This window comes from Atractosteus spatula, chromosome 18, assembly GCF_055471065.1.
Source record: "Atractosteus spatula isolate fAtrSpa1 chromosome 18, fAtrSpa1.hap1, whole genome shotgun sequence".
NCBI lineage: Eukaryota > Metazoa > Chordata > Actinopteri > Semionotiformes > Lepisosteidae > Atractosteus > Atractosteus spatula.
This window is the reverse complement of record NC_142723.1, coordinates 11,659,920-11,716,853: the sequence shown is the minus strand read 5'-3', so window position 1 is coordinate 11,716,853 and position 56,934 is coordinate 11,659,920. Positions and strand designations below refer to the sequence as shown.

Sequence of the window (56,934 nt, the reverse complement as noted above, 5' to 3'; positions counted from 1 at the left end):
TAAAAATCGTTTTCTGCGAGGTCATTTTGGAAACTGACTTTGCGTGTACTCCTTTACAGATTTGCTGAAAGACTGAGATCCGGCTAGGTTCCATTTCGCATGGGCAGAAACTGACAGCATCTTCAGATGTTGTGCCAGATTAGCCTCCTTTACTTTGCTGTGTGTGAGCTCCTGCTCCTTGCAGAATTTCGTGTATGTTCTATTTTGGAAAACCAAAATGATTTGTTGGTAATAAAAAAAACCTCCTTTGACCTCAGGAGTATATATTTCCTGTCCCCAAACACTTACCACATCTCTTACAGAGCTAAATGAATCCATTCCAACAGGCACATTTCTTCTGAAGTCATGTTGTTCCTGAAGGCCCATCTGCTTGTGATGGTCAGTTAACTAGTCACTTGACAAAGTTACATTAGCATTACAATTTGCCTGCTTCTCTGCTTTTTGGCTAAGATCGAGTGTGCATTTTGGAATCACATGTCCCAATTTACTGTTCATGATTGCTTTCTCGTTCCTGATTAAGGAAAAAAAACTGAAAACTCTTAAGCTTCCTTTTTGATAAAGAATTCCCTGTTACAGGCAGTTTTGATCAAATTAAACCCATAGGCCAGCCTTAGTACTCTGAGAAGTAAACTTCAATGTGGAAGACTGCCTCTGTCCTTTTGGGCGGCATAAGGCCATTTGATAAGCTTGCTTAAGCTTTAGAGCTTCTACAGTTGCGTGTCTCCTTTTGTATCCCTGTTGTGACTTTGCTAAGACATAGCTTGATAATCCTTTTAGAAAGGTATGCAACAAAATTGGATTTACACCTTAACTGGTAGGGAGGAGTAGCGATCTAGTGTTATTTTTCCAAATTTCAAACTAGGTTACTTTCTGTCATCACCCTGGGAGGCACGGTGGTGCAGTGTTTAGCATTGCTGCCTCACAGTCCTGCAGGCCTGGGTTCAGTTCCTGGGGTGCTGATTGTATAGAGTCTGTATGTTCTTCCTGTGTTCACATGGGTGCCCTGGTTTCTTCCCACAAAGATTTGATGAAGAGAAACCAGAGTACCTGTGTGTGTTTCTTCCCACAAAGACCCAAATACAGACTGGCAGGTTAATTGGCTGCTGGGAAAACTGGCCCTTATCTGAGTGTCTGTGTGTTTGTGTCTGTAGCTGTGCCCTGCAATGGACAGGCATCCCACCCAGGGCACCCAGGGTGTACCCTGCCTTGTGCCTGTTGCTTGCTGGGATAGGCTCCAGCTCCCCTGTGCCTCTGTACTGGACAAAGCGGTTATAAAATGGATCGATGTATTCACTATGGGACTGAACTCCAACATTAACCCATACAGTTTTATCCAACAGTTGTGTGGGGAGCTCAGCCTTGAAGAAAATCAGCGACATATCTAACATGTGAAGGAAGTTAAGTGGTTCAAGAAATTGCCTTTTATCAGGGAGCTTCCAGTTCACATCCTGGCTGTGCCATCTGTAGAAATATGACTCTGACCTGGGGTCATTAATCCTGAGCTGGCTTGTGTCCATTGTTTAAACAGACTCCTGCTGAATGTGACACCACAGGAGTAACTGAAAGGCAGGGATAACATTAGCAGAAATAGCTACTGTGCCATAAGTGGAAATACTGTATTTTCTATGATTCCAAAACAACTGGTACTGGTCAGTCATAAACACCTGTTCATTGTAATAAGATGACCATGGCTGGATCCAGATGATAAAATCTGTTGTAACACTGCTGGAATTTGGGACACTCCAGGGATACACTTTGTGTGTGTCTTCTCAGGGTGTTCTCCAGAACTGCAGTCTTGTTACTGGAGTGGTACTGGACTCTCTGCTGCTCTTCCCATGCTTTAACATCATGAGTTACTCTGCCGCAGCAGTTGGTGAGGCTGTAATTAACCGTTAGTTGCGTCTGTAGGTTGACGCGGATGAAAATGTCTGCTTATGTATGTTACTGTGACCTAGGTAAAGTAAGAGAAACTCTAAATCATGCTTTGAAAATTGCAGTAGAATGGTCTTTAAGTGGGTTTTTAAGATGTCAACAGTTGTAGAGTCTGAAATGGATTTCAGCAATGAATTCAATGACTGAACTGCATTAGATGCATAAACAGTCTACATATTTCTGTTTAAACGTGTTGGAATCGGTTTAGCTACTAATTTCAAAATGACAATTTTTGTAATATACAAAAGTGACTTACGTTTGCACCCATTTAAACTGGAGACCTCCTCCTTTTATTCAAAGGGCTTATAATGTCACTTGGTCATAACTGCACCTATTTAGTGTGTGTGCTTGTCTAGTACAACATCTGAAAACACTCTCTGCCCCCTCTGTGAAGAAGCTTCTCCTCTAGATAAGCAAGTTTCTTTCATTTCTTTAAAACACCATAGAAGTGCATTTAAAACCAAGAACAGAATGCACTGCTCTAACCAAAGAGTTGTGGCAGTATGGAACCAGCTACCCAGCCATGTTGTTAAAGCCGATATTTAGATTTCCTTCAAGGAACAGGGAGATGAGGTCCTGGGATTAATTAACTACTATCAAATGGGCAAGATGGTCTGAATGGCCTCTTCTCATTTGTAACCATTCTTATGTTCTTAAGAGAAAGAAGCAAGTTAGAAAAGCTAATCACGTGTATATCTTTGGGAGGTGGGAAGTAACCAGAGCACCTGAATAAAAAGCAAGTTGCAAATTCTAGACAGATACCCGAGATCAAAATTAAACCCAGGCGTGATTCTAGTTGCTCCAGTACCGACCAACCTGATGGACGAGTTGGGCCTCTATGTAGTCTCAGAACAGCTATTTTTCACCATTGGGACACGGCACTGGCCTCTATAATGCTCTATGGAATTCATCCTCTGCTCTGAGATACTTGCACAGAATGCACCCTGGATTTGATGAATGATGTAGTGTATTGCTCCATGCTCTTTTTTTCTAAACTTACCACACATGTAAAGCCAAAAACCCAACTGGCTATATCAAGTCACAATGTGTCATCTTGGATACTTTGACTTCATGGAGGATCATGGGTGATCCTTTTCCACTCCTCTGACGTGGACTGTCATGTTGAATGTTCGGTAAACAACCCTGCTTTTAAGTGTGCAAGCTTTCTTTTTCCTTCTTCTCTTGGGGTTCTCCACTCATATGCGATACAGTTGATATTTGCCAGCAGAGGGCAGTACTTTGCAAAAAATTCTGTAAACCAAGTAATAGAACTAAGAAAGGATCAGCTACCTAGATCCCCCATACACCAGTGAATTTCTAACATTGCACGAGGACAGGCAGTGTCATCCCAGGACGCCAGCTGCCTTGTAGTTTCCTCAACATCTGCTTTTAACAGGCCCAGGTCCAGGCCGGTGATGAGAACCTATGTTAACTGACCACAGAGGACCACGATCTTATATGAAGGTTTGATAGTCTATGGTCGACTCTCAATGAGATACTCCATGAGAACCAGCATCAAGGTGACTTGTGGCACTTGACTTAGGAAGTCTATTTATAAAGTATGCACATTTTCAGTCTTTATTCCAAGTGGCCTATTATAACTGTAAAAATGTGTTATACAAAGCGCTGCATAGCAATTTGTTGTAAATTATTCTGTAACCAACACTTATTGACCGATACAAAAATTTTAACTTCATCACAGCTTCTACCAACCCCTTCAAGGTAGTATTTTACCATTGCACATTGACAGTGGCTGCATACCAACAGTTACTACAAATGTCCAGTGTTTTTCATAGGATTTTTCATGTGTTATTCTCCAGTTAATTCTTTATGGGACAGAGAACTGCACAAGTTGGATGGTATCCCTGCTTAGGGTGTGGTGTAGTGTAATACTTTATCTTTCTCTAAATACTTTAGTGTAATACTTTATCTTTCTCTAAATACTTGCACTATCCAGATAAAAGCATTTTAAATTTGCACACCAAATGCATGTAACGCTGGGGGGTTTCAGACAAAGACTGGTCCTGAGACTATCATAGATGCATCCAAGGGGTAATAGTGCACACACCTACAGCCGGTTTGGTAGTGTCATGTAGTAAAGTCTGTCTGTGTTCATTGATGAGACCGACATGACAGTGCTACAGATTTACTCCTTCTCAGTGACTCCCAAGTGACCAATAATCTTATAATAATAATTGCTTACACTGTTATAGCGCTTATCTGGACACTTCACTCAAAGCACTTTACAGGTAATGGGGACTCCCCTCCACCACCACCACCAATGTGCAGCCCCACCTGGATAATGCAACAGCAGCCACAGTGCACCAGAATGCTCACCACACATCAGCTATTAGTGGTGAGGAGAACAGAGTAATGAAGCCAATTCATAGACTGGGTTTATGAGGAGGCCATGATTGGGAAGGACCAATGGGAAATTTGGCCAGGATGCCGGGGTTACACCCCTACTCTTTTAGAGAAACGCCCTGGGATGTTAAATGACCAGAGAGAGTCTGGACCTCGGTTTTACATCTCATCCAAAAGATGGCACCTTTTTTCAGTATAGTGTCCCAATCACTATACTATGGCATTAGGACCCACACAGACCACAGGGTGAGCGCCCTCTACTGGCCCCTCTAACACCTCTTCCAGCAGCAACCTTAGTTTTTCCCAGGAGGTCTCCCATCCAGGTACTGACCATGCTCACACCTGCTGAGCTTCAGTGGGTTGCCAGTTGTATAAAATTTGCATAATCTTCAGGCATAAAAAAAACTGCAGCTAAAAAATCCATTTACAAAAGCTGACAGAGGACAAACAGATAGAACTATTGTATTAATTCATCTAAATTGTCCTTATATGGCCAGGATATCTTGTCACCGCCAAAACTTTTTAGCATGGTCAGGTGCATCTCTGGATCTTACAAACCAATGTGATTTTCCCCCATCTGCTCTTTTTTTGAGCTCCCACTTTGTACATTTCCTTATATTAGTTGCATTCTGAGAATTAAGTATTAAAGAATTCCGGATTTTCCAAAGATGGTCAGTGAGAAGACACTTTACAGAAAAGAGTACAGGAGAAAAAAAACAAGACACATTAACATGGTATGCCTAAAACCCTACATGCTTTTATTATAGGACTACCAAGCATTACGTGGAAAATGTATCATTCAACAACTACACCTAGAGCACAAATAATCAGAATGAGAAGAGCAGATTCATTAAATTATGAGAAATATGATTAAATCACTGACCAAATAGAAAATTTATATAATAAAGTAAGAAAAAAAAGTTGTAAAATATCATAGTTTACAATAATTATTCACATTCAAAGGCTTTACATCTCAATACATACACAACATGGCCCCTGAACATGACTTCAATCCAAAATGATTCATATATTAGAATTTAAATAACACAGAATGAACTAGAGGCTAAACAATAGCCAGCAAATAACCTTATACAAGAATAAAAATACAAAAAGTGTGTATCCTAATTTCATTGCATTACTTGCTTCAGAATTCTTTAATACGTCTTCTGTACATCACAGTTCTAGTCGGCTACGAACCAGGTAGAGTATTAAATACACAAAGTAACCGACTCTCGCCAACCTGATAAAAAAAAGTTCTAGCAGGAGAAAAATAGACACTTCCTGTACTTGCTAACCTTAAAGATAGATACAGCAATTTTCAACTGCTATGTGGATTGAATAGCTTCTGCTGACATCCAAACACACTGATTACATTATACAGTCTGAGGCTGATTCTACACAATCCACACAGTCACTGGTGGCAGACTGACGTAACTGTAAGAACACGGCACTGACTCTGTGTGCACAGTGAGTGCGAGCCATGTCCGATCTCGGCTCGGACAGACTTCACAGACACACTGCGGAAACTTACCGTTCTGTAAACCTGGCACTGTGCAAATCTAAACAGGTCGTCTTTTCTCAGCAACGGTGTTCGGTTGCTCTGATGCTCAGAAAGAGTTGTGCAGCGATCCTTATCTGAAAGTTTCTGTTGTACATTGTCTTTTACCTGTATATTGCTGTTACTTTTCAACTGAGGGACAGCATTCTGAAGTTTTTTTTTAATCAAAGAATATGTGCTGTCCTGCGATCAAAACAAATACCACTAAATGGCATAACACAACTAATAATCAATTTCTAATAACTACGGTTGTCAACTCAGTCGAATGACTCCAGTACAGATCTTAAGTTATACTAGTGTCAGTGATTAATCTGCGGCTCTCTCAGCACACCTTTACAGGTTGATGAAGCAAAAGGCTTTTTTTTAAACAAAAAAACCCAAAACTATTGTGTCTGCAATTTACAACTGGCCATGCAGGGTTGTTAAGCAAGTATTAAGGTAATGACTAAAAAGCTCTTTGTACTTGCTACTTCCTCTGTTATATTATTGACAGTAAATTCATCAGTCTACTCAGAACTCACACTTGAGTACAGACATCAATGCTATAATTAAGTACCACTGTAAACCTGGAATCAGTTCTATTTTAAGAATGAAGCTAGGCTGTCACTGACTGGACTGCACAAGGCAGATACGTAGTAAGCAAAAAAAAAACGTAGGCAGACATAAAACAAAGTTAGCAAGAGTTTCTTGAAGGCTCCCTGACAAAAAATACAGTTCAGATTGAAAAAAAAAAACAGTCACAGGAAAAAGCTGTCTCCCCCGTTCCCCCCCCCCATTGTGTGATCACAGGGCTGCTGTACACTGTCTGGCTGTGTGTGCGTGTGGATTTATACATCAATCCTAGTGAAGCAGTTTACACACGTGGTTTAAAACTTTTTTGTAGCAGGAGAAAGAGATGTGCACGAAAGCAAGATCTTCATTCGCACATGACGATATGCATCTGAAACCTCAGCAAGAGCACAAAGAACAAGCAAAGCAACCCTGAATTCCATTTATGTCTATTTTTTTCTGTTTTAATTTGTTTTAAAGAGACAAAAAAATAGAAGCTGGCCTTCCTACGGAGATGTTATCTCTTGTGATCAAGGGCACTAGTGAAGGCTTTCTTTGCTCTATGGCAGATGTCATATGTGGAAGCGAGGTCTGGCAACAGTGAGAGCTATAGTGGACCCTTCCTGCAGCTGGACCTACATGCCAGCGTTTTGGTGCTTATGGTAAATCTTTCGCCACACCTCCTGAATCTTCTTGCACCACTTGTCCGCATGCCCATTAGGGTCCATAAGATAATACGTCCTGTTGGGCTGCAAAAATACAACAAAAAAAAAAAACAATTAGTCTCTTTCAGGCATCCCTCGCTTTTCTTTCTCTGACCTTTCAATTAACACAGACCCACTAGCCTAGGTTACCTTACGTACACTGCCTTGTTTCCTTATTATATTGCCTCAGTGGAATTGACTAGGCAGGGAAAGCTCAGTGCACTCAATGTGCAATTAGCTGGCCACAGCCATTTTCATACGCTTAGGACAATTTGTATAACAAGTTTAGCTCATGAAAAGGAGAGGACTCAAATAAATTAATGAGCTGTAATAATGTATATGAATCCTTTTTCATGCTAACAGTCCCCTACACACCTGAAAAGGCTTTACTGCCACAATATGCCCTTGCTTTTCTTCATTTCAGTGCGGAATTAATCTCTGCTTCTCCCTTTGATGATTGCACACTGTCAGAGCTCCGCAAAATAATACACATGCTCTAGATCAAAACCGAGGTTTACTTAAAAAAACTGGCAACGCTGACTACAATCCTGGGGGGTCTTGAGTGGCTCAATCAGTAACAGTGTTCCCTGGAGGGGCAGGATGAGCCTTACTGTCCTTACCTCACTGGTTTAAGCCAGGAAATGCCAAAGGCAAAACAATAATAATAATAATAATAATTGCTTGCACTTATATAGTGCTTTTCTGGACACTCCATTCAAAGCGCTTTACAGGTAATGGGGACTCTCCTCCTCCACCACAAATGTGCAGCCCCACCTGGATGATGCAATGGCAGCCATAGTGCACCAGAATGCTCACCACACATCAGCTAAAACAAGACTTTGATTCCTTAGGAAGTGGTGTACAAACAGCCATAATGCTGCAAGGGGTATGTCAGGCTTTAGTCAGCCAGTATGTTCCTGGCTTGCAACACAACAGAGACCTGAAGCCTGCGGGGAGCCTGCAAATTTGCAGAGATTGGAATTTGCTCTTCCACTCGACACCCATGCTTGTTAAGGCCCTGCTGAACTTGCAGACTGTCAAGTCACAACTGGCTCAGACAGGTGCTGGGGAATGGCGTTTACAGGTCTCTCCCTCCACACAGCGGTTATAGCGGCATCCAGTCGATAAACATCTTGCAATTCCAGTTTGGGTGGGAATGAGATAACTGTCCACCACCACTTAAAATATAGGCAATTATTAGTTTTTCTTCAAAGAATTTGACCTGCACTGTCAGAGCTTTCAGTTGGTTTCTGCCAACAGTTTACAGTGCAAATTAGTTTTGCAAGTCTTCTGATGATTGTTATTAACTTTAACAAAATTAAATAACACTTAGTATTAAAATATTAAAATATCAAGTTAATGTTAACACAAAGCTAAAACACTGCATCAGTATTTCAGTCTTATACTAAATTGGTACAAAATAAAGACAACTGAATATCACAAAGTAGGAGGACCTTAACAGCAGGAAAAGAGTGGCCCAGGCCTGAACAGAGACAGTTGCTGAAGTCAGAACGAGCAGAGCCCGAGAAATACCAAGATCTGAATGTCTTCAGGGTGTTTACACTGATTCCAGACATTAACTCATCCTAATATGTCACATAGCCTATTTAGCCTTGTAGATCTGATCTCAATCCAAAATTGTTTATTGTACCTCTTCAATGCAGCGAACCCAAACATTTTCCGTGTTGCAAATGACAAAGGTTCTGCTTTTTCAAACCTACACAATTTGGTTCTCTTAAATACAGAACACATTTTGTTGAATAAAACAACAACTTGAAGACGGAGGCAGTGCTCATTTGTTTGCCACTGGTATATTTTAAAGTCGTAAAACGATTTCATTAGTTTTACGCATCTAGAAGCATTAGGTATCTAGAAGCAAAAGTTAAAATTCGTATGAATACTGTTTGCAAAGGCAGCAATATGGAAGACTGATACTGACAGACATTGGCCTCCTCTTTAACAGTCAACACTAGCAACTTACTGTGTGAACAAAGAAGGTTTTGAAGTTCTTGGCCTCTGGGCGCAGTTCTGGGGACCAGGGAATTTCTCCCTTCAGCACTTTGTTAACGGGGTCCACGTAGTACAAGTGGGGTCCTTCAGTCAAGAGGAGCTGGCGCCGACGTGCAAACAGTCCCTACAAAAATGAGGAGCTCACATTTCTGATGGCTATCAAGAGTGCATGGGATGGTCAAATCTTTTCAAATTTTAAATACAGCTAGTACCATAAGATAAGTACACCATATAATACATTCTAGCATTTTTGGAATAATAAAAGATGAAAACTTCCAGTTTCATCCCACAGACGTGTCATTTACAGTAATGACATGTTTAAAATCTCGTTTTGATTTAGGACTGTAGGTTTCTCCCAGTGGTGTTTACTGCTGGTCACGTTAAAGGTAGGTAAAATTAAGTCACCAATGTGTCGCAAACCCCTGGTCTTGCCACGGGCGAGAGCAAGAGTTCCCACAAACTGTGATATGATGCGGCCCTTCCGGCTCACTAGTCACTGTAATGCCCAATGTAATGTGATGTATGAGCAAATAAATACAGGTAGCAGATATTTCACCACAGAAAGTTCCCAATGTGATCTGCATGCAGAGTGAACAAGTAAGTTCCATTTATCAGCAAAACCATCTTGAAGACAAGAGCAATATTTCTATTTGATTAAAAGATGTATTCACTAGCCTGATTGTAAACAATGTAATGAGCTGGAAAGGAACAAGTAAAGGTTTATCACATGCTGAAAACAAAAAACAATATTTTGTCTGTGGAGCCTTCTTCATCACCTGAAAAGGGCTCCACAGACGAAAATTTATTTCTTTTCCTCTCTCTTCAGCATGGAATAAACCTTTACTTGTTCCTTTGCAGACTACACAAGCTGACGCAGCTACCCACTTGAATGTCTACAATGTAATAAGGCGCTGTTTTGAAGCACAGAACATGGTGCTGTGCATACTGGAAATTTTGTCTCTTTTGTAATGTAAATGGGAGGTTTTACAAATTACTGTGTACATTTTACTTTCATTGTGGTTTGAAATGCACTCAATGCTGATTCTTTCTAACCCTGAAATATAAAAATAGTGTGCTGCAGTTCCCTTTATCATCTGTTTCACTTATGAATTTTGTAAATGATCGGTGTAAAACTGAAATACAAATAATTAGCTTCTTCAAGATCATACATTGAAAATAACAGCTTTATATGTGATGCTAAAACAGCAGATTCTGTTTCTGCACTGACGTTTTTACTTTTTCTTCCAGAAGTACAACTCCAATTACTCCTGCAGTATTCCACGACTAGCACACAGAAGCAGCTCCATCTTGCCACCAGAGGGCACTATTCTCCTATACATTTTATACAGGACATTAGTATGCCAAAGAAACAATTACATTTAACAAGGTATTAGAACTTCTACACCAATTCTAACAAAAACTAGACTCATACATTAACATTTTTCATTAAAGGCCACAAATTTAAAAAAGTACATTTACAAATCACGTGATAAGATGTATTTATCAACACAACGCTTGAAAAAACATTACAGTTTGCAGGTGTTATTACTTACTTTCCTTTTGTCCACTGGACCCATCTTAAGTATTAAATTATTTTCTACAAATTGGTGCCTGTGAAAAACAAACAGTAGGCACATTAGAACATATCTCATATTAAATTATGTACAAAACTAGGATGTGGAAATGACTGTGAAACTGGCAACTCTTAAGGGAGAACCTTTAATCAGGTGCAGTGATGCTACATGGCTTGTACTGCAAATTATTTTTTAAGTAGGATGTATAACATTAAAAATATAAATGTTATGCAACTGGAAAAGGAGCTAAAATGAGCTTTTCATGCAAAACATGGGGCAAAAACTCTTAGGTACTCCTGTACTACGTCTTTCGTAAAATGGCAAGATTAGCCTCAGACTGCAAGCAACAAGCACTTTCCCAATAATTCTCAATGAGGGCAAACTCTCCTGGAGCCTGTGCAAGCATTACGAGGTATAAGGATGATCTATCCACAGGCAGGAAGTCATCTACAGGGACAGCTTGTGCCTTGTCAGTTTTAAGATAGAGCGGTCCATACCATGGATTTCCAGTGGTCTGCTTCTGCAGGAGCAGCTGCTTCTCCTCATCGGAGAACTGCAGATCCAGCTCGAAGGAGTTGTTGTCCAGGTCGTGGATGTACTGCTCAATGTTGCTGCTGGATCTCTGCGGCAGGGAGGACTCGGGGACCAAGGGCGAGGGCGAGGGGCTTGACTGGACCACCTGCATGCTGCCGAACTGGCTGAGGAGGTCATCATACTGGACATGAGAGAGATGAAATTACATTGGAAGTGAAAGGTGAATAACAAGCCAGTGCGGCTTCATCCTTGTGAATTAACCACTTTTTTGATTAAAAGAGAAGCATATTAGGACTGGACATTCAGTAGGAGCAGTAATGGAAAGCTTGGTATTAGAGTAGAGTATTTGAACCTGTTATAAATAAGAGGGCCTCCTGAGAAATACAGGGAATGGGTTTTTCATTTCACATATAGTCCAAGGTACATATTCCCAAAACCTGCTCCCTTACTGTCATGGCTAGCAACTCTTTACACAGAGCCCAGACTCGAGATAAAAACATTAAACGCTCTCACATTTCCATAGCAGTCTTCGTCGTCCTCTGACATGGCGGGCAAGTAAGGGGTCAGCTTGGGAGGAGTCTGCAGGTGCAGGTTGTCCCAGGAGATGGTCTCAAAGAAAGCATGAGCCTTCAGAGGTGGATACCCACCCACCTCCTCACAGCCTATCCTCTTGGAGGGATCCAGAGACTGTGGAAACACAGGGAGGTTGACATGGCCAGAACTGGGAATCATTCAAAGTGCCAGCAGCTACAAATTTCTTTGTGGAAATGAACAGATGCATCACAATTCCTCTTTGAAAAACATGTGCTTTTAGTCACATAAAGACACTCAAGGACAGTAAGACGTTTTATATACAAAATACTTACTAAAAGCTGTTCTACGAGATCCTTTGCTTTAGGAAAGAATTTTTCTGGGAATTCATATTCCAACTTTATTATCTTCTGGAATATTAAGTACTCGTTCCTGAAAACGACAAAAAAAAGTCTTCATTGGCAAAGCGCTTCCAGTGCCGCTCATATGATGACTGCCCTCTAAAACGTCAGTGGATGTAATTTAGGGGATGAGGACACGTGAGATGGCTGGACATGGTGCATTAAAAAAAAACTATGTATTTTGCAGCAGAGCTCCAAGACCCTGACAGCAACTAACAGGACATGTTGCATCAACAGATGTGACCTGAGGAGCAAATGTAACAACAATAAAAATAATCTGGTCAGTTGACAATGTGCAGAAAATGCACGTTACAATAGGCATAAGTCGTTCAATTTGACACCTGAAGAAGGCTCCACAGCCGAAATGTTGTTTCTTCTCTTCTCTTTCAAGCATAGAATAAACCTTTACTTGTTTCTTTAAAATAGGCATGTCCACTACAATGGAATTCACCTCATGGAGGTAAGGTACCTTTATAAAAGAATGGGCTGATGCTAAAATACTGCTTTATGAGGAGTGTAAGTGAAGCCTTACTGTATATCAAGACAGCACGGGTTTGGGCCTGGAATATGCTATTCGCCTGCTGTGCCTGGGAATCCCTTACTTCACTAACTGGCCTAATGCCACCAGAGCAGAGTGGGCCACAACAGTGAAACCTGTGACTTGCACAGCTAGTAGCTTTTTCAATGAGAGAGGCGTCCCACTGTGAGAAACAGCAGACAACTCCCAACAGCTCGGTCCTTACCCCTCCAAGGCCAGAGTGAGGGTCACAGCAGTAAGGCTAATTAAAGATTCTTAATAACCCTCTATTCTTGATTGGAGAACAACTGCAATTTTGTTTTAGAAAAAGAACACCTTCAGTTTAGAAAGAGTGAATATCAGCCACCACCTAAGTAAAAACAAGAAAGTTTTTGTTCTCCAGACTCTGTACTGTTAAGATATTCTCTGACCTGTAAATATTTCATTAAGGAACAAGTAATAGGTTTATTCCGTGCTGAAAAGAGAAGAGAGAAAACAACGTTCCGGCTGTGAAGCCGAAACATTGTGTTTTCTTCGCTTTTCATCATGGAATAAACCTATTACTTTTTCCTTTGCAGACTACGCATGCTGACGCAGTTACCCACCTGAAATATTTCATTAAGCAACATTGAAATTAGATGCCTGTGCATTATATTATACAGGAAAATGTGGTATGCTTTGTCAAAACAAAAAAAAAGGAATTTCTTACACTAGCTTGGTCTAAGAACAGAAACAAGGTGAAAAACAGGAGAGGGAGTCAAACACACGCAGGCCTTATTCTACCCTCCAGCACTGGGAAAATACTCTCGCAGCCACAAAAACACAGGCTGAGGCTTAGTTCAGAATCAGTAGGTTACGCCAGACGTCTTACAATACATCTTCCGCACAACGAGCACACTGGGTTCACACTCCAAGGGCTCCGTTTGTGCTTCAGTGCCTGTTGATTTGTCAGTTACAGTTTAACCATGAGGCAGCTTAGCCATGTGACTGGGTTTCTTCAGTTCACCAGACACTCTCTACACAAACAAGTCAGAAACACCACAGTCATGGCTTCCTGTTATTTTGTGAAGTGTTTTTGACATATTCTTCTGTCCTTTATTTCCCTAAATAACAGCCAGCGCACAGTACAAAACGGTGTTGGTGCGATACATATAATAATAATAATTAAAAAGGAACATTATCTTCTAACTCAACGGTTTAATTGTTTCTCTGTATTGATCAATTGTTTATTTTACTTGGTACAGATAAATAAATACATGTTTTTACTTACCCAGCTCTAAATGGTGGTAGTCCAGCCACCAGCTGGTAGATTATACAACCTAAGGCCCAAAGGTCAGAGCTAAATGAAACAGGGAGAAGAACTGAATGAATTCACTAGGCACACTGCGCTAAACACCATCCTTGTGTTTAGACCACATCTGTCTGTTACACTGATTAGGATAATTATCCAAAGCAGCATCTACTTCTGATTCAAGGTTTATTAAGTCCAGTTTAGCAAAATAAGGATTTAAAAAATAAATTAAGAGAGGACCATAGACTTCACAGATCATACATTTCATTTGTGTTCCTCGCAACTTGAATTTCCTTTTTTAGGCCCTTCGATTCTGTTGTTCTGCTGGTGGTTTTCACTTTACCAGTAGGAAAAGAAGGAAAGAAAGAAGAGGTGTGGTGCTAGTCGGACACAGTACCTCTTGCAGGCAGATTTCTCTGTCAGCAGTTCTGGGGAAACATACTGTGCAGTTCCTACAAATGAGTTTGCTCTCGCTGCAAAAAAAAAAAACTTTTTAAAGTTTTAGCTCAAATAATTTTTTACCTAAAGATATAAAGACCAAAAACAAAGTATAAAGAGTTAAAAACACCAGTCAAATCATCCGACAATACTAGCAATTGATAGTGTCTAATGATGAAAGAAAAACAGGTTTAAGAGGGTTTCCCCTCCAGTTATTTTGTTCCAATGCTTGAATTTTGAGTTTCTACTCTCCCCCCGATATTTCAGTTTGCACAATAAATCAACACCAGCTGCATTCATTGTCCTTTTCATATATATGCACAAATGAACAAAAGATTCGGACCCACTCAATAGTTAAGCAAGTTCAAAACAGAAAAGCATCACAAAAAATAACTGACTTCCTGGAACGTTATTATTCTGATTTTTTTACTGCTATACTTATAAACCAAAGGTTTATAATTAATCTGGCCCCTGTCAGAGTTAATGAGCGATATTTAGTATAACCTAATCTTACATGCAGGAAATGTATAGTGTTGTGAGAGAAAAACATTTATTACTTTTGTAAATTTAACATTAAAGCACAGATAAACTGTCTTTTTTATTTGCCTGCTTAATCTTGTTAAATAAATCTTGATTTTAGACTAAATGTCTTGTGAAACTACATAAATGCAAGTTGGATTCCTTGTTTTGCCATTACGAATTTCAGAGTTTGAGGTTATATGGAATGACCCAATCAACCACTTGGCACTAAACACCTTTTAACTTAAGGTGACCAGCAGTATGCTTTGTACAATTATACAGATGAGAAAAATCAAACTAGACTAACAAAAATCAAGATATTTGTTCAGACATACCTTGCTTGCTATCTGAAGATAACTGTTTTGCTGTTCCAAAGTCCGTGATCTGAATGTGCATCTCCTCATTCAGTAAAATATTTTCTGGTTTAAGGTCCCTAGATGAAAAACAAAATGTGATGCAGGACTGACTGTCTGGTGTCTTTTTATACCACAGATTCAAGAAAAATACCTAGTAGAAGCTTTGTTTACCAGGGATGCCACTACAAAGTCACTTTAAACTACCAACACTTAACTCCTAGTCTTTGAGGAGTGTTTTCATTCCACACTAGAAGACTTAATAACTCAGATCAAAGGTACACTTAAGTGATCTTTATTACCACTGCTTCCAGCTCTTTCCTGAAGATTATGAGTCACCTACAAACCCTAGTTGACTGTGCTCCTCCAAGACCAGAAGTCAATATTGCTGCCTTAAAATGTTCAACACAGTAATTTAACAAGTGTATAAAACAGTGGTGTTGCTTCATATGGACTTGCACATTCCAGCACTACTCATTCTCGCTACCATATGCACCATATGGCCCTTTTCTCATAGGCTTAATAAAGCAGCCATGCCAAGTCTTGATTTTAGTCACATGCTCAAAAAGAAAGAACTTGAGTTAACACTGTGAAGAACTTATTTTCCTCGTGCACTTAAAACAAGAGCATCACTGGGAAATTACCTGCAGAACAAACTTAAACTTTACCATTCAAAGCAAATGCACATAATTTAAGCCTTACCTGTGAATAATCCCCTTGGCGTGTAAATATTCTAGCGCACTAACAATTTCAGCTGAATAGAATCTTGTACAGGTCTCATCGAAAGAACCTATTTTGCGAATGTATTTAAGCAGCTCTCCGTTTTTGGCGTAGCTGAGGCCAAAATCTGATGAGATTGTAGTTAAGGACAAACTCTTCTTAATTTAGGAGTTTAAAGACCCACAAAATATAGTAAATGAATTGTTTAGATTGGGCAGTGGTCAGCAGGCTCTGAAATAATGCTGACAAACATTAACATTCAGTGCTCTAACTCTCCATAGTAGTGGCTGTTCGTGGAGTACAGCTAATATGATGTTAAAGGGAATTCTGAACCTCTATCTCCGTAAACATATTTACAACCTTTATATATTACAAACATGAGAAACTAAAAACATTTTAACTGCAAGATGAGACGAGCTGAGTTTCTTCCATTTTTAATCCACCCACAGTTCTCACTACCGTTAATGTAAAATAAAAACATCTTTGAATGATATAAAAATCATAGATTATGCATAGCATTTAACTGAATACTATTTATACAGTATTCACAAGATTAATACTAGTTATCTAAAACAGCACAGATGTATGCTGGTTAGAAACTGTAAAGTTTCAAATTAAAGATCACCAAAGGTCGCTTTTCCTTTCCCACCATCTTCAACTAATGGCAGGAAAAACAGATTGCAAACAAATGCAATAACACTAGGGTTCTCTTCTTACAATGAAAGACTTAAGTTTCTCCAGTGATAACTGGTTTCTGGAGGTTCAAAGTACGTGGGATGGGGATGAAAAATGAGAAATCCCATTAAAGCAGGAAAAGACCCACAATCCCCGAGCTCGCCCTCCTGTTGGCTTCCACCCCCCTGATTGACTGCTTTCACCTAGTTGGGCTGCAGGTGCACCTTACCTGTCCCAGAACCCCTCCGCTCCCCAGCACCCCCCACTCCCACCTCTTCAATCAGCGCAAATTAAGCTACGGTCTACCGACAGAGCATTCGGGAAACTCAAGGCAGGCAGAAGATTCAGGCCTACACTGAACAGCAAAGGATGCCCGTCACAGACCAACCAGGTTATTCACTTGACTCTTTGGACAGGGTTGTGTCTACTGATGATAAAACTGCTCATGTAATAACATTCATAAAGAGAGTCCAAGGCAGGAAATCCCAATCCAATATTATCACTATCAAATGTAAACTTGTAATAATCAGACATTATATCAGTTGAGCCTCAGAAAGTAAGAATAATTCTTGGTGATAGCATGGATTAAAAAAAAAAGATAGACTTGTCTCACTAAATTAATAGTTAAATTGCCTACCCTATGCCCCAGTTTTATTCTTTCTAGATTGCAAATACTGCAAACTCACTGTTTGCTGCTCTCTCTACGCTTGATTCAGAAATCAGCCCTGGCCAGTACCTCTGTAACTATTTGCATTCCCTGTGGCTTGTCTCTCCCATTCAGCTCCTCTACTTCAGGCCCTTGCTCCTGTTCTTACATACCACTCTTCTCCCTCACTCCTCCTTGCTAATCCCCACCAGGCTGCCCTGTGCTAACCTCCTATCTCATACCCTCTTCTCTAGTACATCTGCAATGGTCTCATCTTCCTGTGGACATTGAAGACAGCCAGCCATAATCTCTGATCACTTTCCTAGCCCCTCATTACAGGTTGCACCCATGATTCCTCCCCATATCTGCCTCAAAAAACACAGTCCATCATCAGCAATGTACTTCCGCACATTTACAAAGACACACCATTCTATAACCATGTTTGCACTGTGATTTCTTAAGCCATAATGATTTTAGTTTGTAATCAGATCTTAATGTGCTAAAAGAGAAGTAATTTAATCATAATGCGCATATAAATACTTTCACGTAAAACTAATGCAGGTTTGTAAAATTTATTTAATGCAAAAATGCAAAAAAATCTAATAAATAGGAGCACACCCCATCGAATGCCAGCAAAAAAAGCTGGGGAGCTCATGCTTTTTCATCATGCCCACTTCTTTTGTGTTGGAAAGGATACACAGCTTTTCGTCATCTTGGAAAGTGAAGTAAAGCTTGACGAAAAATGGGTGATCTAGATCAGACATGACATCTCTCTCTCTTTTCACGTACTGTGCCTTGTTCTCCTTCATGATATGCCGCTTTTCCAAAATTTTAACTGAAAGGAAAAAGGTTTAAAAGTATGTCAACAGAAAACAACAAAAAAACAAAAGCCAATCATCACACCAAAGGATTCCAGAATTAATACAGTAGTGAGATAACCTGAAAGCAAGACGTATCCAATGTGAGAGGGAAGCATGAGTCTATGATCGCGCAAACCCATGAGTTACAATGTGCCAGGGAGCTCTCACTGTTTAGTTATTAAACTCTACAAAGAACACAAAATATAAAAGACTTACACAACTGCACAGGTACACATACACATTCACACTGGCATCCTGCATCCTGAAACAGTTAATTCATTAAAGCAACTGTAGGCAAGTACGACTTGGTAGGAAGAATGAATGTTTAATAAACGTATAAGCGGCATTAATACAGGGTGCCAGTATCTTTGTCTACAGCTGAACTGTAAAACATGTTCAGCAGATGCGTTTCTTCTGAACCGATAGGAAAGTCCTCTGTTCTTCATTCTAAGCCTACACATCTTTCCATTATAAATAATACGCAATGCCGATGGAAATTCTCAGTACTGTTATTATCACACTGAGATGTCAGCGTGCTGTCCAGCATTTGACACGGGTATAAAGTCGGCACACAAAGGTACATAAAGACTGCTATTTCATAAAGTAGAACTCAACGGACTCGTCATGTTTAAGACAGTGGGGGCATCAGGAAAGTCAGATTCTAGCTGAAAGTAATTAAAGGATTCCTTCTTAACCAGTTGTGCAATCTCCGTTAAGCCTATATAATAAGCAAGCTTAGACATCCATTGACAAAAACTCTGAAGCAACGTGAAACATGGACACATTCATGGTAAATCGTTTTAAACCAGTCCCTGTAATATGTGCTATATATTAACTGAGAAATCCACTGTCACGTATATTGAGAAAGAACAGTACATACTGGCATATTCTTTCCCCGTTGCCTGTTCTTTGGCCAGTACAACCTGTGTATTAAAAAAAAGACAACAAATCACTATAAAACGAAAACAAGATTAAACAACCTTGTTTGTTCTGCATTACAATTGATTATAAAGACAACAATAAACAGAGACTGAAATAAAGATTAAAGGAGTTTTTAAGTGATGATATTTTACCACAAAATTCTGAAGTCACAAAGGGAACTAGAGAGATTCAAAAACACAAAGCACCCAACAGCGTGCACGGTCACTACTGCCATGCTCGTCGAGACTTTAGATGCCAGAAAACCACAGTCTGATAACACTGAGCTCGAACACAAAAGCGTCTCGGTTTTCCTGTTTCTTCTTGTATAACAGTTTATTCTGGGCAAAGTTTAAGACGGTTGGTTGCAAGAAAACATAGAGAATTATCAACTCACAAAATTCGTGCAAAACGTGTCAGCGTATCCTTCAGAACAGGGGTCGACAAAGCGACTCAAAGCAAATACTAAGTCATGACTTACTGTTGAGAAAGAACCCTCTCCTAAAATTTTTCCGAATTTAAAATCCTCGGGCCGTTTCTTGCGCGGCTGCGGAGTCTGGATCGAGTGTTTCCGCTGCTCGGGGTTCTTGTCGGAGGGACTGGGGGAGGCCCTGGTCTCCATGGCAGGGCAGTGGCTGCTGCTCGCTCCTGGGACAGCAAGCGGCGAGCTGGACTCTGGGTGATTCCTTACCATTGATGGGGATTTGCAGGTACAAATAACACAGCTGGATTGCATGGGAACAGCATCATACTGCAAGACACGGCACAGAACAAGGAACAAAGCCAGTTAAACAAGTGCACAGAACAGTCGCTCCACCAAGAAAGGGCAGAGAGCATATGTGAAACTATAATTCATAATTGTGTTTGGTTTCATTAGGAGATAACTTTTGTTTACCCTTAACGCATGGTTAAGAGCACTGTTCTTACTAATTTCAAACCTTATTTTGTTTTTATAAATAAAAAAAGGGAACAGAAAATGTTAAATCTACAATATGCATGGAAAATGGCACTGATAAACACAAATGCAAAGGTTACTTGGGTAACACCCCTTCTAGATATTGGTTAGAAAACAAAATTTGCATCTTATCTTGTGAAAGTCAGGTCCTGGAATTTCCCATATTTACACATAGAAATGGACATTGATTTTAGCTATTGTATTAGCACATTTAATTTTGGCAGTATCATTCTATACTGCAATTATTCTCAATTCAGGGACACTTTCTACAAGGGAAGCAGTTTAAATATACTGAAGTATATACAAGAAAAGATCCAATGTTATGAGAATGTAATTAGGTGATAAGAAACAGGCAAAGTCCCCACACCATTAAACGTAACATCAGCATCAAAGGCTTAATTGCAAAATTAACAGGAATAGTGCCGATCTTGAACAATGGAATTAATCACCACTTATAAAAAAACAAATACAATTTAAAACTTTAGCATTTTTAATATATAATTGGTGTACAACGAAAGTGCAGTCTAGGTTTTAAGTCAATGGCTCATTGGGCAAATATTATTTACATTTGCAGTACTGAGCAAATAGGATGTTACTATTTGAGTAGTACAGTTTCCAGGAATAAAATAAAAATGCTAAGCTCATGTGTCATTTCATAAAAATGCCTGGTGCTCAGCATTGGACATATCAATGGAGTAAAAAGCGCAAAATGAATTATGTGTATAAATAACCACTTAAAAAGATGTGATTTTAGGGCAATGGACGTTACAGGTATGCCTGTTTGTGTAATGAAGTTTGTCAGGTTGCTACTGCTCTGCGAGAGGCGTTTCTTGGAAAATGAGGCATTCCACTTCAACAATTAGTACAGTAATCCAGAGTAACTGGGAATCCATCTCATCCATCTGTGTAGTCATTTTCAGACTGCAGTGACTACAGTATGAAATATTCCAGGAAGAAATAACACACCCATTAAGAAAACAGTCTCTCAGCAGAATCAGGAGAATCGCACAACGGAGAGATGAAACTGTTGTGTCCTGTGGGCCAGAGGACATCGGAGATGGGAGCGGGAGAGCAGTGGAGTGTTCTACTCACTGGTGAAGGGCAGGAATTGACACTAGCAGATGTGTGCAGAGACACCATGGTAAGTGTTCTGCTTTCGCACTGCTCAAAGCAAACAATAGGGTTGGGGGTAGTGTGATACTGTAAGGAGGACTCTCCGAGAACAACACCTTTAGTGCAGACCGATGGCAACCTTGTAGCTCAGTGACACTGTTTATGAAGTCCTTGAGTCAACAGCCTTACCATTCCTGCAAACCCATGCTGATTTCCCCATCAGCACAGTGAAGCATGAGGAACAAGATTACAAGGACACGACTTCAAGAAAACAATGTGAGGTCTTGCCACAGCCAGCCTTTTATCCTGATCTGAGTCCGAATAAACACCTGTGGACCTGCCTCAGTTTATTCCCCAATTAATTCAAGCTCACACATTTTATAAATCACATGGTTCTTAAAAACAAAGTGCATCCTTAACACCCAAAATAAACCCAGAGTGTTAATCTGGAAGCAGCTAGTGCAGCCTGAATTTGCCATTTGCTGGACAGATTACAAATGAGATCAGTTTCTTTCTGAAATTCAGTGTCATTATATTTAAATAAGATGCCTTTTAAAGTATTCCACCTTGCTATTAAACAGCACTCACAGCTACACATCTAATTTCCACTAAAAATAAACTATAACTAATAAAATGTCAGCATTTCCCATATCCAAGTAACGGCAAATTAAACAGTTCTCATACGAAAAAACAACATAGATCATCCCGTGCTATAGTATCTCTGGAATTGAACAATTCTTTCATTAAATTAGAAACATACATAAAAAAACAGTTGGACAAGTTACAATAAAATCTTTACCATTCAGATCCGAGAGCATGAAATACTGGTACTTTCCAAACACCTGCTGCTGTTGCTGCAACTGTGGCCCCAATACCAGTGTAGTAATATATCTAAAACCACAGAAACTGTCTGGGTCTGCCTGCCTCTGTGCAGACAAAGCCATCCATGTCAAAACAGGTTTGTAAAATAAAATGTTTCAACAAAAGAATTCCTACATATAATGCATGTTTTTTCCCAAAGTCCATTATTTTTCTTATATAGAGGTTTTATAGAACAATATACTTGAAAAAGAGGAACATTTTCTTGTATGTAATTTTTTTTGAAGGCTGAAACATTTTATTGCTTTCTGATATAATAAGACCGACACAGTAGATTAACTAATGCAAAAAAAAAAAGCAGTCATTCTTTTCGTCACTGAAACTATGCAGGAAGTAATCAGACTTTCTGGTTATGGGAATAGTGTTTCAGATACCATCTGAAAGTAAGACATACAGCAGGCCTCACAGAATCTAATTTGTTTACAAGACAGTAAAAGTGCATCTTTAACAGAACTTTTTCTAAAACCCAAGATCAATTAGGAAGTCAAATAATACAGTCTAATTAAATGCTGTTAATTGTAATTAAAGAATATAAAGTTTATAGTTTGGTTCTATTCAAATGAATGCCCATATTTAACGGCCAGGTGTGATCTGGAAAGAGAGAAAAATACTTTTTATCTTTGACGATATAAAAAAAATCTGCACTGCAAGTCTCTGCATATGGTAGAGGGATATTTCGCTATACCATGAACTGAAATCATCAGAAAATAGTTAAGGACGGCCTCCGTCTCTCCCTCAGGCTGGATACTATTGCAATGAGTCATGTCTTATTTCCCAGCCATGCATTCGTTTTTAACCTTCTGATCACGCTACAGGTTCCACCTCTGAATCAGGAAAATACCATTTTGCTAATCAATCAATCATCAATTTCATTTTTCCATATACTGGTGGAGAACACTTCTCATTTGGGCTAACCTGAGCACAAGAAAAAATAAAGAAATTCCTCCAATTTTTACCTCAATTCATTCAAAGAATTATAGTAATGTAAGTGGTATTGGACAGCCAAAACAAACATGTAACTTCTGCAAATTAAAAGTAAAACTGTTTTTAGCTCTAATTTTTTTATTAATAGCCGAACGTCCCAAATGTATAAAATGTATTTGTGTCCCACGTAGGTATAAAAAAACCCTCACGTGCCACAGGGTGTGGGTAAAGTATGAGACTGTCAGAAACGGACGCCTATCCAAGTTCTTTGACAACTGTTTCTGGACACAGACAATCACCCAGTTTGACCACAGGGTGGTAGTCACAAAAGCTTATTTTCATAGGTGGCACCAGTACGAATTTTCCTCCAAGTATACACTTTTATATTACAGCCCAGAATTATTTTTTAAAAAAGCAGCTTGCATTTTCTATTTATATTACACTAATCGGAGTGGTATGATATTTTGTGACTCTCAGCTCTTCAATTGGACTTTAGCTAAATACCCCAAATACCAAAATGACAACCAGAATAAATATGAAAGCACATTGCTCTGAAGTGCAAAGTAAAATCAAATTCATGTTTTTGGTGATATGTTAACCATTAGAACCAAACTCTCTAAAGTTTGATTTTAAAAGTAAATGCATTGCAAAAATAATAAGTAGTTAACCCCGGCACATCAGTCCCACTCGATTCATCTGCCATGAACAATTCTTCCTTCCAAATTTAACACTCAATGTTTCTTCCTGTGAATAATTTATGCTGTAGGACCTTCAGTAAAGGTGGTTGTTTGGAAGGCTGAATCCTGTATTGCAGGCACTGCAGGTTCAGTACAAAACTGATAGGGAGAGTTGGCTTGGCTCAGGCAGTTGGGGTATTAGCAGCTGGGCTTTGCTACCCATCACTGACCCATGTAACTTTCAGACTGAGCAAGTAAGTCATCAGAGAGGCGTGTCAAACCTCCAATTGATACTTGTGGGACCCCTATTGCCAAATATAGCAGATGGCTCCACCCAGCACACCTATCTGAGGGCATGTCCCATGCTGGATAAAGCATCACAGTGGTAAAGATGAGTTTTAGCACGTGGTGATTCCAGGTGTAGGAGGGGCAATTTACAATTCCAAATTCTGAGAAACTAAGGATCAGATAAAACAGCTTAATGCAACATGAAATTACAATCACAAACAGGCAGGTAAGTAACAGCAGATGTGCTTTATTCTGGTATACCTGGTTGGTATAACTTTGAATCTTGCAACCCTAGCTTGCTGTCATTGCAGGTCAATGTTATTTTGTACTAAAGCACAGAAAAATAACTCACTTTTTTATTAATGTTTCTTAATTTCTAAACTCTTATCACCAAACACAATGCAATGTGAAAGGAGTGTCCAGAAGGCTTCAAATTAATTGCTCATGAAAAGTATTCTGCATAACAACATAACCCCTATCCTCAGTAGATTGCACTGGATATTGGCAAATTTCAGAGCTGACTTTAAGATTCTTCTGCTCCCACCTAAGACACAGAATGCTTTAGTACCATGGTTATCTTAAGGACTTGTTACTGGTTGATCATAAATCTGCTCTTAATCTGAGATTTGCTGACTCAGGCTTTCTTTCTCTGCCATAGATCAGCCAGGTGAACAACGATGGACATTACTTCTCATCTGTAGTGCAATTATCTGTAGAGCTCACCACCCAAAAAACTCATCACTGACTATTATCGAAATCTGTAAAAGTCGCTTAAAGACTTATCTTTAGAGTGCATCTTTTTATCTTTTTACATTTGTTACGTGTATTGTGTGTGTGCTGTTGTGTAGCACTTCACGTGTCTTAAAAACTACAGAGGGTGACTGAAAGATTAGGCACACAATGTTTAGGAACATGACTTATCTCTGCTAAATGTGGGGGGGGGGGGGTGTGGGGGGGATATGTAACAGTTTGTTACAGATTTAACTTAAGGGGTGGTTCTACTCTAAGCATATCTGAGAAAGCTATAGTTTTATTTTAGGGGTGGTGTTATTTCTGTTTACAGTTTTTATATGCATACCAATTAAAAGCAGCAAATACTAGATCTTATTTCCAACATATCTGCACCAAGAGGATAAAACAGCTTGGAGACACCAATGGAGAGCATTAGCCTGACAGCATACTGTCGGTGTTAGTGTCAGAAAGTACAGAGAAAAGTCATCTTCGTTGTATGCGTTGCACAGCCAGACTTAAATGTGATTTTACATTTATCCCCACATGTTAAACAATTTTAAAAGCAGTATTCCACTAGCACTCCCCAGCTGTGCTCTGTTCAAATCCAAATATATATACCGTATACGCATCTGGGCAGTAGCGGATTAAGGCTAGAACGCCCCATAGGATCTGATGACCAGCATGCATGCAGCAGCCCAGTGATCAAAACAGGAGCCGTGGAAAATTACCACAGGTGCTATTTTGAGCTAATTATTTTCCATTAGTAACACAGTAGGCTACACAACAAGAGTCTATGAGCCTTCCAAGAGAGGCTCTTCTGAGATCTGAAAAACAAGTCAATATAATATAATACAGTGGCACACATCACACTCTTTAAATACAATTTGCTTTTGCCTAACATTATGCATGGCATTAACCAAGCTACTGTATGCATATGTAAAAAAATATGTAAAATCTCTGAAATCCCCATCAGGTTTAAAACAAAAAAACTTTTTTACCAGAAACAGCCCACATACAGCGTGGAGGGAATAGAGAGACAGTGGGCTATCATGATACCTGCATGAAGACTGACTCATCTAGCGCCATCCTGGAAAAGACAAGAGACAAGAGGACTTTCGGAACACATCTGCCTTAGCAGGATGCAGAAAAATACCAGGTTTTAATTTCCAGATGTATTTTTCCTGTATTTGAAACTTATGATCAAAAATGCCAAACTGTTAAAGAAGATTCCTGTTATCTGTCAAGAAACAGCCGGATAAGATCCTTGGATTGATTAGCTCCTAGTTACCAAATGAGGAAGATGGGCCAAATGACATCCTCTTCATCTGTAATCTTAAAGGTTATATCACATCTCAGGCTTCAGTGGCATGGGGAGGGGGGTCAAGAACGTGAATAAGGAATTAACAACATGTTACAGAACTATGCCTCTGGATGTAATTCTGTTGCCCATATCGTGAAAACTGAAGGGACTAAAAGTTGTAAAAAGAATTTTCGAACTCGGTTGACATGATCTGAGAAATCATGCAACGCGCACGGAGAAAAGGGGGACTAGTAAACCATTATTGATACAGGGCCAAGATTTCAGGTGAGAGTCATGAACACCAATAAACATTCATATTTACAAGTAATCAATTCTTCACAAAAATAATAAGCTATTTCAGATACAAACAACTAATTCAGTGTGCAATGTTGCTTTAATTCTGTCACTCTGCAAACCTAATGCTTTCCACAGATTGATGCATCTTGATAAACTGAATATATTTAGTCAATAACAATGGGCTCAGATGAACAACTTTTCAGCTATTTCAATTCCTGTTTTCTGAGTCTTCTCAGATAAGCTTTATGAGGAACCTGACTTGGTCTGGTTGTTGTTATGACAGCTCGAGTATATCTGGTGATATTCTCATTAACAGAAACATTATGGTGGCTTCTGTGTCTTCCAGCACTACTTTTATTATTAACATTGCCAGTATCACTTGTCTATTTGTATTTTAGTAACATTTGCCAGTGCCCCTCTTGAAAAAGAAAGGTTCTTAAAGAATTCGAGTGCTGCCAGTTTGGAGCATGAAAAAAGGAAATTACAGATTGTACTATGAGGAAGTAAAGAGTTGCTTAAGATACTAAAGAATTTAAATACAGAATCTGGTACACAACCACTGCCCACACTGTACTGCTCAACTGTAGTTAAAAGAGGAAAACCATAACTTGCTTTCAATGCAACTTACATGTAGCGATTTCAGGAAAGACAAAAAAAAACTGAAACAATGTTTGTTTGCCATGAAATCGATGACATTGAATTTAAAAATATTCAGAAAGACACTGGGGCACAGAAACAATGATCATTATAAAATAAAAGAGCTGGCCTTTTAGTGCTCTCCTTATAGATTTGTGAGAAGAGGAAAAAACAAATATAATCTTGGTTGCCTGTTGAGAGTAGTACCATCTGTTACTGAGGAGTGTCACTACTGCTGGCAATAAAACAATCACCTTGACTGTATAAACAGGAGTACTACAGGGCTAAAGCCCTCGGAAGTTCATACACAAGGTCATCCCAGCTACTAAACAAAACAGCAGTGCAGCTCAGTCTGTATTAAACGAAAGTATTTTATGAATGGATTAGGTCATTGTGGTTTCCTGTTCTGACATGCCTCAATGAGAAAGCAGCAGCCCTCACTGTTTGCCTTGCTGTAATGCACGACTCCAGAGCTCTAGCAGTTAATAAAAGATGATCAAAAAGGAGGGCAATCTGAAAAAACACAACATCACTTCCAGATTAAATGTCTTTGTAGAGTGATGTCTAACAAACCTGGCAGTGCCAGAGATCAACAGATGGGCATGCAAGGTGAACACCTCATCACAAGAAGATGGCTTGTCTCAACAGGCCTGGCAATGGCTGTCTTTCTCTTATGGGAGTGGTCCACAAAGATACTGAGCTCACCCACTGGAGTAACACTTAGTCCCGAGCCCCCCCGTCCCCCACGCAGCACAGAGCCTCGCCGAGCCCCCCGTCCCCCGCGCAGCACAGAGCCTCGCCGAGCCCCCCGTCCCCCGCGCAGCACAGAGCCTCGCCAAGCCCCCCGTCCCCGCGCAGCACAGAGCCTTGCCGAGCCCCCTGTCCCTGCCCAGAAGCCACCACAGCCGAAGATGAAGCAGCTTACAGAAAACAGAAACACAGATCCTGTACTGTTTATTTTTTTCTGGGAGAATAAAATTCCTGCTAGCACACCGAGTGCAGTCATTTTAGCATTTGTGTAGGCAGCCTTCTGTTTTTGTCATCTTCACCACGTGAAGCCAGGAGTGACAGTGTCTTCAGCGACAACCGTCATGCCTTCCCAGCAGGCCTGCAACTTACAGCCATGGCCTTCCCCTGACCCAAATTTAGCCTCTGTACAACTGCAGCAACTTGAGCTGAAACGGAAACAAAAAAATGATCTGGTCCTGAGCCAGCTGGTATCAAGCAGCCGCGCAACTGCTATCAAAGCAAAGCTGTTAGAACCAAGAAGCAAAGCACTCTGTGAACTCTCGCAGGTCAGCTTAGGCCTCTGACTTCTCAAGCAGCTGACAGACTGGGGGCTGCAAGCATTTTGCTGCATTAAGAGTCTACTTTCACTTGAGTCAGACAGTCTGAAGCTGCGGCACTGCCTAGCATTAAGACTGAAATATACTTTTCCCAATGACCTGGCAGCGTTGATTAATCAAAGCTGTGAAATGGTCATAAGAATAAACAGTAATACACTTGGAGTTTTTGATTGCAGCAAAATGCTGCTAGCAATTCACTAAAATAATTATATTTACTGAACTCCATCAACCTGGCACGCAGCTACTCAAAATAAGGAGGCCACTCAATCTCATCTGCTCACTGAGCCAGACCTGACGGCAGCAGGGAAGGGTTTCCTGCTCAGAACACTCCTGACTTAAACCTTTCCACAGAAAACCAGATGAACACTTCTGAGTGTTAATGAACAAACATGTGTAAACATTTTCTAAAATCTCCCAGATAGAGCAACATAGACTATATCTCTTCAGAATGTGGCTGACTCAGCTCTGCACTCCCTAGCACAGCCCCAGCATCTTTACTAGGTCTGAACTGAGGTGCTGGATGTCTCCGAGAAACACTCTTCAGACTCAGGCCTAGCACTCCAGCACACCGAGATGATAGCGAGCTCTGGGGTGGGGGGGGGGGTGCATCTGCTTGGGCTGGTGCTTTCTGGATCACAGTGCTCTTCTGCAGTGAATCACGACTGCTGCTGGATGAGTCAGAGGCCCCTGCAAGGTTGGTCAGACAGTCCAGATCCTCCAGTGCCACTCCCGGCATGTGCTTCTCTTTTAAACAGCACATGCTTTGAGTCAGCAATTTTTGCCCATTAAAAAAAATAAAACGCCACAAAATAAAATGAACACATGTGTGTATCATCCACTTTCGTTCTACACGTTACGCTACCCCAATTCCTGAAGTGGTATTTTCAAAAGGGCCAGGTGGATAGAAGAATATGTAACCCTTAAGCAGAACACCAGCTATAGCCTTGCTCTTTACAACACATCCACCTCTGGGCTGGGCTATGCTCCCATTCAAGGGAGGATGATATCAGCTTGATGTAACCGAGTAAAGGGCTTGGCATTTTCAACAATTAGTCATCATGCCGATTTAAACTCTAAATGTCTCGTTTTATCCCCAAAATTCTAGTTAAAGCATAAACTCACTAGATTAGTCTAAATTTTCTAAAAGAAATCATAAGCAGAAACTGAGTAGTGACAAACATTGACCTAACTTTTCTACTTGTGAAGTCCTTTTCACTGAGGGTTCTGGATTCTCCTTAAGCCTCACTGCTCTTGTGCCTTGTTTATATTGGCAAGCCCATGGGACAACTCACATGGGAACAACAAATCAGCACAGCCAAGGCCCGACATAAGATCAATCCTCCAACACAAAAAAAAAGTACGCAAAATGGAAAGTCAAATATTGGATATGGCTCTTAAAAAAAGTGTATTGACACTGTTTCCCCATTTGTAGTCTGTAGCTCCTTGTTGTGGTGTTCTGTGGAGTAACAAGACGCCCAAGGTTATTTTGCACATGTACTACAAAATACATCCTTTGAAAGTCTTTGCACACTGCTCTGATCACCTGATGCTAACTTGGCTGCAGCAAGCACATGTTATATTGTTTTGCAGAATTCTCTTTTCAGATGTCAAAAGGGTCAGTGGCACGGATTCAAAATTTGCAACTGTAGTACAGTGTGGTACACATTCTCTACTAGAGCACTCAGTCTCAGAAATGTCAGACAACTGACTGGAACTTTGAAAGGAAAACTGAAATCTGAATATGTTGATCGCCTTTTTTACTTCTTTAATTCCCTTAAAAATACCTTAGCAATAACAGTAGTTAACAGATCTTGCACTATGATACAATGAAAGCAAGACACCCAAACCCCTTACAAGAGTTTCTTTTCTATTACAAGACAGTTTTACTGCAGTGCTCCTTCTATTTACTATAAGAAAAATACTAATGATATACTAATGACTCTTCCTTTATCATAAAAACAACGATGGCCTTCTAATGACATTTAAATAGGTCTTTGCGCTATATAATTTAACATTTACTATGTAAAGTTGCATTCAGAGCAATCGGTTTCTAAGCACTCTTTCAGTGATTGATTACTATCCTGTGCCATTTCATCAGTTATAGGTTTTAATGCATATACAAAGAAATAAATCTCCGATCTGAAAAACAACCCAGACATGCTGCTTGTTTCAAATGTGATGAAATGCTCCCTGCAGGCGTGTCCATTCTAAAGTCTAAAAGTTAAAGCCTGTTTCATTCTCATTTCCTTTAACATAAACCAAGCCTAAACAAGGAAACTTGTTGATACCAAAACAGACCTTTGCTTATTCCAGTGACACTTTGGTAAAAATAACCAAGGAACAAATTCATTATCTTAATTAACAGTAAACATTCCTTAAAAGAAATAAGGTTCTTGTGCAGTATTTTCTTCCTTTTTGTCCTACCACTGATTCGAATGTGTTTCATTATAATAAAAGTGATGACATTAGCTTTAAGAAACAACTTTTCCTCACTGTATTGCTTATGCCCTCTTAAGGCCATAATGTAGAGGATCAGAATTGGCGACTATGTTCATGGATAACCAAAGACTGTTCCCATGCCATTTAAAATCTTCTGCAATACAGGAGCAAATATGTACAGACCTCCTGCCATAGCTGAAACCAAATGAAAAAACACATTTGGTAAGATTCTTTTTTTAAGTCAGACAAAACCACTTCACAAAGAACTCTGAACACAAATGCGATCACGTCTGTTAGCTGGAACATGCTCGAGGCTGCACACTGTAGACGCAGCTCTCCCTAACGCAGCTAGCGAGCTCTCCACAGCTGACTTCACACCAGCCCTCCACAGGTGAAATATTGCAACACCTAGCCATTAGACAGTTAAACACCCAAGCCACACCAACTATGAACCCCAGCACTCGACTGCGATACCTTCCCTCATCTCGATCCCATTTGGACCTCCATCAGCTCTCACGCTTAACCTGCCCATTTTAGAACCCGAGCACGCTCTGAAATATCGATTACATTACCTACTTGCTTTTACGCTGGCAAAACTGGATGTGCAAAGGTTTGGAAAATTGTTACATGGACTGCGAGTTGCTTTTCTTTTTCAGGTTACAAGGCATTTGGAGGTTACTGTAGCAGAGAAGTCTGCTTCTTTGCAGCCTGGATTTCCCTAATCCTCATCCCAGGGGTCAAGAGTGCAATATGACCAAAATTCACTTACCAAGACTTAATTCTTCAATCAGATTTAGACAAAATGAAAAATCGATTTCTCCTAACAGATATTTCACTTCTGCAAACTAACAATACTCAAATAATACCCGTCACTGTACAAATGGTAACTCCCTGAAGTAAAGGAAGACCTGAGAGAGCCATCCAAAATTAGGCTTTATGTTTTAATAAGAGAAGTCCTCAGCATTGTATAACTCACTTTGCCTTTGGAGTTGTGCGTTTGCGTCTTCTTGAAGTGCAACATTTCTGATGCTGGTGTTGTTTACTGCATTCAAACAAGGAAGTTACAGAACCTGTGTGCTTATACCCTTCCATGTATTAAAACTGTTTTCCCTGAAATGATTACTAATGAAATGCAACGCTCCATGGTCTCTTTCACAGAGTCTTTCATTGTTTATTATTTTATTTTAGAATGCCAGTAGTCCTATAGATACACTTAAATAACAACAAATAACAGCAGGCAAACTCGGAACGCATTTTCATATGTTTTTTTAGAACAGTTAGAAGTTTTATAACTTTTTTTCTTCCAGAACTAAGTCACAAGCGACTGACACGTTATTTTTTCACAGGACAGCAATCCACCTTCTGCAAAAAGGAAACGAAAGCCGGAATGCAACTGGAGAAATTCCGAAACGGGACCCATATCTTATCCGTGCATTGAACGAAATGTAAACCAATTCTAAAAGCAAATGAAAAACCCAAAGATAGAGAGCCACCTGCTTCACCGAGCCCCAGACTGGACACTTCAGAGTGACTCAGGCACTCGCCTGGCGTCCCAGCGAAGTCTTAACTGATGACAAGCGGCCCCGGGCACCCACACACTTCACCTCGTTTGCGCACTGAACCCAGAGACCTTCCCAGCTTGTAGGGGTTCCACAAAACTAAGGAGGACGAGTTGTTTTTTTTTTCCCTTCGGCCTGTTCTTACAAAGAAAATAAACCTAGAACATGACACACAAACAAACCCACTCACCAGTGCCTCCGCCTTCTTTTATGCAAACTTGGGGCACAGCCCTAAACCATAAAAAAAAACTACTTTCAGATTCTAACTCTTACCTCTCTGATGCCTTTACGGTGTGTGTTACATAACAGTCCTCTTAATAGGGATTAAAACACAGGACCTTAAAGGGGTTATGAAATTGCTCTAACCTCTTTCTTCCACGGCTCGCTCAATAACTATTAGCCTTGAGGCCGATTTCAGTAACTTCTGTTTTTTTTTGTCTTTTCACCCCACCGGCGTGCTTCGGTTATTTTAACCCCGTTAGTCCTCAACCTCTGCCCACTCAGCACAGATAAGCCGGACGTGGATGTTTCGGCAAGCACTTCTCTTCAAGTCTAAGTGGGACTGGAGACACCCACCCACCCTGCCCAAACACCGTGCTGCTCAACAGTATGCAGGACAGGGGTGTAGAGAGACAGGTAGCTTGAACACAAACCCATTTCCTCAACTTATCACTAGACCACGCTTGCTACACTATCGCCAGGCTTTCAAAGGTGCAGAATGCCCCCGCACAGTACAACCTGAGTCTGCTCTGTCATCTCCAAATAAACTTACATTTCTAGATTTCCGCAACCCCCGGTGCGCAAGTTAAATTCGCCAAGTCCTTCTACTGGTTTATTATAAGTCCTTTTCGGGCACCGCTGGAAAAGGAGAGGGGCCTATCGGACATTTCCTCTAACAACCGCATTTTTCTCCCTCGGCTTGGATAGCGGCTTCGTCTCGATCACCGGGGGAAAATCGCCATACTCACAATTTGACTAGTGGTTCTTGCCATGGAAGTTTTCCGCCAGTATTTATTTGGGATTTGATAATTACTGCTCCTCCAGTAATGGCTGCCACTGCGCCTTCATCTTCTAGCAGTGACGTCACTCCACAACAATGTTCCCGCAGCCCGACTGGAGTGGAACGCTGCCCCGTGCCCGCCCCCTTAGGGGGCACATCGCTCTTCCATTTGAGTTCTCGCCTGTCAATCAAGCGGACGATTTTTTTTTTGGAGCAGGGAGCGAGTTAGAGGAGTTGAATGCTGCATAGTCACTCTCAACTTCCTAGTTTGTCCAGTGGTGTTTTTTACCCGACGCCTGTGCAGGCGGTTTTTTATTTGAGGAGGGCATGACGCTGCACGTTCGCTTGCCGGTAAAATTTGGCAAAAAGAGAAATACGCACACGCAAACAGCGATGGGAGAGCACGCCATCCCTTCTCTCGATAAGAAAAAAAATCAATAAGTTAATTAATAATGTGCATCATAACTAAAGGTCAAGCCAAACAAATTGCACTGAAACCTAGGAGCCATCTGTGTCTCATGGCAGTTACTATAACGGTCGCAGTCGTTAGATGTCATCCAGCCCGCTAAGTCGCTGGAGTTCCTGAACTTCCCAATTTTGTAACCCTTTTCCTTATTTAATTTAATATTTCCCAATGGCTAGAAACAGACAGTTGCCTTCACCTGAAAGCTGAGTACATATTCCACAGAAGCCCGGTCTTAAGAACAGAGAATCAACAAAATAATAATCTAGGCTTTGAATATGGGACACGTCAAAGTCCCCAGAGAGAAAAGCTTGGATTTGGCTGGAAAGCCACAGAGCCATTGGTCAGGGATGAACTGTCTTGGGCCTCTCTGTTGTGCCCTCAAGTTTAAGGAACTTCACCCAGGTCATCAATGTAAATAAGCATTTGGTTAAAAAAATGTTGATTTTTATCACGTAGCTTTACCTTAGTGATGCACATTACCTGTCTCTAATGACCTTTAATGAAAGACAGCAAAATGAAAAGTATAGAGCTTCATCCTTTATAGGAAAATCTGTAAAAGTTTATGTAATTTTACTGCATATATCAGTCACCCAAAGGCTTCCACCTGTTCTCATTAACAACCACTTAGTCCTATACAGCCTGGTGGTGACCCGGAGCCCAGTCCAGCAGGCAATGGGCACAGGATTCACTCTGGATGTGATGCCAGTCCATCGCAAGGCGCACGCTCTTATTCGTTCACACATACTGGGAACATTTCAAAGAAGCTGCTTAATCAAGACACCTGGCCTTTGGACTGTAGGAGGAAACTGGAGTATTGAGAGAAAACGCTTGTGGCACACTGGAATAACATGCAGACCCCACACAGAAAGACAGGAACCCAGGAGCTGCAAGGCAGCAGTGTCATCCTCTAAAATTTCCATACACCCATATATTATATCCCAAATATGTCAGGGTCCCCAAGTGACTTTATGTGAATCAGTCATTTTTCAAATATTTTCTTTCTGCAAGGCAATTTAATATGATTTGCAAATGAATACCTGCACCTGCTTTTTCACCTGGATGCTTGCTCTTCCTGAAATGACATAGGATTTACGTAAGACTCTAGACCCTCCAGGGCCTGAGTCATACACACCTGAGTTACAAGGAGTATAACTGTAACTTTATTGTATAAGGGATAGGCTGTGTACGAAATTTTAAATCATGCTGGGATTCAATGTGTTTTGATTAGAATGATTGGCCACTCACTTAACCTTTTACTGACACAAATGTAACACAATGCAGATAGACTGATCTTCCACTTTTACCACATCACATCACTAATTCACTGTTCACACACATTTCCAAGCAGAACCACTAAAACGTAATCCAGAAACCATGCAGTGATTGCTAGAGTCCTTTCTTGACCTGCTTTGCGACCTTTTTACACAAAACTCTCAAGTTGTTGAGTAATTCTGAAAGTGATGCAAAATAACTTACTGTTTTGCATAAAGTCTCGAGATTCTGGAACGTTCTACTTTGAAATCAAAGCTAAACCTGTTGTGTCACACGTGGTTTTATTGTGCCAGAGCAATAGCTTTGTAAAATACCTCTCTCCTAAACATTACTGCTGTTTTACATGTGTATAAGCTTCAAATTGTTGTCAGGGATGAATGAAAATACAACAGGGAACTCCAATCTACCACAAGGTGGCGCTAACGTACAAGGTTAACCAAGGTGCTGCTTTCTCTACAACTAACCCGTTACAATGACTTTGACTAGTCTTGCAGTATCAGGGGACGTTTTTTTAAGTAAAATAACGGCTTTAAAATGTATATTTTGTGGGTTTACATAGCTCCACTGCAACAATGAACCCTGCTCAACTGACTTCTCAGCAAAATTAAAGATAGTATATTAAAAAGTAAAAGAATCAAGATGTGTGATTTTATTGTTTTTTTATTAATAAATATACAGAATTTCACAAATAACAGATGTTCCTATTCTCCAGCTTTCTGGTTATGTTTCAGAGTTTCCTGGAGAACCATACCTTCAAAATATTGCTTTTTTTTAAAACAGGGACCCCACAAGGTAGAGAAACTCCCAAGAATATGCAGAATAAACACGATCTGATCTTTAAAAATAGAGCTCCTGACGGACCTGGCCCACAGGGGCTCTGCTTTGGCAAAGGAGGGTTTTGTTCTGCAAGGAGTGTGAGGCTGGAGTGTCAGAGAAGAATTCCTGTTGAGAGGAATGCCAGAGGCCTCACATACTCCAACAACCATATATGGTGGAGTTTAGAACAGACAGCAGAAAGCTGCCTTTAAAAATGTTCCCGTTAATCTGGGCTGAACAAATTTTATCCTTGCCACGTCACCTGTCTCTAGCTTTCCAGAAACAGGTGTGTGAGCCGCTCGCTGTTTCCGGCTGTGGTTTACGGTACCTATTTCCATGTACAGTAGGAAGCAATACGTGATCCGTGTGAGGGAAGAAATTGCAAACATTTTTTCAGGAGGAAGCCATGCAATATAGGCCTTGTGGATGTATAAATAGCAAAAACAAAAGTTACAGTCAGAGTGAGTACAGTATATTTTTAGAACTGCCTTTTTCAGAGGCCATATTCAAATTTCTTACATATGCATGATAAGCCATATTTATTTTGGGCTTGCATACAGGGCTGAGCTCAGAAGCTGCAAAGCCTTTTGCTTAGGTGACTCTGTAGTGCAATCCATCTGCGAACATCACAGAAGACCCAGCAGACAGCCAGAGCAGTATCCCCTGAAAAGGCTTTCCTGTATCTCTTGTGGATAACTAAACTAGTTTTTAACCCCTCTTCCACCACTCCTTTTTTTCTCCCTCTTAGCCCTCTCGCCTTCTCCACATGAAGTCATGATAGTGGTGAGGTCTCTGGAAATTGAAGACTGCAGGTTCAAGGCCTGAGTGGGGCTCTAGTGTTGTAATTTTCAGCACGGTACTTGAATCAGATTGCTTCAGTAAAATGCTTTGGTATATACATGTGTGTAAATGTAATTAGCTTTGGATGAAAGTGTCAGCAGTATGAATTAATAATAACTGTCCTGCTTCTCCTGCTGCTCCTCCTTCTCTTCTCAAGCACCTGTGTGGGGGGGCTGTCTGCCTGCAGTGTCAGGAATCAACAATCCTGTCTTTACAGACCCCAGCCATGACCCTGGTGTCCCTTCCTCCCTGAAACTCACAGCACGTCACTGTGCTGGAAACATCTTTCAATGAGTTTGAGTTTGTGCTGCTGATTCAGAAGTCTTGATAGTGATGAATTGCTTATTTGATTATCCATCCATCCATTTTGTAACACTCCATCCAACTTAGGGACTTGGGGCAGCCAGAGCCTATTCTGGCAAGCAACGGGCGCAACAGTGGATACACTGGACAGGACGCCAGTCCATCACAGGGCACACAGACACAAACATGCACACATTCAAACAAGGATCAATTTTCCCAGAAGCCAGTTAACCTACCAGTATGTTTTTAGACCATAAGAGGAAACTTGAGCACCCAGAGGAACCCTACAGAAACATGGGGAAAACATACAAACTCCACACAGATAGCACTCCACATCTCGAATTGACCCTTGGGGCCCAGTGCTACAAGGCAGCAATGCTAACGAAAAGCACCATGGTGGTTTTTTTTATAGATTAATCTTCTTATTATCTTATTCTTCATTAATCACAATGTTTTATCTAACCATTCTGTATTTTCCTTCATACTGCCTTTAAATAAGCTTTGATCTATCCCTAGTTTCACTCTACCTAAGGCTCATTGTAATTTGATTACATCATTCTGTGAAGCTATGATTGTTGGACAAGGTGCAATTAATTTATCTAAGTGCCTTTGGATAAAGTTCTAAACTCAGTAGGATAAGCTAGCAGAAGCTTTTAAGGTTTTACCAATGCTTTCTTTATCTCTTTCTTTCTTTTAGTTGCATTATGGATGTGCCTGGAAAAACAAGAGTTGTTTTTCTCACTAACGCTGAAGAGATCTGAAATGAAATTCAGCAGTCTCCACTGGAGGATGCTCAGCAAACTGGATATGATTGTGCTGGAGGTCTGTGCCCCATGGATCAGAGGAGAACTAGCAGCATTCAAGAGGCTTGGTTCTGTATGTCTTTCCTGTACAAAATGGCTGGATGAGATTCTGGGATCAATCAGTTTCGGTACCAACTACCACACGGTCCAAATGGCCTTCTGTGGTTTGCAACTGTTCTTATGTTCTAATAAGACTTGCCTAAAACATTCTTTTAACAGTCACTGCCTTGGAAGAGCTGTGTTTGTACAAACTGCTTTTCATAAGCCTCCAGTCTCTAATATATTATATATCAAAGTTGGAGCTTAGCCAACACTGAAAAAGAATGCCTAGCGCAACCCCTAATCGACTTGTACATGTCAGAAGTGAAGAGCAAGAGAATGTCGTTGCAGCTCTGGGACAATCAAATTTTGTCAAGGGTTCTGGAACTTTCTATGTGGGGGTGGAGTGATGGTTAGTCTTGATGAATCCCAATTGAATCTTTAATTCAAGGGCCACTGGATAGTCACTCTACAGATAAATGTGGAAGAAAGTGGAAATTCTGGGAATTGCCCTGAAGCTCTTGGAAAAACCAAACCCCAGACTTCAGCCCCCAGCATACTGTATATGTAGTTTATATTTTCCCCTTTTGACATTTGTATTCTTGCTAAGCATAAAATACTTAACACCTAGCATCTCAAGCTAAAGGACATGTATTAAGATTATCTCCTAAAATATAGTAAATGCATTTTTACTCCTCTGTGTAAATAAAATTATTCAGGACAGCTGGATAAACACAGAAAAAAAGAATCAATATCAATTCTTACTAATCAGTCTTTCACTTTATACACCGAAGCTGTTTGAAAAACCCATTAGTAGGTGTCAAGGGTGAGCTAAAAAACAAGTAACTGAAATGTCGAGATTGTATTATAGAATTTTGTGCTCAGCAAGCAAAAAAGGGAAAACTGAAAAGTTTTATTCAGTTCATTGTGTAAAGCTGTACCAGTTCAATTATTCAAAGAAGGAGGTAGAATGAATTACAATCATTTTCATGTCCTATACAGTTTGTACATCTTATTTGTCCTACAGGCCATTCTTAGGAGGGGATCCTGTTTCACAGAAAAATGCTCTCTGTGAGACTCCTGATGGGAGTCCATATATACAGTATGTGGTGGTGGGAAAACAGATTAATGCCGCACACTGTTTTGAAACCCATTGTTCACTGGTGGCCCAAGGCAACAAAGATACACAGTCCAAACTCAAGTCCTCGGATTCAGTTTAGAAGGGGATTGTTAGGCAAAAGCCTTACATGAAACAGCCCCATTGCCCTGTCACCATAAAATGAGTGGCCTTGATGACTGTCTATATTGCTCTCACATCATTTTTTACCATAAAAGCAAATGACATTTCTTCTGCTGGGCAAGTGGTGCTGACTTACTTGTTAAATCTTGCAATATGGGCATCAGAAAGTACCTGCACTGCAAGAAAAGAAAGGAAGCCGAAGAAAAGGTCATCCAGAAGAGATTACACAACCAAGACGGCTACCGCACAGTATATCAAAACAGATCATCTTTATCAGCACCAAGAGCGTACTTTCAAATGCGTCAATACATATCCTTTAACAGGATTTAAAAAAATATCATTTTTACTCTTGCAAAGAATCAACTTGTTCATGTCCAGTATTAAAAAAAATAATCACTGAGTGGATAATTTTTGTGAACGGGTCCTGAACATGTATGATTCAAGGTCAAATTGTATTTTATGAGACAATATTTGATTGTTTCCTAGTACCGCATAAGTACAATGCTTTCTTAGACAGAGCTGTGTTCTGTGGAGGAGAGATGAGTTGCAAACAAACTTTATTATCAGAAGTGAAAATAACTCCTGTGCACACAACGCATTGTTTTACAAGGCACTAAAAACAATCAAATAACCACAACAAAGCTCTCTGTCTTTATCACTAAGTTATTCTGAGGCTCGGTACTGTACACACGCTACGAACATCATCAAACACTCACCTGCTATGAAAGATCTCAAACAACTTTGTCATTCTGTAACAAATATGATTAAAAGTTTTGCAATGATATTAGAACTATCATTTTTTCCCCCAAAACTGGAACTTTTAACGAAAACATTTTAAATGCAATACTTAGAGGTGCAATACTTAGAATACATTTTGAGGTGGTGTTAATGTTAGTACTGCTGTTGCTCAGATTTTGGTTCCTAGGTTTGATTCTGGCTTGAAGGTCTTTCTGTGCACAGTTTGCATGTTCTCTCCACATCTTTGTTGGTTTTTGCAGAGAGCTCTGATTTCCTCCTTGTAAAGAATGGATAGATAATCCTCACGTGTATATTTATGACTGGTATGCTCTGCAGCAGGTAGTTCCATCTTGTGGCCATGAATTAACTAATAAAATAATATTTTTCCTTAACTGATTGATTGTTTGCCTGGCCAATTGATTTGCGTAATCGTTACATTTGAGTACTTATTATAGCTGCATTAAATTGACGGAGAACTAGAACATCTTACTATAGATTGTTTTTTTTTGTTTTATAGCAGTAACATGTGCTTGAATTCTGCAATATCCCACAAACAACCAAAGTATCTGTGTATTTGTAGACTGGTTTGCTTTGAGAATTTTGCAAAAACCATCCCAAGGAAGCACTGAAAAGTGGTCATGGCTTGCTATGCATCAGAGGGTGTGGCTACCTCATCATCATGGCTTGGATACAGTTTCTCTTTTAAGTGGTTTTTACTCCACAAAATGTTGTAATGCCTTTTGTTTTTGTGGACAAGTGCTTGAAGTTGCAAAGTGTTACACAAATCTCACGTTGTACTATTCTTTCACATTGGCAAGCAAACAGAGGCACAATTTTTCGTGTTCCTTAACATGCCTGTTTCAAGTTTGTTATCTGATAATGGAGTCAAGAGGAAGGACTGTCTTAGTAGAAAATGCTGAAAAGAGATAACCACTAGCATTTTGCAAGATACAGCTGGATAGTTTACAGCACTTTAAACAGATTATCAAGGGCATGATCTTTTCCCCTTTAGCTATTTGTTGATATCTGAAATGTAAAATCGTGGTAATCTAATTTCAAAAAACATTTGCTGCTCCAAAGCAGACGAAAGCACCTCAGATCATTCATAAGATCACTTTATTGGCCATATACAATTTCTTGTATTAGGAATTTGTCTTTTCATATACCCCAACTTGCTCTCCATGAGACACACAGACAAGGAGAGATGCTTGGGGTCAGAGCGCAGGGTCAGCCATTTATATGACACAGCTGTCTTAATGATGGATGTTCACAACTTAATGATACTTTCATTTCAGTAGTTCAGTTTTCTAAAACCCAAGCAGGAACTTGTCTGTGGCCCAGGAATTTGCTGAACACGATACTGCCACACATCACATGAATTTCCTTGTAAGACTCCCTTGAAAATGAAACTATCCTTTTTTAAAAACTCTTCAACACAGATGACTTTGAAGATACAGTATAGATTCAACAGAGAAAAATTAGAACCTAAGGAAAACCACAAGATAGCTTCTGCATAGCTTTCCTTTGAGCCTGGACCTAAATAAATATCTAGGCTTCACTATTCTTAAACACTTAGAAACAGCTATAGAAATTTAATTATGAGGCACTATAAATATCAAACGAGATATGACATACTTGTAGTAGATGGAAACTTAGTAGGTGCCACTGTCATTCTTGAGGGGGATGAATTAAATGGACATTCTTTCTAGATTTCTGTTCCAGTTCCAAACTCTTTTGGAATTAAGCAATGATGCCATTTAGCAATGGGACTGTTCAATGCAAAAATCTTGTCTTTCTCACAGCAACTGGGACAGAGAAACCAAGCAAAACATTTAATTTCCACAGACACATGAGGGTCCAGCAGCAAGGAGTTCTTCTATGCTGACAAACGGTTCGGGTGACGAATCTGTGCGAAAGCACATCACAGAGATTAAAGAATGGAGAACAGCCTCATATTAGGCAGGTAATCAACAGGAATTATTCAGAAGCACTACAGCCCTCCTGTTATACTGTAGGTCTAGCCCCTCCCCTCTAACAAAAAAGTGCCTTGATATTTACAGGTCCGGGTAGCAATTATAAATCATTACATCATTGACGATAAAATCAAATACCAAAAGACAAAAACAGGTTCCTTCAACCTTCAGGTACCAAAGTCCTGCTCCTTAAATATACAAAGCAAACATAATAGTTTACATATATTTCATTCTTATCTATACTGTACATCCAAATTCTGTTTTTCTGCTAGTTTGCCCTTTCTCTTCATGTGCCTAGAGGCATTGCTCCACAGAAAAGGTGAGTGACTGTCTCTGTCACAGTTCCAGGGAATTCCAGGAGGTTTTCTGTAGTACCTAACCAACCACTTCAGATCATCACACAGGCATCTTTGGTTAGTCCAAGGCAAATGGTATTTCGGGCAGACAGTATGATATGGACTGTCTTTGGCCAAGACTGGGAACATCTACAGTACCTTCATTGGTGCATTGGTGAATACATACACAAGTAGTGCTGCTCTCTGTTATAAATCATGATAGACCTTTGTATTTAGTTAAACTGTGAACCAAGTCATTAGAACCTTGAAGAATAGAAGTGGGATGTGGTTAATTCCATATGAGAGCCCTGAGCACTAACTAATTTGCCACCCCCATTTGAGTGAATGTCAAAGAGCAACAAATTACTACAGACACAGCGGCTGTTAAGCAAGAGCAAAGAGACAAAATAACGGTAACAGGCAGGATAATCTTAAACAATTTGGAGAGCACAAACAGCATTCAAGAGCAGGTCTTTTTAAAGAAAAGAAATACTAAAAAATATCAGAAAAAATACATGGGGGTCAGGTGACATTTTGGATGAAACCATCAATGGAATGGCTCTGTAAACTCTCAATTCCTCAAAAGTATCACCATTCTACAAAAAAACTACACTTCTTCATACAACAAAAAGTCAGTTCCAGCAAGGGAATAGGGTCTGATCCTACTCTCAAGCACAGAAACAGCAGGGAATGGTTGTTCAAGTTATGCTCTGGTGCATTATGCTCTCATTACACCATCTGGAGTGGTTACTCTCTAGTTACAGGAAACAGAATTGGAATTGGTCAGTGTCTCTGTGGCATTGCCCATGTCCCCAAACTGGGAATGCACCAATAATGACAATGATGTCTGAGGAAATAAAAAAATTGAAGCACAGCTTGTTTTTTGAAGCATTTCTCCGGAAGGGTTCAAAAGTGCAAAGGAAAACATAAACACAGAGATGTCCTCCATGATGAAAACAGTGCATGAGAGACAATGGCCTTTAGGGTTTGTTTTCTATATAAAAAAATATTTTCTGAGTTTTCACAATATAAACAGATATTGCTGGGATATTACCGAAATAGCTCTTCCAACTTGTGGGAAGTAGAACCTATATTTTTTAGAACCCCACTGCTTGCAAGCCCTTATAACAGCAAGAATAAAAGCAAACCACCCACAACTGTAGTTAATTACTGGAAGAGACTGTCACCCACTCATTCACCCTTTGAACAGTGAAAGTTCATTCATTTCCAATTAAGGGTAGCAAAGTCATATATGCTTACATTGACAGTTTCTAGATTTGATACTGATGGAAAAAATAAAATAAGCACATACCATTAACATAATCTTGTGAGGGATCTTCAAATAACGTTTGACATTTTAATGACAACACAGTAAGCATTGCTCATCCTGCATCCAAAGATACAGAACGATTAACATTTTAACAGCAATAACTTTCTTTAGATTTGGTACCTATTCAAGTATGATAATTTGATATTTATCATAAAGTGTGCCATGTGTACAGGGTGATATCAGAAGATTTTTGCTATCGGGCAAAATCTGTGACTTTCTTAAAGTAAATGTTAAATACTTGGAGAAGGTAATATTTTGCACCTACTGTATGCAAAAATAAAAAGCAAACTAATCAAAATAAATCGAATGAAAACTGCAAAACAAATATTCAACACATTTTTTTTATTTAAAGTCTTACCATGCAAGCAGGAGCTGTCTATAAAGTATGTCCACTTTTCTGTTCATCACCTTTCTTCTACATTTGTGACCAGAGCTTAAAAACATTTGCTTACTGAAGCTGTAACCACCTGTGGTCAAACTCCAGCCCAGGAGGACAAGAGGGGAATCTAATTTGAACAAACTATTTTCCTCAATCACGTAAGTCCTCATCCTTTCCAGGGCTTAACGAACCAGGAAATGTCATCTTGTATGTTCCCATTACATTTGACAAAACTACTTATACAGATTTAGACGTAATTATCATTATCCCAAATTTCATAAATTATATCCATTAAGTCATAAATTAATTTACATTTCAACATACTGTACCTCATACTTGGATTAATGAATAATTTAATTTTGAGGGTGTGTCAAAATGCAATGCATCAGAGGGAGAGGGGAGCAAGAAGGTGACTTAAAGACAGATCTGTGGATTTGGTTTTCTGGGGTAGAGCTTTAAGTTACACTTCTGCTGCCAGTAACTTAATAGAGAGGGACAAAAGAGGAGACAGGCTTTTGTTTTGTTTTGCTTTTCCCTCATAATAATGACCACTAGTTCTTCTGTGTCCGTTTTAGAGAGTCCCATCTATAAAAAGATCCCACCTCCTGCCCTTGGGTGTGTCACACTACTGTATATCACTGTTGATGAAAGATCTCTGTCGATATTCACAAGAAAGAAGCAAACAGTCAACAGTGTAAAATATGTATACCTGTACATACCCATATCCCACCCTAGTGCAGAAGTCCAATATTAACCCTGACTTTAGGACAAGGCTAGTGAGAAAAGGTGGATTTTTAATATGAACTTATGAGCAATGAAAAAACAGATGTACTTCAATTTAGCAGCAGTGGATAGTGTGATTACTGCTGGGAAAACAGATTTCTGTGAATGAAATAAATATTTTGTAGTATCATGTAACTACCAAAACTCTGTTAAAATAATTCTTGTTCCAAGCAGCTTTCCTGTAGAGGTCTTAAAAGCAATTCATCCGGAGAATTCCCCGGGAGCTGTGTCAAAAGCACTCGCAAACAATATAAATGAATTCACTGCAACTTTCTTAGCAGTTCTTGTGTGCAGCTACTATAAAGTATTCTAACAAAGAAAATCTATTACAATTGAGTAAACCTTGCTTAAGAAAAAAAAATTGTAGTAATGAACTAACATTTACCAGGGTGACAACATAGTGGAGAAATCAAGAATAACAAAGTCAGAGAAAAAATAAATGTTCATAAACCAAAATACAAAATACAAAGGGACATAAAGTCTAAATGATGAAGGTTACCCAGAAAACTGTTTTGGAATTAACTAGGTTAGTCTCATATGGTAAAAGCAAACTAGATTAAGATGATAATGTCCATTATTTTTTCAAATTCAACATGATTTGTGTCAGCATGTACTTCTAAGCAGCGGAATCTAGAAGACAGGAGTCCATGCTTGGTGATTTTTGCTTTGTAGCCTCAGTAGATTACTGGTGTCTATGGTGTGACTGTGAGGTAAGCGAAGTGTTGTTTCCCTTCTTGTCTCATAGAGAATACGCAGGCAAGCATGTGCCAACAACAAGCTTCCGTCTTGTCATCAGCAAATATGGACCCTGCAGCAGGAGGTATTGTTCAAGTGCAAAACATGGGGCACACATCTTGGATTTCAGAAGCGTTTCCATTTCCTAAAAGAGGACCTTTGTCAGATGAGTAGGTTCCTCTTTACATGCATTAACAAAAACATTTGTTAAGTGTTGTGAAGAGTCAGATGGTCTCAACAAAACTGTGGACTTCCATCTGGTCTGCAGATCTGCTCTTCCAGAAGCTGTATGGTTCCGTTCCCTCTCCCAAAGTGGAATGGAGCTGTACTCCTGCTCTGGGACAAAACGAAATTCCTTTTTGCTGTAAAACATATTCTATGTATACTGAGAGACAGAGGTTTTAACTGTCACATTTCCTCTCTTTCATGCCCTCATCTTTCTACAGCATAGAGGAATTTTTACCCAAAAGAGCTCACAAAAAATCTGTTACCCAGGAAAGGAAGAGTAGCTCAGTGTGGAGATTTCTTTTGTCAAAGACATTCAGGCTTGAAAAACCTAATGCAACAAAAGACATAAAAATGTAGCTAAGGGAGAAGTAAAACATATCACATCCCTTCTGTTCCCTTCTGAGTGGGAGAGGTGAAAGAGACGGTACCGCTGGAGAACTCAAAGACTGCGCTGGCACAAGCTGTCCACATCGCTCTCGCTGGGGGAATCCTGGAGATGGCAGTCGTGGTCACTGCCTTTGGACAGTTCCACCTCTTGAGGGTTTTCTGCATCAGGCTCCACGATCTTGCTGGGTTGCTTCACCACTCTGGTGGGGACCAGGCCATTGTGGGTGTCGGAGAGGGTGCAGTAGTCATCGCTGTAACACAGGCTCTCGGGCTCAGTAGACACCTCGAAGGAGAGGGTGGTGTGTGGCCAGCTACTGTCCAGACTCTGTGTGGGATCTTCACAGCCAGAATCGCACTCCATCATTCCAGAGGAATCCAGCGACAGAGAACTGAACATTTCATCAAAGCTGGCTTTCAGGAACAAGGGCGAACCTGAGCCAGGGCTGCCCAAGTCTGATAATACTTCAGCTTGGTTGTGCATGCTGTCATCATTCCACATGACCAGAGTGTTCTTATCTTTGCAGTGTGGGTTGACGTAGGTGACCTGACAAATGGTCTCTGAAGGTTCAGTCAAGAAGCAGCTTTCTTCTTTCTTTATGGGCTTGGCATCAATGAGCATGTCAATTTTTAAGACCTCCTCCATCTTGATCAGGTCCCCCTGAAGGCCTTGAGACAGGAGCCATTTCTGACCAGGAGCAAAATCAGGAAAGATGGTGTAATTAGATATTGGTATCTTTAGAGGGTAAAACTACAATGATACATTACAAAAATCCTTAAACTACATAATCCCTGCATTATAACTAATAAAACCCAATTTTTGTTTCTTATTAAATCATTCATGCAATTATTACACCAAGCCTGGCAAGGCTGGAGCCTATTGTACAAGCACAAGATGCAAGTAAAGAAAGACAGTACAAGATTTCCCTTGCCCTGGACAATACTCCAGTACATTATAGGGCCTCACAGAAAGGCATTTTTTTGAAAACACAATCAAACCTTACCAGCATATCTATGTGCAATGGGATCAAACCTGCATGAACATGAAGAGGAATGTGCAGACTTCACACAGAAGTGTGAAGATTCCTGAGTCCAGAATCAAGCCCAGTACCCAAGAAGTGTGAGGAAGTAGCTCTACCAGCCACACAACAGAAGCACTCTCACAATGTACTTATTAAATATTAAATTCACAAAAAAGATCTCTTTAATTAATTAACATTCCACAGAAAATTGTTCTCCTACCTGAAAATCTCCCTTATAGTGGCTGTACAGGGGCTGAAAGAAAGGGGCTGGAGTGGGAACACTGGTGCATGTTTTTATCCATATCCTGAAATACAGCAGAGAAGAGATCAGTTGAAGGGCTTTCACTCAAGAGCTGTAGCTCCTCAGAAAACACAATTCCAATGGCATAACAAATGTCAATTCTCAGCCGTGGCAGTATGATGGGGTGGAGCGGTAGCTCTGTGGCTAAGGATCTGTGCCTGTGCCTGGAAGGTTGCCGGTTCAAATCCCGCAGCTGGCAGAGGAATCCTACTCTGTTGGGTCCCTGAGCAAGGCCCTTAACCTGAACTGCTCCAGGGGTGCTGTACAATGGCTGACCCTGTGCTCTGACCCCAAGCTTCTCTCCTTGTCTGTGTCTCATGGAGAAAAGCTGGGGTATGTGAAAAAAGATGAATTCCTAATGCAAGAAATTGTATAGGGCTAATAAAGAAACATTATTATTATTATTATTATCTGTGACAGTGTCATCCTGTCATCCAAAACTCATACTTTCCCTACATGGACGCTACATGATAAATCTGACTATGGGGTCAGAAAGGGGCTTAGAAGTCCTGATTCTGTTCCTGTGTCGCCTATCAGCAAATACTTACAGGGGGACCGCAACGCTATTTTTGTATTATGGGGTTAGAATTGATTAAGTGCATTTCAAACCACAATAAAAGTGAAATCTACACCGTAACTTGTAAAACCTCCGATTTACATCACAAAAGAGATCAAATTTCCAGGTGTGCGCAGCACCATGTTCTGCGATTCAGAACGAGGCAACAAAACGTCAGGTGACGTGTGAGGCCCTATTATATTGCAAACAAGCAGGCTTGTGAATACATCTCTTTTAATTCAACAGAAATATCTGGAACGTTGGAACATTTCGGCAGTGAAATATATGCTGCACAACCTGTACTTATTCACTCACACATCACATTACATTAGTCATTACAGGGAGGGCAGCTTCATGTCACAATTCGTGGGAACTCTCCCTCTCACTCGTGGCGAGACCAGGGGTTTGCGACAATAAGGCTACTTACAGTACTTTCATTAAGTTCATGAATTTGTGTTTAATTCAAAATTTGTCATTTTTTTTCTATACCATCAATGAATTATTTTGTTACCGAGATTTAATCTGAGAAATTGGAACTACAAGTCCCTTTTTTAGAAGAGATTACTAGAAGTATTATTGTAAAATTGGAAAACAGACATCACGGTAAAACAAGTACAATGTGGCATTTCTGTTAATAGATTAGAATTTAATGTGATTTTTAGAATGTGACATAAATCACGTTACCTTGCAGGAAGAGTGCAGTACAAACATGATGCAATGACAGCTACTGCTGCTAAGGATAAGGCTATCTGCCAAATAACTGCTAGGTTTCCCTCTAAAAAACAAGATGTTATAAATCATATATAATGCATCAAGATGAACAAATATTACTGACCTATCTGGCATAATTTGCATCTGTAAAAATTCACTGAAACATTGACACTTATCCCCAGCGTAGAAGGCAGAATTCGAACAGTCCTTCCTAACTAACCTCTCCATTGCTACAATTGGTAATGGCATACTGCTCTAAAATCTGACCCCCAAAACAAAACTCACATTCAGCCCTTAAGGTTAAAGCCAGCTCAACACCTACTAGGGAATGACTTTATGCACAGTTCAGTGAGAGAAAATGTTGCTCATGGGATAGATGGGTTTCTGGGGATTATTTTCAGGAGGACTGAAATTCTGCATCCCCAGAGACAGAACATTCAGAGAGTCTTGATATGGATGACTTCAAATATGCCATCTCCTGGCTTGAGACAGTGTTAGGTTTCTAAGTCATTAAAAAATGTGAGCTTCAAAAATGAGTATGGTACATAACATTTCAAAGATATAGGAATTGGAATAGGTACAGTACATAGCTACATAGCCCAAACCAGAGGAAAACTAGAGTAGAAGATCACCGCCAAGGGTGGTGACATCAGTGTGAAAAGCTATTCTAAACTATGATCAGTGGCAGAAAAGTGATGAAACAACTCTGACATATCTTATATCAAACTAGCGTGTTCTACATCTTTACACATCCCTTATTTATCAAGTATCAAACTAACAGTGGAACAATTTGCAAAAATATTTTTAGTGTTTTAGGTGTGTTTAGAGTGTTTAACTTGTGTGCAGTTAAAATCTTAAAATAATCACCATTTATAATTCATTTTTTCACAAGTTTAGCAACTTTGAAAGAATGTTTTACCTAATAAGAGAAAAATCTTTAATTACCTTACTAGAAAGATTGTCTGAAAAACTAAGCCACTGTATTACTTGTATTTAGTATTTAAAGAGGACAAATATAGTTTTTAGATATCGTTCTAACATATCTTAGGAGATACTAAACTAAACGGAAAACAACCCACTTTTCAACCCTCATTTAAGGTGCTTAGTTACAGTATTTGTAAAAATGAATAAAAATGTACTTTGCAATAAACATAAGCATTCATTTCACCTGATTGGTGAACTATTTTACTGAAAGCAAAAGTTTACATTTAGTGAAACTTTACATCTTACATCTGTGAAAAAACACCACACATCTTCTAAAAGTCAACTCTAGTATACCCAGGTGCAAAGTCAGAGGAGTATTTTGAAGCACAGCAGGGAAAGGCTCAGCATGATCCAAACCACGAAAAGTGAAGTAAACACATGGGAATAGTCTAGGAAAACTGGAAAATACTGTGCCAGTGCACCATGGTAAACTTTCATAATGATCAGTCCCTTGAGAAAACACATTAAAATTGAAAATTTTAATAACCTACTTCTGACGCTGGGATAATCATCCAGACTTGAGTTTGTCCTCCATTCCACCTCTGAACTCCACTTGCTCCAGTGTCCCTTATAGTAAGAATTGTCAGGACCGGAGCGCAGTTTCGCAACGTACACTGTATCGGGTTCGAGCACTTCTTCATTAAGGTAAATGACACTGGCCACATCAGTGTGGAGAACCTTGCGCTTCTAAACAGAAAACAAAGGCATTGATTTTAATCACGTTGGTGCTGCAAAATCCTAAAACTAGCAAAAAAAATTCAGCATAGCCCCAAAATAAAGGAATATCTTATGCTATGACTCATAGGTTCAAAGAAATTCTTCATTTCTTATTCCCAATAGTCTACTGGTTAACAAGTTTCACTTTAAGGTGTATAAATATAAGGAAGTAGATAAATATATAAGTATAAGGTATAATTACACAGGAACATACCACAGATGGGTTTTCTTTCTTGTAAAACCACAATTCGTGGTGAAGAATGTTATAATCAGTGTACGCCTCGTCGTTGCTCCCAGCCCAGGTGAAAAGGTATTGCTGTGAGGCTGAGGTAACAGTCAGATCTTGTGGTGGAAAAGGCTGAACTAGGAGCAGAAAATGAACAAAACATCAGTGACTTTATATTGTATTGGAGGAGGAATGAAGAAAATAAAGCAGTAAGTCTGGAATGAGTTGAAGAGAAAAGCCTTTTGCTCCAGAGCAAAATTTTCTGCCAAGTCCAAATCCAAGTCCAAAGTAACTTTGTGTGCTTTGATGTGTTTTATTTGACAAATATTGAATTGTAGCAAAAAGCTACTATAGAATAGCAAAGAAGCACAACATTGATTACAATCAATTGATGACTTACTGTTTAGTTTTGGCTCATAACAGTCTTTGTACACCGTAGATTGTAACTGTCCAGCAATGTTGTGATGGAGTGTTACACTGTAACAGTCTAGGTCACTAAATTTTTCATCAACATCCAGGGTACACTTGTAACTGTCCATAACCTTCTTGAATGCACATGTAAACGTAGATCTGTGGCACAAAAAAACAGATGAAAAACATTTTAAACTTTAAATTACAAGATTCCACTTTTTTGAGATAGAAAACAGCTTGAATTGGTTTTATGCGTCAGTTATCTTTCTTACCCCCAAATCTGCCAACATTACCCATTATCAATAGCCTTGTCTCACTGTTTAAACTCGTTTCCCTTTGAAACCCATAAGAGGAGAGAGGTAAAAAAATCTATATACTTCTAGAGCAGGAGGCTTCGAAATCTTTCTAAGGTGATAGTCATACTCCATTTTTCAGTGGGGCACTGCCTACTCTGGATTTCCTTCCTGCCAGAGGAAATATTTGTACCTCTTATCTGAGCCTGAAAAGGCAGCTGCAGCTTCAATTGAGTGTGATCCTCAAACTACAAACTGTAAAAAAGCTTTAATATTTGCAGTTGAGTTGCTCTTTAGGTGATGAAAGGGAAAGCCTTCTTATACAGTTTAAAAACAATCTATTCTTATCGCTAAATAGTGTGTCTTTGATCAGCTGTATGGATATTTAAAACAGAAGCAAGAGAAAGTCTTATTTTTCTTACTCTTCAAGTTTTGAGAGGAACTCCACAGAATAGGTGGCATTCTCAGTGCTGGAGTGACTGGCATTGACTTCCAGTGTGCATGTCACTGTAACTTTGTAGTCATTCACACAGATGAGATTAACATCGTTACCTGGAACAAAATGGGAAACCTAGTGAATACACTGTGGCTTCATGCTCACCAGTTTTTTGTGCTGAGCTGACTGATGCCCATTGTCAGACACCACATCACCGGCAGTTTTCACCAAATTGACTTCACCATTCAATGCACAGATCCACTTTGGTTAGTGGATAAAACTTGGTCAGTCGTACAAAGGCAGGATGCTTGCACCTGCAGGCTTTGAGAATTCTCAGCGCCGCACAATGGGGAAGGGATCGAGAAAAGCATGATGCCTCCATGAGGGTATTTTGATTCTCACATGATGAGTCAAATCACTCGAAACAGGAAAAAGAAATAATGAGGAGATCAAACAAAACTTCAGCAGACGTGTCAACATGTGTGGTCAAAGTGGGGTCTGGGAATGATGTGGCACGCGAGACTCAAGAGATGACAGTAATTACGCACTCATCTTCAAAAGCACTGGGAATTACCATTCGATCCAGAGGATCCAGTCAGGAGGGTGCTGCTGTATATCGCCCAGAGAAGGAAAGTCCTTGCCCACAGCATACTGAAGGATCACCTACAGGAACATGGGTTGGTGTGTTAAAAACTGCTCTTAAAAGGACAGTTTTCTTTAAATTTGAACAATGTGCTCGTTTGTTGCCACACCGCCCTTCCAAAATAAAACCATGGTAAATAGTATATATGGTAATATCACATTTGTGCCCTGCATGGCAATTGACTACTTTACTGTAAAATGAGCCTGAGCTCACTGTTTTTACAGTTTACTGTGGAAATCTTTTGTAAGAGTACACCAGGAGGCACAAGATCTAAGAGGTTTTACCATAGGTTTGGCCGTGGTTTCCTTTGGTGTTAACATGTCTTTATTGTGCTTTTCTGTGCTGCACCATGGTAGATGTGTCCATTGAATTTTTACTATGGTATACTATAGATGAAGCACCAAAGCTGTATTTGCCTAAACACCAAAAACATATATTTGTTTTGATAAGGGAGCTGTCCTTCTCAAGTGCTGAAGAGATGCTGAAGCATGTTATCAGGGTATCTAAATTCAAAATCTTCTTTCTTTATTTCAGCTTCCGGTATCTGCATGATGCATGGCTATTGTCTGCTTTTGTTTCAAACTGCTCGACTGAAGGAGAGACTAAGAGCGATAAATATAGGTCCCTCGTTAACACATAAAAGCGACCAACATCTTTACATCTTCCATAGCCCTGTAAACAAATATTCAATAACCTAGTGAAAACTTTTCGTTTCATGCACATAAACACCAGGGACTGTGTTTGCGTGCATTGTTGTGCACCAGACATCTTCCTTTTCTTTGTTGGTACAATGGTGGTGAGTAACAGTTGTGACTGGCTAATCCAAAGGCATAGTGTAATGGGGATGCTGTTTCACGCATAGGCAGGTGTTGTGTTCAAGTCCCTAATGCAGACAGAAGTACTGTACCCCAGCTCCTCCAGTCTGCCCAGCTGTAAAAAAGGGAACCAGCATTGCTGGGGGGAATTCCCCACTATGGATTAGAATCCCATCCCAGGGATGTCAGCTGCTCTCTAGTCTGCTTAACGTTACGGAAACCAGGATGAGCTCTGGTATGGACTTTCCCTTTTACTCAAAACATTAAGCTTAAACCATGCCTGGCAATTTAACCCTCCTCCAATTCCAGCCTCTGAGCAACACAATGTGAAATGTTAGTAACCCCAACTAACTCTACAGTTCAATAATTGCAAACAATAATCAAGGACAGGAACCAATGGAAATATCTTTCCAAAGAGTTCGCTGGGAAAATTATCCAGAAAGAAAGACAGAGGCAGGCAGAATCCTAAAGACGTTTCACTCCTTGTTTCCTACCTACAGCCCACCGATGCAATTTTCACTCCATTCTTTTCAAGCATTTCTAAACGTTTTTACCATTAAAATAAAATAATTTGTGAGCATTCCTGAAACACATTTAATAGTGAAACCTGAAGGGGAATCTGGAAATCAGCTCTTCATCCACCCACACTATGCAAAGCTCTCTTATCAGGGTCTTCATCACTGATGGCTCAGATAGAGATCTGACTTCCTTGCCCAGAAATGAGCAAGGTGGTGATGAGAAGAGGCAGCTTCGTGTTGACAAAAACACCATGACAGCACAAAGAAAATGAAGAAGCAGCTTTCGGCCCTTGTAACCCTAGAGTTTGTGCCGATCTTGTGTAGCACTGGGTTCGACATTGACACCTGCACTTTAGCCCTCTTCCTTCCAATTGGCTGACAGTGACTTTATTTCTGAAGCCACTCTAGGTCTGCACAGTCAGTTGTGGTCATCAGTGGAAGTCAAGCTACTGCACTGTAATGAACATTGATGCATGGAAAGGCTTCTCTTACTTTGTTTTTTTTTTTGGCACTTATGATTTCCTTCTCAAAATGTCAGCTCTATCATCTTTACTGCTGTTATCTCTCGACTCAGACTCCATCCTGTTTTTTTAGCTCACTGTGACCTTTCACGGATGTTCTTGGCCCTAGTTATTGTATTTAGAATAATGTGATGTCTTTTCTGTGTTGTCTGCATCACTGCCCTGAAGTCGGTTCAGCAAAGTTTTCGGCATTAAAGGATACTTTCTTATCTAATGTCAGAGGGGGAACTGTCATGCTCTGTAAGAATACACACAGAGATACATCTCGCTGTTTTATGATTCGTTTTGCTTTGAATTATAGGAGCAAAGATCTCAGAAAAAGACGGACGTGTAACATCACGTTCAGACTCTGCCTTTTTAAAACCTCCAGTTTAGGGACTTTGAAGACAAACCGCGTTTAATCATCGTTGAACAAATCGTTCTTGAGTGCGTCTGTCCATAACAAGTTAGCCTGTAGGTAGAGAATCCCACTGTTCTACTGTATACTGTACAGTATGTGGCCAAGTATTAGGGTGTGTTTGACTCGAGCGCAATACATACTGTACTACACAGTATGTTTCAGCTTAAAATGCTTACAAACCACAAAAATCCCAAATTTGTGTAACAGACCAACAATTCTATTTTAAGAAGAAAAATATCGAAGCACGGTTAAATGTACTGTATCTAAACGATATTTGTGCAAAAATGTAAAAAGGTTTTATTAATTTTCTGTATTATTATTATTATAAAATATCTCATACCGATAAACTTCTGTTTTCTGTTTTTACATGATGATTGACTACTGTAATACGGTCTGTATTCTCCCACACAGTCAAGGAATGATTAATCCTGCCCATCTCTCTAAGGCTTGTTTTACCCTTTCATCTTTGTTATTTGTTCCCGGTCTCAATATAAGGAAGTTCCCCTACGCAAATTAAGAAAGTCTTAAAAGAGGGGAGGGGGAGGCAAAAACATTTTTTCTATGAAAATCGGGAAAACATCAAAAACTGAAATGTCTCGTTACTCACGTGATAGAACGGGTAAATTAGAAATAGGACTTGCGAGGGTATTCAAAACACTAAATAATTATCATTAACTTACTACTGCAATTTACTATTTTGTTTCGTATTGTTGTAAATTCTTGGTAACAAATACATCTATTCTTTTCTTATTATTATACACACATATTTCAGAAAACATTAACTCAAGCTGCAAGAATTATAATTCGATCTCAGGCGAATTTAGCGGTTCAGTGAACCTTCACAAAAATCTAGAAAAACCAACATTATAGACCTCAAGAATTCCGCTGTGTCGTGGGAAAGATAAAAGAGCATTAAAAACATTCTAAATTAACCTCCGTTACATTAAAAAAAATATATATTTTACAAGTACGTTTAAGCGTCGTTTCTGACTTTATTTTTCACTATTCAGAACTCACTATTATTACCTCGCAGCGCCTCTACCCCTGTCGCTTCTGCGTGTCCGCGGCGGCGCTCTGTGAATGGGATGGTGTAGCAGCTGTATCTTTGCGGCGGGGAGGTGCGCAGCTCGACTATTAAAGCGCAGGGGAAGGAAAGTGGGTGTTTCTGTCTCAAGCTTGATTAACTCGCCAAGCCCCCGCGACAGCAGCAGGGTTCTACAGATTGCGCCTCCTTGCCGAAATTATTGAGTTTCAGGACCTCTGTAGACGGCTATTGTACGTTCTTTGTGGTGATAGAATGGAATTCTAACATGTTGTAACAAGAAGGTAACGATCTTTCGTGACTAGTAAGTTAATTATACTTAATAACTATTTTTAGTTGATAATAATATTTCGCCTTGCATATCCGGTCTATTATGCAGTATATTGAAAGTGCAGGGAAAGCAATGTTTAATGTGAAGATATTCTGGAAAACACAGCACTATAAAGCAAAATTTATCGTAAATCATTTATCCTGGATAATTGATCTGTAAATGTGCTAAGCACTTATTTAATAATTAATAAGAATTCTTTACAGTTATATAGTGTTTTCCTGCACACTCCTTTCAAAGCTCTTTACAGCCTCACCTGGATGATGCGACAGCAGCCATAGTGCGCCAGTACACTCACCACACACCAGCTCTCAGTGGGGAGGAGAGCAGAGTAATGAAGCCAGTTCAGAGATGGGGATTATTAGGAGGCCATGATTGGTAAAGGCCAATGGGAAGTTTGGCCAGGACACCAGTGTAACACCCCTACTCTTTCCAAGAAATGCCCTTGGATTTGTAACGATCACAGAGAGTCAGGACCTAGGTTTTACGTCTCATCCAAAGGACGGCGCCTTTTTACAGTATAGTGTCCTAGTCACTATATTGGGTCATTAGGACCCACACAGACCACAGGATGAGTGCCCCTTACTGGCCCCACTAACACCTCTTCCAGCAGCAACCTTAGTTTTTCCCAGGAAGTCTCCCATCCAGGTACTGGCCAGGCTCAAACTGGGTTCGCCAGCTGTGAGTTGCAGAGTGATATAGCTGGTGGCATTTAATTAAGGTGGTAATTAAGAGTGGTTTCAGAACAATGAAGAAATGCTACAGAATTACCAACTGTATCTTAATGTTAGTATGTTTATTAAACATAATGTTAGAACAGCTACAATGTGCTGGGCACTATGACAAGATTTTGCACGAGACCTCATCTAACAAATATATTTAAACTAGTATACCAATTTTGGAAGTAATCAAGAATATTAAATAATTGGGCATTTAATTCAAAGATATAAAGCTTATGCAGTCAACAAAAATGTTTTTGCTAAATCGAGATCCAGAACGTATTTTATTTGGGTTCAATTTATATACTTATATTTATATATTTATATCAGTGATGTCATAGCAATAACCTGGACTTGAACATGAGTAAAACAAAAGAACTAATAGTGG

General features: G+C 39.9%; 2 protein-coding genes across 2 annotated transcripts; both read right to left on the bottom strand.

Annotated features, from left to right (window-relative positions):
• Positions 1–5,033: 5,033 nt before the first annotated feature.
• Positions 5,034–33,340, bottom strand: LOC148818567 (3-phosphoinositide-dependent protein kinase 1-like). The gene is made up of 14 exons (XM_088937036.1): positions 33,208–33,340; positions 19,576–19,845; positions 19,057–19,099; positions 18,014–18,151; positions 15,978–16,122; positions 15,258–15,355; positions 14,363–14,438; positions 13,945–14,013; positions 12,092–12,188; positions 11,739–11,912; positions 11,189–11,406; positions 10,671–10,728; positions 9,089–9,241; positions 5,034–7,152 (listed from the first exon to the last, which is right to left on the bottom strand). Exons 1-14 carry the CDS (start codon positions 33,229–33,231, stop codon positions 7,039–7,041), a joined length of 1,677 nt encoding a protein of 558 aa, XP_088793162.1. The 5' UTR covers positions 33,232–33,340; the 3' UTR covers positions 5,034–7,038.
• Positions 33,341–43,724: 10,384 nt separating this feature from the next.
• il21r.2 (interleukin 21 receptor, tandem duplicate 2) lies at positions 43,725–55,542 on the bottom strand. Its single transcript, XM_088936587.1, has 9 exons — positions 55,484–55,542; positions 52,135–52,223; positions 51,547–51,676; positions 50,821–50,990; positions 50,409–50,557; positions 49,969–50,164; positions 48,467–48,557; positions 47,146–47,230; positions 43,725–46,591 (listed from the first exon to the last, which is right to left on the bottom strand). The coding sequence occupies exons 2-9, from the start codon at positions 52,208–52,210 to the stop codon at positions 45,959–45,961; spliced, it is 1,530 nt and encodes a 509-aa protein (XP_088792713.1). The 5' UTR covers positions 52,211–52,223; positions 55,484–55,542; the 3' UTR covers positions 43,725–45,958.
• Positions 55,543–56,934: the final 1,392 nt, after the last annotated feature.

Coding starts and splice junctions, on each gene's coding strand:
- LOC148818567 (XM_088937036.1), bottom strand. CDS start 33,231: ATGGCAAGAACCACTAGTCAAATT. Junction 18,152..19,056: donor AACGGGGAAAGAATATGCCA/GTATGTACTGTT, acceptor TTTTCCTTTCAG/TTAAAATTTTGGAAAAGCGG. Junction 11,407..11,738: donor ACGAAGACTGCTATGGAAAT/GTGAGAGCGTTT, acceptor TCTCATGTCCAG/TATGATGACCTCCTCAGCCA.
- il21r.2 (XM_088936587.1), bottom strand. CDS start 52,210: ATGCTGTGGGCAAGGACTTTCCTTCTCTGGGCGATATACAGCAGCACC. Junction 51,677..52,134: donor TGGATCCTCTGGATCGAATG/GTAATTCCCAGT, acceptor ATTTTGTTCCAG/GTAACGATGTTAATCTCATC. Junction 47,231..48,466: donor TACTGCACTCTTCCTGCAAG/GTAACGTGATTT, acceptor GCTGTATTTCAG/GATATGGATAAAAACATGCA.